The sequence below is a fragment of the Typopeltis vanoorti genome, chromosome 7 (assembly GCF_054136105.1).
Source record: "Typopeltis vanoorti isolate ZY-2024b chromosome 7, IOZ_Tvanoo_1.0, whole genome shotgun sequence".
NCBI classification, from domain to species: Eukaryota; Metazoa; Arthropoda; class Arachnida; order Uropygi; family Thelyphonidae; genus Typopeltis; species Typopeltis vanoorti.
In genome coordinates, this window is record NC_143555.1 from 151613723 (window position 1) to 151685811 (window position 72089).

Sequence of the window (72089 nt, forward strand, 5' to 3'; positions counted from 1 at the left end):
ATGAGGAGAATATCAATTTACAAATGATCTGTAAGCTCCTGTAATTCCAAAATTTTGCTGTTGAGACCGTTTGCATTCCAGAATATTATCTGCATAGAATTTGATGTTAAAGCCGGGTTAGTCATTAATCATGGAGAAGATGGCTTGAGTATTCCTAAGGAATTTGCTGGTGTCGGCCTGGCTTGGATTTGTTTTGCTAAAGGCCATTAGCATCTCCCCAAGTGAGGCAGCGAGTATTGCTGAGGAATTTTGACAGCTAGTTGCAGGGAGTACCTTAATGTTACTCGAGGAAACCACAGAAGCATATGATTTATCTGGTGTGACTTTTTGCACTTGGATTTCAGGCACAGATCTCACAATATTTTTCTGAGTGGGCTGGGTTAATTCCTGTCTAGGCTTTTGAAAGTTTGATGGGTGGAGAGAGCAACCCTTGTAGTTTGCAGGATGTGGGCCACTGCAGTTCGCACATTTAGCAGGTGTGGTCTTTGGCTTGACGCAAGTGTGCGAGGGATGTTTGCCACCGCACTTCACACACTTTTAGTCTGCTCTGCATAACATTTGTGCATGCCCAAATTTTTGGCAGCGATGGCATTGACCAGCCGATGCCTTTCTTCGTAGTGGCTCGGTCTTGATGACCAAGTTGCAGACTATTTTAAGATCATAAATTTCCCTCTGGTCTTTACTGATCTCTACTAAGACCAGAGGCATGGGGCGCTTGTCTGCGCGATACATTCGCGAAATCTTGACTGGCTCCAAGCCTTGTAATCTGAGGTCAGTAGCTATTTCTTCTGTTGTTATATTTTCTACTAATCCTCTGATCACTACCTTGAGGTTCTTTTCACTTTTAAGTTGGTAAGTATGGTACGGGATTTTATGATCGTCCATAAGTCTGGTGAGCTGGCGGTAGTCCGTTGTTCCTTCGGGCTGTATGCGTACTCCGTCATCTGTGTTTTTGGCTGACGAGAACTTTATGTTGCTTTTCTTCATCGTCTCTGCGAGTAACGACCATTTTTCCTTCGATCGCAGGACTACTGGCGGGATCCGCTCTTTGGACTGTGTTGGTATATTTGTCTCAGTGCTTGCACTAGATTGTGCTGATGTGTCCATTTCAGGTGCAGATTCAGGTTCTGCAGCAAGAGACCCTTTCTTTCTCTTCTTCCTGCTGACTTCTTGGTAATCCTTAGAATCTGTTTCTGCAGCGGAGGAATTGACGCTGTCATGTGTGAGGCTAGGAGAAATTTCGGAGGTTTGAGGGTCTTCTGTCTCGACCTCCATAATCTGATGAACTTCTATCTTTCCTGGCTATTTGGTGTGTAGGATGTTACCAATTTGCCGAAAGATAGCTAGAAGTTCTTTGAAGGAGAGATCTTCATATGGTGAATCCATAATCTAGACTTGATGTGGGGGAAGGACCTGCCTTGTCCCTTCAACACCGAGTGCTGCACAGGGCTGGGAACAGTAGAGGGTCTGGAAAATGTTTTTGAAGATAAAATAAAATAAAAGTCTTACCTGCTCTGATGATCGAGCACGCTGTTGACGCATCAAATAATCACTATTTAATTTCAGTGTTGAAATAACTCTGAATTAAACATTTAAAAACAATTAAAAACAAAACTTAACTTCACTGCTGTACTACTACAAGGAGCGCTGATAAACACGTCTGAACTCACTGAAAAACAACAACAACCACCTCCCTTTTCCGAATTCAAAGCCAATTGCAATATGGCGTGCATTGCCTTATATCCCATGTTCTAGCGCCCTCTTTTTGTTGTGTCCTTTTTTTCGCACGACCCTTTGTTTTAATGCCCTTAAGGTGATCCCTATTCTTCCTATTGCTGTTCGGTGCTGTCTTCGAGGAAAGCACCTACGTTCTCTTTCCGCTTGCGATATAGCCTCCGGCGTTACGACCGATACATACGTTTCAGACGCGACCTTTGCAATGTTACTCATGACCTATCTGTCGACTTACATTATTTGAGATAGCTTAATAGGACACAAATTTAACCTAATATTTCTATTACATGGAATCATTAATTTGTACACAATTCTCTAGTTAGTTTTCCGTTTTGGACTACAAATATTTCTAAGACAATTCACATACGCATTCTCTTATACAACAAACAAGGTCTTATTACTTTCTGCTGGTCTGCAGGTATTATTTTAAATTAGTTAGAATTTTCATATTAGACTCTGCATGAACAACTTCTTAGAAAATCCTCCATTCAGGACCTAACATTGAGATGTGGATGAATGTTCTCGGGTGGAACCTAGAGATTCGTAAGCAGTTTCGGAGTTAGATGACAGAGGTAGGGAGTGATCATCGTAGGTCGCTCACGAGTTTTTGGAACTTGGGAAATTTGAACAAACTAATTGTGTCTCTGTGAGAACCAACACTTCGAAACAGCTGTCATGCCAGTAAAATCTAATTTAAGCACTAATCAAAGACAAATATATCGACTTGTTTGGTAGAGTTTGTGTCTTTTAAGTAGTACCAGCAAAGCTAACTGCGATGTCGAAGATAATATTCTCATAAGTTGTTACAAATTTTCGGAATTTTTTTTTCTTTTGGCGATAAAATATGGTTCGATTCATATGTGTATGTGTAAAATATATATTGAACAGTAAGCAAATTGAACAGTACTCAGATAAATTTTTATATTTATTTTTTGATTATTTGAATTATCTAAAAGGCGGCATAAAGTAAGAATTTACTTCTCCATCTTTTCAGATGAACACAATCCATTATTAAAAATATTCTATTTCCAATTTCTTTCAGGATTAGTTCCTTGTATCAAAAAGAAACGCCCACAACCGCCACCACCTCCACCATGTGGAATGTTAAGACACACTTCACGATATGCTAGTTCACAATATGCACCATCACTAAATGGTTTTGCTCCTTCAACTCCTGAAGCTCATCAAGAAATTGTTAACAATGAATCAGGAAATACTGTGTGCTTGCTGCACAAGAGCCTCCAGCCACTAGTAGTGAGCAATCTACTCCTTCTGGATGCAATGAAGAGAACGCAGTTTCTTCACAACAAAAAACTTTCACTCTCGGCGTTCCCGGACCATCCACTTTTGTCGATATTAAATCCAAGAAAAGTGTGGTATTTGCAGACAAAGGTGTGGTTAATTTAGCTGGTCCTTCCACCTCTGAACAACAAGAAAGTACTCAAAAAATGGCTGATTACGAATCACAAAATACTATGCTTGCTGCTCAAGAACCTGCAGCCACTAGTAGTGACCCATCTGCTCCTTCTGGATGCGCAGAAGAGAAAACAGTTTCTTCAGAACAAAAAGCTTTCACTCTTGGCGTTCCCGGACCATCCACTTTTGTGGATACTAAATCCAAGAAAATAGTCGCATTTGCAGACAAAGGTGTTGTTAATTTCGCTGGTCCTTCCAACAAAAAAGTACTCAAGAAATGGCTGATTATGAATCAAAAAATTCTATGCTTGCTGCACAAGAACCTGCAGCCACTACTAGTGATCCATCTGCTTCAGGAGATAATGCCAGCATGCTTGATGCTTCAGGACCTTCAACTCCTGTTGATACCCAGCAACCAAAACGTGTATCCTTTGGAGAAGATCGAGTTAGGGAATTCCAGTAAGTATGATTCTATTCGATAAATATTTTACAAAAGTATATGAAAGAAGCCTTGTTAATGGTGAAGACGATTGTGGTAGCAATTTGTTCAGTTTTAATGTTGAAAAGTGTATGCATTCAGTGCGAAACCCACCGACCAAATAAACGTTTACTCTGTGCGTAACGAACAGAAAACCGTAGTAGAATGCCAGTTCTGGTATTAATATATCTAGAGATCTTTCCATGGAAATCTTACGGCCCTTCTGAGTTAAAACTAGCACAAAATGACTCAACTCACACATTAATTTACTTTAGGCGATTTATTATTGCTATTATTTATTTATGTATTTTAATTATCTATAATGGACTTAAAATGGAACTATGATGATAAGCCTTTTTTTTTTTTGCGGGTCGAAACAGTTTGCTTGGTTCATAATAATCATACGTCACCATTTACAATTATTATTTCTTTACTTCGTGCTTATCTGGAGTGGATTTCTCTGATATCCATCCGGAAAATTTTTTTTTTTTTCTCGTATGCCTAATAATCGAAAGAATCTCTTTTCACAACAGTATTTCTGAATATTGTCAAGCGAATAATTGCCTATGGCGTTTAAGATATCCCGTTTTGCTGGAAATTTCTGAACTCCCAATGTTCAGAATTAATAAGGTTTTTCTTCTTTCTTTCCAACCCTTCATTCATGTGGATACTGTCTTTGTTGATTCACACGTCGAAAGATTTCAATGGAAAAATGAAATTTTGATTGTAGAATTTCTCAGTAGTTCCATTTACTGTTATTAAAATTTTCTCCATTCTGTCATTCGTTACAGTCGGACAAAGAAAGAAATTAAGCTTAGTAACGAGCACTACAAGGAATTTAATGCCGTGTTTGAATACCGTCAGGATCTTATGGAGATGGGCGTCAACCTAAACGACAACATCGGCTACATTGAAGAGGAGAAATTCTCCATCCGGAAGTTTATAAAGTGCCTCTTTTAAAGTGATGCTAGAAATATTAGTAAGTATTTAGCAGTTTCAAAATGACGTAATTATGTAATTATTTAGGAAATTGTCGATTCTTTATTTATGAAATGAATTTATTCATGCTACGACTGACATGATTTCTCCCACGAACATAAAATGATTTAAGGTACCCGAAATATTTTTCCAATGATTTTGAATCCGTGATTATATTTTTCTAAAATATCAGTTGTGAAGCTGATATCCACTGATACTTCGAACCCCTTAGTCCTTTGCAGTTAAATTTCCCGCTTTAAATTTAGGGATGCAATTTGTCTATTTCATGTACGACACGCAATCACACACACGGACTTCCAAAGGATGGGGAGAATATTATTCTTAAAGTTTGAGTTTCTTATGTATTCGTCAGGGCAATAAGAGTGTGACTTTCTATTTTAGTGACTATCTCCACGCTAATTTGAAAAATGAATGTTTTTTGTGTGTGTTGTTCACATAAAAGGCAATTACACAGCTGCCTGTCATAAGGTGTAAACTATGAAATTATTTTGTTTACAAATCTGCAAATTTCTGGGTACGAAAATCACCCTTCCCGACTTGTTGTGTGGTTCTATGCTTATATTTGGAACTGTTGGACCCTGTTATCAAATATATTTCACGGAACCCACCTCTCGCTCTGAGAAGGCCGTAGGCTACGTTCGGACTGAACACCTTGAATCTTGGATAGTCTCACTCACTCTCTGGAATTTTACGATTTTTTTTACTTATACTTCGAAAACTGTTTGATCTAACCCCACCATAAAAATGAAGCCACCAGATTCCTTTCTCGATTTATTCTGTTTCATCTAACACAGCCAGATTTCATAGAACTCTTTGGTTAGGAAAAAGACCGTGGGCCAAATTTGGATTTTAAATTTTGATCGCCTTTACCGGTTTAGCGAATCTTCCATTTATAAAGGATGCTTGAATTTCCATTGGACTACGGAAAGTTTGGACCTGTTATTAGCCAATTGTTTTGGCTAATAACAGGTCCAAACTTTTTTTCATGTTATTTTCATGTAACAATTTTCATGTTATTAGCCAATTATTTTGGCTAATAACATGAAAATTATTTCCTCTTCAGGTATTTTTTTCTCTTTGTTTCTTTTTCTTTTTATTTTTTCAACTGATAAAGTATGTTAAGTATACTAAGTATACTGTAAGAAAGTGATGTTGTCTGTCTTTTACAATCTATTAAAAATGTACCTTCTGTTGATAGTTTTTAATAGAAGATCTTTAATTTACCCATGTTCTTAAGAAAATTAACTGAAACACAGCACAATACCTTGCCCACCCAAGATATTAGTTCTTGGGTGGGGAAAGAATTACAGAATTGTTGCCTGTTGGTTGGGAGAGGAGCCATCATTCTATTGGTCGTCACACTTCCATTAAAAATCGCAAAAAATAAAAAATAATAAATAAATAAATAAAAATAAATAAATAAATAAATAAAATGATTAGATATTCTTTTTTTTTTCATGCATTTTCCACATCACGTAAAAAAAAAAAAAAAAAAAAAAAATGTTTTTAATAATACCCAGGTCTCAGAACCTTGCTGTTTCGGAAGTTCCTCCAAAACAATAACGGCTTTTTCTGCATGAACAAATAACAACAACGGGATTTACATAGATATTACATTTCGTTTCCCTTAATCCAACTAGATAATTAATTATGTTTAATGGTTAACATCCCATTTTACAGTAGTTTTGACACAAGTGAATTAACAGAGGCGTCGACTGCTGCAAGTCATAATTGAAAGAAAAAGATTTAAAAAAATAAAATAAAGCTTTACTTTAAATCCCCCCCCCCCCCCCACCCCCCCCCCCCCCCACCCCCCCCCCCCCCCACCCCCCCCCCCCCCCACCCCCCCCCCCCCCCACCCCCCCCCCCCCCCACCCCCCCCCCCCCCCACCCCCCCCCCCCCCCACCCCCCCCCCCCCCCACCCCCCCCCCCCCCCACCCCCCCCCCCCCCCACCCCCCCCCCCCCCCACCCCCCCCCCCCCCCACCCCCCCCCCCCCCCACCCCCCCCCCCCCCCACCCCCCCCCCCCCCCACCCCCCCCCCCCCCCACCCCCCCCCCCCCCCACCCCCCCCCCCCCCCACCCCCCCCCCCCCCCACCCCCCCCCCCCCCCACCCCCCCCCCCCCCCACCCCCCCCCCCCCCCACCCCCCCCCCCCCCCACCCCCCCCCCCCCCCACCCCCCCCCCCCCCCACCCCCCCCCCCCCCCACCCCCCCCCCCCCCCACCCCCCCCCCCCCCCACCCCCCCCCCCCCCCACCCCCCCCCCCCCCCACCCCAGTGGTTTGTGATCTTCGCAACAGCCAATACGAGAGAAGTGAGCTGACGAAATTTTACTTTCCCTGCGCTAAAATGTATTAAAATAGATAAGCAGTTAGTAATTGTTCACGAAAAGAACCTCATTATTAATTTCATGGTTTTTGTCGTGGCTGCGGTTGCTTTATTGAGTGACGACATGCTACCTGATCTTATGAATTTATTATTATTTTTATTTATTTCTAAATGCTGAATTTCATTTAATATTATTCATACGGACAATGAATTTAATGAAAGTTGCAATTTACGAAGTACACAAGTAAAACAAAGAAATGGAATTCCCTGAATATCTGTTGTGTGCATCCTACGAATATATTGCAAATTTTATTAAATATTGTGCGCATTTAAGGTTCATTTATCGCAAATGTATCCTTTAGACACTTTTTCCCTGCAATAGTTCGATTGAAATAAAAAATCTACAACTGTCACTAAAATCCACCAACTGCCAAAACGGCGTTTGTCAATAAGCACCTATAAAATTCCTAAATAGGTCGTCCTTTACTTTTTTTCCCCATTCCTATGCAAATTTGTGTGGCTATTTTGTCTTGGTGAATTTTACTGAAATTTACAGCAGTTGTTAAGATTTTAGGCTTTGCTATAAGATTCATTTGGCCTGAATAGTTTACATTTTTAAAAACATAATAATTTAAAGCTCCTAAACTGCACGAGAGTGTTTTGTTGTTCACTTCTTGTGGTGATAAATGCTATAAGCAGTCACAAATGCGATTCATGAAATGTTTTGTATCCACATGCCGAAGGCGAACTCCATTGCGCAGGCTTCCTGGAGTGAGGACGTGATACAGTTGCGTAGTTGTTCTTCTCACGCAGTACGAATACGACAACAAAAATGTGTTAAGATGAAGATTTGATTGAATATGCAAAACGTGCTCCTTGTTTAAAGACTACAACTCATTTTCTTATAAATTACTCCCTCCAACCTTCAGCCGCCGTATGTATCGAATGTTCGTAGCTAAGATTGAACAGAAAATACAATTTTTTTCTTATATTTTTATTCGGAGAACTGTTTACAAAATAATAATTCACAACTCCTTAACTACACTCGAGTGTTTCGCACATTGGAAAACAGAAGTTTTGGTCAAAACTCTTATGTCACTAATCCTATTTTTCCAGCTGAAAAACTGGACTCATTTGTGTGACGTAAATGGTTTCTGTAGTTTACACGCACTGCATTCCATGCTTCGCGTGTATTCGCACAGATTGAAAATCTGGAATCTCGACTTCACACATACGGAACAAATTAATTCTTACATGAAGTAGCAATTCGGGCTCAGGATCGCGACGTAGTTCCCTGACTACAGTGTAGATTATTCCCTCTATTCCACAACGAAGCCAACCTGTTCTTTCAATTCTAAAGATAGGGAAGCTATATATAATGACTTTAGGGATATTTCTTTATATTAAAAGTCTTCCATCAACTCAGTGAAGGTCTTATTGGGTGATTCTTCAGATAGATCAATTCATCACCCGAAAGATTAATTGCCATATGCATGGTGGCCTTGATGGGATTTCTCGATTAGATTCGTAGTCATTCTTCTTGACTGGGTGGGGTGGCAAGTTTCGAATTTTCCTCAAGGTTTGAGTTCCAGAGGTGATTCCTGTTTTCAATTGCCTTTTTTATGTTTTCTTATTCCAGCAGTATCTAGATTAGAGTATCCTCAATACGATTACAGATGTTTGTAATATTTTCACCCTCATCCAGTTGCACATACTTCAACTTCTGTTTTCATTTACGTTCATATTTTCTTCTCTCTTCTTTTACATCTTTTCGCTAATATTACATCTCTGTTGATTTGCATGTGCTGAAAAATATTTACTGTTTACTTCAAGTAATGCCGATTAGAAGATGGTCTCTATCACACTCAGCTCCTCTGAAGCAACGGATATTCAGAATTTAATTTCCATATCGTTTAATGATTATGATATACCCAGGGAGGGTAATGGATGGCAATGCGGTTGCCAATGAAGTTTTAACTGAGACGCTGCTATTGCTGTTACCCTCCTGCCATGATCAGAGCTTTATATAGTTCAATAACACCCTATCCATACATTTCCTTTACAGATATCGGGGAATATGAAAAGAATTCTTGTTTTGATTGAACGTATGATCATTAGGAGATTTCCACGTCTGCTTGCGTGTATTCTTCCTCATAAACAGAGTAGTGCGGCGTATTATGAAATTTCTGGATGTGACCAAATAAATAATCTTTCTCTGTTATTGTTACTGGGGCCGAGTTATGCGATGCCGAGCAAGTTACGTATGTCGGAATTTGGTTTTTGGACAAGCCTGGTCACGCCAAGTCTCCATCTCAGCATTCTCATTTGATTTGCTCATGTTTCTTTGTTGTTGGCCAGGATTCTGCTCCGTAGATGGCTGCTAGCCTTATGACTGTTCTACATATCTTTAAGTTTAGGTAAGTGGAATCTTCTTATCACAAAGAACTATTTTATTCATCAATGATTTCTTGAAATGTTCCAAGGCTGTACTAAACTTTTGGCATTCATAAACCTATTCGTAAATAATTATTCCAAATATCATGTGGCTATCCATTCAAGTGAGACCAGTGAAGATCACTTCGAACCTATTTCTTGACTAGACGAAAAATGTTTGTCGGTCCCTTAATCAACCTTCAACTTGGAGGACAAGAGTGACTCTTTTCCTGAACGCTTGTTTATGCCCTGTCATTCTCAGAATTCTTATTTCCAAAGGTATGAAGTTTCTGACAAGCTTCTGGTAGTTCATTAATCAATTCACCAACTAATGTTGCAAGGCTTGTGTGGCTATCCATTTAAGTCCGTCCAGTATAGTCGATCGCAGCATTCATATCTCCATGATATGGAGCTTCGCACGCTTCTGACCGTCCGTGAATCTATTAGTTAGCTATTGTTCCAAGGCTTCTGTGGCTATCCATTTAAGTCTGTCCAGTATAGACGATCGCAGCATTCATATCTCCTTGATATGGAGTTTCACTCGCTTCTGGAAGTCCATGAATCTATTAGTTAGCTATTGTTCCAAGGCTTCTGTGGCTATCCATTTAAGTCCGTCCAGTATAGACGATCTCAGCATTCATATCTCCATGCTATGGAGTTTCACCCGCTTCTGGAAGTCCATGAATCTATTAGTTACTTATTGTTCCAAGACTTCTGTGGCTATCCATTTAAGTCCGTCCAGTATAGATGATCGCAGCATTCATATTTCCACGAAAAGGATCTTCTGACAAGCATCTGGTAGTCCATTAATCTATTCATAAAGTAATGTTCCAAGGCTTGTGTGTCTATCTCTTAACTCCAGTCCAGTGAACACGATCTGAGCGTTATTATTTCCACAGTAAGGAGCTTCTGGCAGTCCATTAATCTATTCTTGGAGTATTTCTTGAAGGGTTGTGTTGCTATTCATTTAAGTCCGTCCATTGAATATTACTTGGCACATGATTTGTGAGTTGGTGATTTTTTTCCTTAGAAATGGTGTATTAGTGTGAACCCCAATAAGGGTCCTTTCTGGCATGCAAGTCATACTGGTAGCAAGGCTACCGCCGGTATAGTTCATAACAAGGTTGGAATGAGCATGATTGCATACAATAAATTAGCAGCAGTAGTAGAATGAAATAAAAATAATTAAACAACGAAATAAAAATAAGAAACTAAATAAGGAAATGAAATCCATAAACGTAGCAGTCACATAATCTTGAAGAATTTTGTTTTTAAAATAATCAAAGCTAAATAATATTATAATAGAAAAAACCACCACAATGAAATGGAAATAACAATGCAATAAATGAAAAATAATAAAAGAATAAAATAGGAAATATTAACTAAATAATCAAATAAATGAAAAATAATAAAAGAATAAAATACGAAATATTAACTGAATAATCAAATAAATGAAAAATAATAAAAGAATAAAATACGAAATATTAACTAAATAATCAAACTAAATGGACTAAACAAACTAAATGCATAACTGTGGCCCTCACATAATCTACAAGAATTTAGACTTTTTAAACAAAACAAAGTTAAAATTATATGGGAAAATTACAAATGGAATAAATAACAACAGCACACCTGATCCTCTTCTCGAATTTAGAGTTGGCTTGCCCTGCAAGTAAAATAAAATAAATATTAGTAGAATTCTCGTGGCTGATTGACGCAATTCCTGCATTCATTGAACACAGAGATTGTTGATGCATCTAAAATCGTGTAAAACTAATTCTCGTCGACAGTATTTCGTTATTAATACAGCAGTTGCAAGAAACATTGCGTACATTAGTACACACACACACACACACACACACACACACACACACACACACTGAATGGGAAAGGAAAAACAAAAGTTTATTCTTATGGATTGAATAAGAGTTCGGTGAACAAGGAAGTAAAAGGAAAAGATTTTTCTCCTGGCGAGTGCTAAAATATCTTATTATTAGAGAGTGAGAGAGAGAGAGAGAATATGATGAGTGCAACTTCAGTGAATGAGTTCAAGGAGAGGGAGGAGCATGAAGTGAGTGTCACTGATTATTCCCGAAAGTGGTTTAAGTGTAAATATGAAGTAAATAATAGGTGGTGTTATTTATCGAGGGGACTTCCCGCGAGTTCCCCATGGAAATTCCATCATCATAATAATAATGATAATATAATTAAATTGATCATTTTTCATTAGTGTTTATTTATTATTTAAAATACAGCTTTATTTTTTTTTTAAATATTTTTCTTTGAATTATGACTTGCAACAGTCGACACCTCTATTAATTCGCTTGTGTCAAAACTACTGTAAACTGGGATGTTAATCATTAAACCTAATTATCTAGTTGGATTAAGGGAAATGAAATGTAATATTTATGTAAATCCCGTTGTTGTTATTATTAATATTATTTGTTCGTGCAGAAAAAGCCGTTATTGTTTTGGAGGACCTTCCGAAACAGCAAGGCTGTGAGACCTGAGTATTATTAAAACCTTTTTTAATTTTATTTATTTAATTAATTAATTATTTAGTTATTTTTTACGTGATGTGGAAAATGCATGAAAAAACACCTAATCGTTTATTTTATTTATTTATTTATTATTTATTTTTTTTGCGATTTTTTATGTAAGTGTGACGACCAATAGGATGATGGCTCCTCTCCCAACCAACAGGCTAGAATTCTGTAATTCTTTGCCCACCCAAGATACTAAAATCTTGGGTGGGCAAGATATTGTGCTGTGTTTCAGTTAATTTTCTTAAGAACATGTGTAAATTAAAGATCTTATATTAAATATGATCAATAGAAGGTACATTTTTAATAGATTGTACAAACAGACAACATTACTTTCTTACAGTAAGTATACTTAGCATACTTTATCCGTTGAAAAAATAAAAAGAACAAAAAACAAAGAGAAAAAAATTCCTAAAGATGAAATGATTTTGATGTTATTAGCCAAAAACTATTCATGAAATAGTTTTTGCCTAATAACAGGTGAATAAATAATTCACCTGTTATTTTTAAATTTGCAAATTTGTAAACAAAATAGTTTTATATGCAGATTGCGACAAGGTAATATTTTACACCTGATAACAGACAGCTGTGCATTGCCTTTAGGTGAACCACATACACAAAAAACATTCATTTTTCAAATTAGCGTGGAAAAAGTCACTCTTTTATTGACCGGACGAATAAGAAACTCAAAGTTTAAGAATATTATTTTCCCCATCTTTTTGGCAGTCCATGTTTGTTTGTGTGTTGTACATGAAATCGACAAATTGCATCCCAAAATTTAAAGCGGAAAATTTAACTGCAAAGAACTGAGTGGTTCAGAGTATCAGTGGATATCGGCTTCACGACCACTGATATTTTAGAAAAATATAATTACGGATTCAAAATCATTGGAAAATACATTTCGTGTACATTAAATCATTTTGTGTTCGTGGGAGAAATAATGTCAGTCGTAGCATGAATAAATTCATCTCATAAAAAAAGAATTAATAATTTCCTATATAATTACATAATTATGAGAGAATGGAGAAAATTTTAATAACAGTAAATGGAAATATTGAGAACTTCTACAATCAAACTTTCATTTTTCCATTGAAATCTTTCCCCATGTGAATCAACAAACAATCAACAACATAGTAGCCACCTGAATTAAGGGATGCAAAGAAAGAAGAAAAAAAAATTATTCATTCTCTGCATCGGGAGTTCAGAAATCGGGAGTTCAGGAATAGATAAATAGAAGACTGTTTTCCCAAAACAATACAGTCACCTTTTATTCTTTGGCCGTTCATACAAATGCCTCTCCTAAAATAATTCTTACTGAAAAGTCAAACATCTTGTTCGGTTCATATCATTTTGATGTTAATGGAAATTATAATTACAAAGAATATTTTAAAATCATCTAAATTTTAATAAATAATTAAATCGATTGACGATTCGTGAAATTATAGCACATAAATTTAACTCACGAAACATATAGTATTTATATGTTTCGTGAAAACATATAAATATTTTATTATTATTTTATTATTAAAAAATATATTTATTTTATTATTATATAATGCATATTTTATAATATATCATATATTTTTATAATATAATAATAAATATAATAAAAATAAATAAATTGATAATAAACATAAATCAATCAGAACTATGGAAAATATCATCCTCTATTCTCAAAGAGGAAAAATAACTGGAAGCACAAAATTCAGGTCAACATGAACAATGTTTCACTTAAACCAACCAAATTTGGTTGTGCTGTATATTTTCTCTCTCTCTCTTCCACTTTGAGAGTAGCGCATGATATTTTCCAGAGTGTAGATTCTTTTTATGTATTTGTGTCGATAATTTTAAGAAACACTTTACTTGATTCGGCAGCGTGTCAAATGTTAACATTTGACACCATGAGACCTCGTAAGTAACACTCGGTTTGTACCTTGACTATGTATTAAATTGCTCTGAGCAGTGCCCACTGAGAATGGAAATACTGGATAAGAAGCCTTACGAGCCTCGTGGCTGATCGTATCCGCTATGTAAGAGGATGATTTGCAAGGAAGGAGCTCACATTAAGGTAAGACAGAACTGTGGTTTTTACATACAAAACACTTCTTTTAAAACACTAATATACTACCCAGCTACGACAGTGTGATAAAACATTTTTTTCATTAAATTCCTTAAATTGCCTGATAAGGATATTCGCTGAGTCGGTGAGCAAACTGCTTGTTGTATTCCCATTTATCCTTCCAGAGAGGTTTTACTGTTCTAAGGATGGTTTGTGAGCTTTATTCTCGCTATTTCGGGTTGTAAGTGAAGGTGCGACCTACTGATGCTGTGTTATGATACGAATAAAGTTGCGTCATAAAAATAAAATTAAGTCTATACTTGTAAGAAAGCAATTTTTGAAAATAAATCAAAGTTTCCAACAAAATGTAACGAAATGAAATAGAAATTCGTTTATTTAATAAAGTTTATAAAAAAAAATTATGTAGGTCCAGTCGTAGCGGAAAAAACTATTGGAATTAGTACAGGCATTGAAGATCCATCGAAATTGATAAAATATAGTATAAAATAGTTATCTAGTTATAGTAGTTCATTTTGTAAGTTCAATTTTTATATAACTCCCACCCACAAAACCTTGTAAACCTGTTGTATTTTAATACTTCGTTGGACTAAGGATTTTTCTTTCCGTCTTATTTTGTATTTTTATTCAATTTTTACCTCATCCAGAATTGTAGCCCACGCATGGAACTTTTTCCACGCTAACAGCGGGATTCGAAGCATGTTGATATATACACTGAATGGCCACTGTATTAGGAAAACGTTGTCTATTTCCTAAATTGGTAGGTGTTGCTAATAAAATAGTCACTGAGTTTGGAAACTCACGGAAAAGAGTGTTGATTTTTCAATGAGCACAATTTAGTAATGTTTAGCGAACAGCCTTGAAAGGGAATTGCTGAAATGTGATAATAGCGTATGATGAATGAGACATTACAAATAAACGAATAGATGGCGATCCTTCAGACCACGTGATAAATCAATTAGAATTCATAAAAGGTTTCCCCTCTTGCGTGATTTTTTTTTTTTTTATCTGCTGAGAAAACTGCTGAAGGGAATTCATGTATATATTAGTAGTAGTAGAAACTTTTCACAAATTAGAGACAAATATTCACATTTTACACATAAAACCAGAAGAATTACTGTTCGACTTTTTTAAATGAAAGCGAAATTTATTAATAAGAAACGAGGAATGTTCGCGGAGAAGCAAATTTATTTGGAATATTTTCACATGTTCAGCTTTAAATTGTGTTAAAGGTTGGCTGCGGTTTTGATTTTATATTTGATGTCTTTGTTTAAAATTTGCAAATGAATATAACGCGCATTCTGTTCGCCTTTGTGAGTTATGACCACCCGCTTCATCTTATGTACGAAAAGGAACAACAACGCGGTTGTCTTTACACGATAACATTATATTAAATAGGACAAAATAAAACTATTTTTATGTTTTCTCATATCCAGAGTTTCATTACAGTGATACACCCCTGTTTTTCAGGAAAGACAAACCAGAAGAAAAAGAAATCGAGCAATGGTGCTCTTGGAACTTGTGGTGGTCAGTTTGGTACCAGATCTGGTTCAATCCTACAATCTCGGTAAGTATCCTGTCCATGACGTGATTTCGAGCCCTTAAACACTTCATTTTATGCCAAACGAATACTCTAATATTTGACATTGTGTCTTTTCGCAGAAAAATGTCTCAACATCATCTACCTCGGAAAACATAGCATTTTTTTACTTTATTGGTTTTGTTGTTTGGATCGATTCTTTTGTTTTGCAGGACGAAAAATCCGAGTTTAGCGTTTGAAACAGCTTATAAAAATCCCACTATTGAATGGTGATAATCAACCTGAGCACTTGTAATCGAAAGGAACACATCCCTCGATGTTCTCTCTAAGAAGAGTGTATTTACCACAGGAATTTCTTGTAGAGCGTAGAAATCTCGAGAGAGAGAGAGAGATACAGATCATCATTATTTTGTTATCGCAACAGAAAGATTAGAGTCACCAGTAGAATACGATATCTAATGACATCGGATACGTCAAAGTTTTGCTACCACATTAATAAATTCACTTTAATCCTTTATCCAAGTGTGAGCAAACAAAGTTTGCACCTGAAAATATCTTCAGGACTGGGGTAAGGTTAGCTTGGTCCAGCTTTGCTACTAGTTTCCCGGTGTTGTACTACCTTACCCCAGTCCTGAAGATACTTTCAGGCGCAAACTTTGTTTGCTCACACTTGGATAAAGGATTAAACTAAATTTATCATAGTCTAACCAAGTGAAAAATAAACTTTCAACATTTTGCTATCATAAAGGCAGCTCCTTTTCGTTTGCACTTCATCAGTTTGTTTCAGACAATCTACTGTAGCATTCTTTGCCAGTTTTTATGGAAATTTCTTAAAACAATCAAATAGTACGGAATTATCATTGTAAAATTATCTATATTTTTCCTGAAGTCCAGAAGATAAAAATTAGAATTACTTTAGTAATTCTAATTTACTCACGTCGACTATATAATTATTTGATGCATTTGAACCAAAATCTAATCTTTATTTAAATATTTTCAAGCACACCTAGGAGAGGATTAACAATTCTGTTTAAAGATTTTCACAAGGGGCCCCACTCGCAGGGGATTTTAGCCAACAGCTTTCGTTGGTAAAAGTTTTATTTACTTGGACACCAAAATTAGCATTTACAATTAGTATAATTACATTTACATTAACGTAGCCAGTAAAACAACTTATCAATGAATCCATTGTTTGCTATTAGAAATATTTATTGTCAAAAACAATTGTCCCATTGGGTATGTCTTAATTGCAGAATCACAAGAGGATGTATTTTGTGTCATTTCAGGGTGCGGACTTCGACAGAAGAAGCTCGAATATCTGATTGGAAGAAGATCATCTCGTTCAGATGGTGAATGTCACACTGCTATTTCGTTTCGCTGCTGTGAGATGAAGTCATAGTCAAATGGTTTATACCTTTTTTTGCTCTAGAATAGATAATGTACTTTCAGAATAGCTCCACGACTGAAAGCCTCAACACCCCAATTCCCATTTCAGTTGCCTTCATCTCCCTAGAACGAAATCATCGTTTTCATACTAGAGAATCTGGATTCAGTCACCACCACATCTCTACGGACAACTCTCCAGTTTCTCTCTCAAAATAAATATCCTAAATATAAATCTAAACTAATAAACAAAACAAATAAGTAAATAAATATTTTTTTTTGGGGATATTTGCATTTCCGGATAAACAGTTGTGAAATAGCATTTCTTTTAAATTGTGTATTAGGACTTTTATTAATATTAAGATTAAAATGATTAATCTGGGAACTATTCAAATCAAACTAATCTTGGAACAAGAAATCTCGGTCCCAGATCGGATTAGTTATGTCCATAAGTGTTTTCACGTGGTAGGCCGACAATGGCGTAAGAGGTAAGATACGTAGTGTTCATTGGTTAAATACAAAATAATTCTAATAGAAAGGGGGATAGTAAATTACTTTATGTTTTTAATAGCCGGATACAAAACTCGGATCGAAATCCATAGAGTTTCTTGCCGAAAAAAACTATCGTCAGGCCCAAGTATAAATGATCACTTGGATAGTACAACACCAGGGCAACTCCATGCAAAGGTGGAGCAAGCTCCCTCTATAACTTTAATATTCTTTCATAATGTAAAACCCAGCTCTTAAGAGATGTATATATATTGTTTTACATTATGAGAAGAAGTCACTACCCAGACCAGTTTCAACCTTTTTTGAGGTCTCATCAGTGAGTAGGCAGTGACCTCTTCTCATAATGTAAAACAATATATATACATCTCTTAGGAGCTGGGTTTTACATTATGAAAGAATATTAAAGTTAGTGTGGGAGCTTGCTCCACCTTTGCATGGAGTTGCAGTGGTGTTGTACTATCCAAGTGATCATTTATACTTGGGCCTGACGATAGTTTTTTTCGGCATGACTCTATGGATTTCGATTGATTTCGATCCGAGTTTCGTACCCGGTTATTAAAAAGGGATTTACCATCCCCCTTTCTATTAACATGTTCGCCGGTAAAATAGCCTTTCTGCTTATTAAATTAGTAACAAAATAATTCTGTTCCAAAAAATAAATAAAATAATATATATATATATATAAACATTTTTCTTCCATTAATTATACAAACTGTGTTTAATAGAATTTAAAGCATGCAACATGTTATACGCTGTTTCTTATTTAATTTTTTAATTTATATTTTTTACAGTTTTTTCGATTAAATCACGATTTATTAAAACTTGGCAGCAAGAAATAGAATATTTCACTTTTTTATTTACAAAATAAAAAAAAAATATCTACGTGCATATACCTCGTTTTACATTGAGACCCTTTTTCTTTCCTCCCAACCCTTCCTTTCGGAAGTTACGCTTAGACCTCCGTATCGCTCTGTGAAGTTTGGCAATAAAAAAAATGCACCTTTTTTTTTAATGGATTCGATATAATTATATAATCAATAATATAATTAAAATATTCAAATATAAATCAAATCTCCGATATATTATAATAATTCAACATTCAAATACAATTTAAAATACTCCAAATTAGTCTCATTTTTCTATCCGGCGAATTAGATTTGCTTTAATAGTATTATTTGAAAAGAATTTCTGAAAGTTTGGTTTGATTTATCAAATAATTATGAAATGGAGAGAAAGGAAAAATAGACTGCTTTAATCGGACGCTTTCTTATATAGCATATAAAATATATAGCATGCATTTGTCTCTTTCTTTCTCTCTTTCCACAGATATCCATGGCATTCGTTTCATCTGTGGTGGACATGACGCAGAACCCAACAGCTGGCCGTGGATGGTAAGTGCTCAAAGATTCTGATTTATCACCGATTTTTTTAAAAGAACAACAAGTCAACCATTACAAATCACGATTGCCATCAAGTGAGCCAAGAAAAAGTATATTTTCTGTCATCTAGCGAGAAAGTGCTAGTAAAAAAAAAACATAAAAAAAACATTCAATAAGATATCGACGATCCAAAATTAATAACGGAAAAATGCTCACGTACAAAGATTATTTAATAGTATAATTTTCGCTTGTGTGTCACGGGCATCTTCAGTACATTTAGACTATTAAATAATCTTTGTACGTGAGTTTTTTCCGTTATTAATTTTGGATCGATATGTCTACTCACGGTATACCTCTTTTAAAAATTATTAAGTAAGATAACCAGATTCGGTACTTTCCATGATTTCATATATATTGTGTGTGTGTGTGTGTGTGTGTGTGTGTGTGTGTGTGTGTGTGTGTGTGTGTGTGTGTGTGTGTGTGTGTGTGTGTGTGTGTGTGTGTGTGTGTGTGTGTGTAACAAGAGAATTGTCTTCCCAAAGCATTAACAGGACTCAGTAATAATAAACAGCTTAAAATGAGGCTTGTCGTTAAACTGTGTTAAAAGATTTAATAATAATAAAAATAATATCTAAAGACTTTAGTTCGAACTCTCAAAACAAAAATTCCTTTGCAATATTTATTATTATCAGAATCGAACCCGTATTCCTTAGTGGCCTAATTACAGTGAAAGTAATTTTGCTTTCCCGCATTTCGGCATCGAAACCTGACCTAAGCAAACTACATTCGAATGATAAATGATTACTTGAATCCTAAGTTTCGTGAAATTTCATGGAGTCAATGAGGAACTGTTAACATCGATTTGAATAGTTTCTAAAAAGGCATCTTGTAATTAATTTAGATTTCTGTAATTATTTCAGATTCTTCCTCCACATATTCTCGTACGTTAATTAACTCAGCTAGTTTGCTTGAGAACAGCCTCGCCTCTTTCAATGGTCCGTTCAAGTACGAAACTTTCGACTCGATGTGACATTCCCTCTCCCTATCCAAAGTACGATTGCGTAGTATGATCATGTTCAGGTTTCTTTGTGGGCAATCCGCAGCAGCAACCTTTGTTATACAGATTTATAAAATATGATGACGGTTTAGAAATATTTTGAATTCGACGATGTTTGGATGTAATGCAATGTTTGATGTGCCGTACATTCAATAGGTCATTTTTGTTTATTATAAATGATTATAGGTTATAGGTCATTATGGATTATTTTTCTCTGTATTACAGGTAGCTATATTCTTCAAAGACACAACCGAAAGCAGCTATTTTGAATGCGGTGGATCTCTGATTAGCAGCCGACATGTTCTCACTGCTGCCCACTGCATCAACGAAACACTTCCACTGTAAGAAATGATTTTCTGGACTTTCAAAACTAATCTTGCTGCGATTAATTTACTATGCCAGATTTTTATCCTTCTTTTGCTTCTTGCAGAAATCTTCCTGATGACTCAGCTGCCTGTCATTATGTTGTTTATCTGGGATCAAACCAAGCCGAAGGTGGAGCCAAGTACAACGTGCAGAGAGTGGTGATTCACGAAAACTTCCTTCCTGGCGACGATGACTATGACATCGCTTTGCTGGAACTTTCGGAGGAAGCCATTTTCAATAACAAGATATTTCCTGTCTGCCTTCCTCTGTCATCCATGACTGGCTCTGCGTACGAGGGGAGGAAAGCCGTACTTACTGGATGGGGAAACACCAAACTCGGTAAGCTCCCATGAGAACAAGACATGGCTGTTTTGTCTGAGTCCCCTCTTATCAGCACTAATCTAATCGGATTTTCTTCACCCACCCCCAGATGAAAAACCGTCCGGAAGACTTCAAGAGGTAGAACTCACCACGCTATCAAACTCGCAGTGCTATGATTCCTATCCTCACTTCGCTAGTGATATTCTGTGTACTGGAGGAAGCGGTGAAGGACTCGCTTGCCTTGTAAGAAACCAAAATGTTACCAAAGTTCAGTAAACCGAACTGTGATGTTGGAATAAATTAAACATTTAGGAACTTAGAAAGTTTGTAAGGCGTTTTTTTAAACTGTTCTATAGGGATTATTTTTTGTTTTAATTATTTTTAAAATTAGCATATGCGGTTAAATTTTAGATTTTATTTTATATTAAACTTGCATTTAATAATTTTTTCTTCATTAATATTAACAAAATCTATAGTTGTACAGATGAGTAAAAGAAATCTTAAATAATTATATAAATATCTTTTGTCAGAATTTAAAGTTTTAGGCAATCTCTCAAAGTGTTTCTCTGAAACATGCGGATATTTTTCATTTCAGGGAGATTCTGGAAGTCCTTTAGTGATTGAGGAAAACAACCTTTGGTATGTGCTTGGCGTCGTTTCCTTTGGCAAAGAATGTAATTCAACTTATCCTATTGCGTACACTCGGATTACGTCTTATTTGGATTGGATACACGCCAGTACTCTACAAGTAAACGATGATTTTGCTTCTCGTCGACAATTAATCATTTAAGTTGATCAAAAAAAAATTGTGGTGTTTTCAATTACATTCTCCTTTGGCTATTTCCTTGGTGTTTAAATAGATTTCATCAAAATATTATTAATTTAAATTTAATTTTGTTCATTTTATTTCATGCCTGCACAAATTCGTCTAACAAAAACTGGGAAAAAATTAAAAAAGTTTAATCAAATTAAGATTTCAAATATTCCTAATAATTTGAGTCATATTGTAAACATTTCGAATTAAAATAAGCCCATTATTAAGACTCTTTCCCCATTTATTTCTTTATTTCCTTTCTCCATTTATTCTACAGCCTGACTAATTTAAACCCTATCAAAAACAAGCAATAAATAAATACAATAAAATACTGCATATAAAGAAATACGTTTATTCCAACCTTCTCACAACCAAATGACTTGCTTCCATAATCTCCGCAGTATAAGAAGCAACAAAGAGTACAGAATATCACAATAGCGTTTGGTTTTTTTTTTTCCTTTTGTTTTTTTGTTTTTCTGCAAACTACGAAAAGGGTTTAGTTTCAATTAGGAGAAGCATCCCTATATCATAAATCAGCACCACTTGAGTCACAGTTAACAGAAATATCCTGAAAATCACATTTCCCTACCAACCACCATATTTGAACATGTCCCTGTGATTCTCTAGTTTGAAGTGTGTATTTAAAAGGATCTAAGCTTAATTTCTATACGCATATAGAAATTCTGTTAAGAGCTACTCTTTATTTCCTTCGAAAGGGAACATACATATTCAATTTCCTCAAAAGAGCATGGAATGTTAACATTAATCTTCTCCAGTCTTAATGTAAACGTAGCGCAATAAAGATGAATGTCACATAAATCTCTCTCTCTCTTTCTCTCTAAAATGGACCTTCTCTTGATTTCCTTATGCTGTCACGTACAGATTCTTCAAGTAGGCATCTGATTGCAAAGCCCATCCACTTAACAGTAGGACTAAGTGGACATGATGCGAATGAGTTACTTTATTGATTTAAAGTTACTGGAATGCTAACAGGAAATTGTTGAAGAATGATGATGCTGTCGTTGTTTAGAATAATAATTACTTCCGGTGTAACAAAGGGATATGCGAAGCTACTTTATTAAAGCCGTTAATTGCGTTCGCTCTTATGACTTCTTTCATTGTATTGGAAGGGAATTGTTTTCAGTATGCATTACTAGATAGCAGCACAGTCTAATATGATGACGATAATTGTAGTGAACGAGCATGCGCAGCCTCTTTTCCTGTGGGCAAAAGGACACCACGAATCACATCCATAAAGAGATTTATCCTGTTTATGCGAAGTGTTTGTCTGCAGCGGCTCAAACATGGTCAAAATTTTTCACGAGGACTTTCAACACTTTACAATGAAGACCGAGCTGGTCCCCTTGTTGAGATTGCAGCAGAAGGCATTGTAAAAGTGGTGAACTCAAGATTCTAGGTGACTGGACGATAACGATAGACACATAGCTTTTGCCACTGGTTGTTCTTGTGGTCTACCGTAGAGCATAATGCATGATCGTGTAAATTTTCTGAAAGTATGCGAACGTGGATGCTCAGAGAACTGAAACCCTGAGTACAAATTGAACCGAATTGATCGCCTTGTAACATGTCTTTCGCTAGGCAGATGAAGGAGAATTTTTGCAGGGAATGAATCATTGGTTCTCCACTACCAATCGAAGCGTACTTCAGTACACTGAAAACATCCCACTTCAATGGTAGTGAGAAGCTGACAGTTATGCGATCAACAGGAAAGCTAATATTTAGAACCTCTTTGGATTACCATGGAGCACTGCTGTGTAATTTTCAGAATGGTGGTGAAAACGTGGATGCCACAAGATTTCGCGTGCAAACTATCGAAAACGTCCAGGCCTATTGTCAACAGGAGTATTGCTAATGCATGATGATGCAAGACCTCATTCAGGCACCGTGGAGTGAAACTGCGAACTTCAGTGAACCATCACTTTATAGCCCAGACCTCTATAAAGTGGTGGTTCACCGAAGTTTCATGGAAACCTTCGTGGCAAACGTTTTCTGATGATCAGCAGGTTGAAAACGAGGTGTGGAGTTTGCTGAGACAGCAGACAAAGAAGGCTACAATGCTGCTTTTGAGACGGTGATGAAGAGATGTGACAAGTGTATAAATGTTGAAGGGAATTATTTTGAAAAATAAATTATAACCATTCATAATTAGCAAATTCCTCGTGTAAAGCAATGTAGTATTTAATCTTTGTAGTAATACCTTTTTTGTGCGTTAGTTCAAAATTGGACCTGATCAGTAATTCAGTCGATTTTGACAAACCATTTGGTGGAAAGACTTTGTTCGATTGATTGAACGACTTTTCAACTGAAAGTTGAAAAGTCGTCAGGTTTTTGCAACCAGGAAAACGCATGCGTTTTATACACAAAAATATATATTTCGGGATAAGGCCTGTCAACCACATTCGGACTTAAAAATTATGGTCCTTGCGAGTATCTAAATACCGCAGATTATTACTGTTATTTCTTATTATGATTATTACAGATGTGATTATGATTTAAAAAATAATATGCACCACTTATTAATGTACTAGAACAGCGTCTCCAAAACTTCTGCGATTGCTCTTTCGTGTTCCATAATTAAGATCAGTTCACGGCTGTTTATTCACATTTCATAAATCTCGATATGTCAATATTGTAAAGTTGTTTTTCTCTTATGAAATTCGAGAGACCGAATTTGCAATCTTGCCATTAAATGTGCGCTTGGTGTAGTTCGTGGTTAAATTTAATGATAAATTAAAAGCAAGCAGGCCGGTATATTTTAAACGGTCGTATGTGTGTATAAATTCTCCTACCTCTTCCCAAGATTTGAGCAAGCGGCTCTAATACCAAAATACTCAATTCCTCCTCCTTAACCCATTTTTGTATAATGCAACCGTTTACAAAACACACACTTTTGAAACTTCCAAACACCTTCGGCGTCAATATTTTAATTTTGTAAGAACGTTGGATTAAACATTCACTCTAACTTTCGCAAATTCTTGCGGAAACCAGAATCTTTTTTTGTAAATTAAAAAAAAAAAATTGTGGGGAGGGGGTAGATAGACTGAGTGTTTGACTCTTTATCCCGTCATCTGAATGAAGAAAATCTGTGTGCATGGGTTGATATTGAGCTAAATGCTCTGGTCATGACTGGGTTACGGCAATAGCCTAGCCTCAGTTCAAACTTCATTGGCTACAGCATTGCCATCCGTTATTTTTTTTAATCCGTTATACCTTGGGATTTTTTTTTGGGGGGGGACGTAGATGGACTGAGTCCTTGACTATTTATCCCGTCATCTGATTGAGAAAATCTATTAAGGGGGTATTATTATTGAGCTATATAAGCTCTGATCATTGCAGGAGGGTAACAGCAATAGTCGAGCCTCAGTTCAAACTTCATTGGCTACAGCATTGCCATCCATTACTCCCCTGGGTACCCATTTTAGTCGCCTCGTTCGACATGCATGAGCTATAGTACGGTTATTCTTATCCCGGCCATCACACAGGAATCCATTACCCTCCTTATCCTTATAAGACCTGGATTAAAGGGGCGAAGCAAGAATGCTTTTCATCTTCTCCGTTATCTGTAGAGGATAGTGTAGGGATGAGGTGTTATTGAGCTATTAAAGCTCTGATCAATGCAGGAGGGTAACAGCAATAGCCAAGCCTCAGTTAGGACTTCATTGGGTTACATCGTTGCCATCCTTTACCCTCCGAGGGTATTAATTAACGCATCTCACGGTCGACTATAACAACCCTTCCCATTACAATCCTTATAAGGACTGACTTAAAGGGTCAAAGTAAGAATGCTTTTCATCTTCCCCGTTATCTGTAGAGGACGGTGTAGGATAAGGTGTTAGCTACAGCATTGCCATCCATTACCCTCCAAGGGTATTGGATTGAAATCAATCTAATACCCATACTCTCCTTATATCCTTATAAGGACTGGCTTAAAGGGGCGAAGCAAGAATGCTTTTCATCTTCCCCGTTATCTGTAGAGGACAGTGTATGGATAAGGTGTTATTGAGCTCTTAAAGCTCTGATCATGGCAGGAAGGTAACAGCAATAGCCGAGCCTCAGTTAGAACTTCATTAGCTACAGCATTGCCATCCATTACCCTCCAAGGATATTGGATTGAATGAATCAATCTAATTTTCAATTTCACCCATACTCTCCTTGGTCCGAAAATATCCTAAATACATAAGAGATTCTATAGAATTAATGGTGTCTTTATGATATTTAAAATAATTGCTTAAAATAACTCGCTGAAGTTATAACTTCAGCGAGTAGATAGCTTTTTTTTTCTTTTGGAAAAAAAAGTATAAGAAAGGAGGAGACATTTTTAAGAGCGCAGCCACTTCTTTTTTGTGAGAGAAACAACAAACAATAAAAAACCTAAGAACAAGAAAACATATATATATTATTTTATTTTAAAATTAATTTAAACATAAAAATGTAAATTAAAACAAATCTCATTAAACATGATTGATAATAACTATTCCGAAAATCTTGATTATATGCGAAATGCTCGTTTACAAAATAAACAAATGAATCATCCACTAATGAATGCTATTATAGTGGGTGGCCTGTTATAATAGCATTCATCGCTTGGGGATGTGTTATTATAGTGGGGTAATGAATGTTATTATTGGGAATCTCCTGCATGATCTTGCTAGAAATTTCTTAACACTAGGATGCTTATTTCTAAAGTTAAGTATCAGCAAGGAATTTCTATATGATAATAGGCAACGCCTGTGTAGCTCAGTGGATGTGTCGTTTGCACACCTCGGCGCTTGGCTGCACGAAGGAAGACTTAGTTTCGAGTCTAGTCGGCGACTAGAGGAAATTTTTCTAAGCCTTTTTTCGACCGGTTCCCGAGTTAGTCGATCTCTGGCACGGGCAAGCAGGTTTTCCCTCCCGGAAACTCGGGTTTTTCGTCCTGTAAACTCAAGAAAATCGACCGTAGAACCCACATTATTTCAGACATTAAATATATTGTGTTAGGGTTAGGCACCACGAGATGGCGGCACATTTGGGCCGTCTCTCTTCACTGCGTACCGCTTAATTAGTGATAGCCTTGGGTCATCTATCTCTGATTGGTACCAGTGGAGATTGAACTGCCCACTCAGTCTCCAAAAGTTAGATAAGGCTAAATGGCCGCGCCTATTCGCGTATACGGGAATAAAAAGGCGTTAGCTGATAACAGGCAACGCTTTTATATCTTTAAACAGATTATGTAACTTTTATGTACAGTAACTTAACTTTTATTCATCTTATTCAACTGATTTCTCTTTCAGTTAACATGGATTAACATTTCTGAATTGCGCAAATTCTCTTCCTTCCTTAAGCAATTCTGAAGGGATTTTTTTTAATTCCTGCTGTCTATTTTTCTAGTTCTAATCTTACAATAGCTCTTCCACTTCTTTCTAAGTATTGTGTAATCATTCTTCTCTGGCATCATTGGGACCATTTTCACTAAATTTGTGTTAGTCCAAGTTATTATCACACTCGAATAATTTACGTGAATATCATACCATCTTTTCAACATTTTCCCGATCTTCATCTTCCTTTAACAAAGTTTCAAAAAAAATAATAAAAAATAAATAAAATAAAAAATAAAAATTAGAAGCGGAAAACTGCACACGTTGAAAAGTAGTAACTAAGATTTTGTTAAATCTCTTCAAAAATCCTCATTTCCAGCCAATTAATATAATAATAATAAATAATAAAAAACATGTCAATTATCGAAAGAATAGAGCCTTATACATTGGTTATCATTACGCAGTTGCTAACCACTCAGAATAGAATTTTTATTCTATAACTATGATTTCTGAATTACTGTAAAAAGTTAACCTTAATGAATACTTAAATAAACATATTCGTCAAATATGCTTGCATCCGGTTGGACAGTGAAACGCTTCTGAATTTTTAGTTAATTTTAATATTTAGAAATGAATTATAAAATTATAATCTTAATCATATTAAAAATAACAGATGAACTTTTTTAAAAATTCTCAAATAATTTTTGAAATAATAAATTACACAAGCTTCGTTATAAAATGTCCTTATTAGAAATTGAATTAGTAGACAGACATGAAAATTGCCTAATTGAAAGATCTGCGTTTCAGATCTGTACTAAAGAGGTCAACTGTTCGACTTACTACGTTAAAGAAATATGCATAATATTTTAGTAATCCCGTAAGATACAATATGTTGCTGATATGTGCTATTTGTATCGATATAAAGAAATAGAAATATGTAAGACAATCTCTCTCTCTCTCTCGTGTTGTGTGTGTGTGTGTGTGAGAGAGAGAGAGAGAGAGAGAGAGAGAGAGATGTGGCCACACAAAATTTTCTAAGCATGTAAAGTGGTATGGAAATTTCCTAATAATGAAATAAACAGATAGGTAATAGACAGAACGTGTAAATGAACGATAGTTAAGGACAGCAGAAATAAATAGGGAATTGTAAACTAACAGAGGTAACAAAAAGCTGCACAGAGCAAAAAACATCATTACATTAACTTAAAACGCGATCAAATAAAAATTTTTATATTCGCAAAGAGCATTATCATGAGGAGAGTTACAGACTTAAATATCATTAGAAATATCATCGACGAAAATATCAGTAAAGAAATGCACCATTTCTGACTTTCATTGCAGTTTTATTATACATTTCCTACAGTGGGATTTTATGTTGTTGTATAAGATATCTGCTGAATCTGATGCCACGTGTTCCCAGTCGCTTTTTCTTATTTCGTTGTTGACTATTTCTTCGTCTATTATTGTTTTGTGTTGCTTTTCATATGCATTGCATAATAATAATAATAATAATAATAATAATAATAATAATAATTTCAAGACCAATTCTTGAATATGGAGAAGCTTTACGAACAGTGGAAGAAATGCTATCAAGATAAGAAAAAAGAATAGTGAAACTTCACAACACGAATATACTTTTGCGTTCATATTATTCGGAGATTATGTTAAGATATTTATTATTTATAATTACCTGAAGTGGTTCCTTCATTTCTTTTAGTGTACCTTTAAAAGAGAAAAATTCCTGCTGCTGAATTCCATCATCCTCTTCTTCAGAATAAGTTCTCGTGAGAATATGAGTCGTTTAGATTTAGAACATGAAAGAACAAAGATTAGTAATTAAAGGAGATCGCAATCTAGTTAGGGATACATTTTATTTTGATGATTGGGATTAATTAATACTTTCCCATCTATTGGAACGACTGGATTCGTGAATATGAGGTCGGACTAGCGAGTGGGTTGTTTAATACGGACTAATTGTAAAACTAACATTGATACTGATATGAAGATAAAAAAGAAAAGAATATCAGAAGAAACTGATGCCATGTTTATAATGAAGACATTCATCTGGCATCGAGATTAATAATAATACTGTGAGAGCATTGCATAATTACATTAATATCCTTACTATCTTCCTTTTTCTGAATGACACCTGTTGACAAACAGGTGTCATTCAAATTAATCCGTTCTTTGTCAAATCTCCAGTACTGTCTGTTTATAGTTCAAACTTCTGAGGTGCAACTGACTGTATTAATCCACCATCCTGGATTCCATCCTCTTTTTCCTGCTCTGCTGACATCAAAGATGTTTTGCTCACCTTATCTCTTCAGTTCTTTTTAAGTAACGACGATACCACCTTAGATGAGATCTGCTCGCATAACGCTCAACTTTAATTAATTCACTCATTTCCGATACATTCATTTTTAACACAATTTTTGCTATAGAGGAGACGCCATCGGATTTCTGTTATTATTCTCAGAAATCTAGCATATATAGTTTATTGGGTTCGAGGCTGCATGATGAGTGGTCGGTATATTTAGTCTTCACGTAAAATTAGTGATTTTTATCTGATTCATTGTGTTTTTCCTTAGAACATTGGTGTTTCATAGTACAGGGTGGTCATAAATTAACTTTCCCTATTTTGGAGGTATCTGTAGCTTAAACTAATACATGGAATGAGACCCAATTTTATATTGAGACTTTCGAAGGCATGGTGAGATGAATGTCGCGAAAAAAAAAAGATTTAGTACCAAGAGTAGTCGATAGGGGATATTTTGGCGCTGGTAGAGCAGAAAGCAGTCAAATATTTGCAGTAAACTCAGGTAAAAAGGATTATGCAAATTTTAATGTTTGGACTCAATAATTTTTATGCAGGATAGAGCATGGCCACACATTGAACGTTCAGTACAGCGCCTTTTACTCCCGATTTCAGTAATGAGAAAGTTATCAGTTAGTTCTTTCCGACGGCATGGCCGCCTCGATCCCCAATCACTCCATGTGACTTTTGGCTGTGGGGGTATTTGAAATCCGCTGTGTATGTTGGTGGCGTTTCCAACTTGCATGTCTTGAAAGAGAACATAAAACGGGCTGTTATGAACATCCAATCCGACTCCTTATGCTCAGCTGTAGAGCATGTCATAAAAATATGACATGCTCTACGAAAATCTAAAATATGACAAATGTAATTGAAAACCAAAAAAGAAAAGTAAAAGATATGGCAGTGCTGGTAGGAACTAATAATTTAAGTAGTAACAAATATAGTATGAGAGAAGATTTGAAAGGTCTGTTAAAAGAAGCGGGAAAGAAATGTGAGAGAGTAAAAATTGTAGGATTACTATCTAGATATGACAGTACTGAGTTACGAAGGATGGCGAGCAAAAGATTCACTCGCAAGCTGTGTCGAATGTGTTTGATGGCAGAAAAGATATAAGAAGGAGGGCCAGCACTTGAATTCATTTGGCCTAAGAAGCCTGGAGAAATTACTTCTTGTTATGAGACCTAATGCAGAGAATCGGGGAAACTAGACCATCAAGGGAGGAATGGGAAAAATGTGTGAAAGTTCAGCTATGGTATGAAAACGTGATAAAGATATGGATGTCTTCGAACATAGTTATGTATGTGGCGAAGCGTTGGAAAAATATGCTTTGGGTTCGGGAGAGAAAAGAGAAAAGTCTGGAACAAGACCAAATACATTGCATATCTAATTATAAGAATAGGCTAGGCCGTAATTTATTATGTGTATACACAAATGCCAGGAGCATTACAAACAAAGGGGTTGAGATCGTTGCTTTATTGAATACGATGTGGCCTAAGATTGTTGGCATCAGTGAAACCCAGCTATCAGAATCAGATATGGTAAGTGGGATCGAGTGTAACGGATATACTCGTTTTAGGAATGACAGAAGAGATAGGAGAGGAGGAGGGTGCTCCTAATGATATCAGATGACTTAAGTCCAGTTAGGGTAGAAATACAAGAAAACAATGATGGTAATAATGTCCCATGTAGCGATTATTTTCAGTCTATTTGGTGTGAAGTGGAAGTTAACAGAATGAAATATATGGTGGGGTGTTCCTACAGACCTGGCAGTTCAGTTGAGGGGACGAAGAAATGCATAGCCAATTAGCCTTAGGGGTACCAAACGAATGATAATCATGGATTACTTTAATTTTCCCAACATAGATCGGGTAGAAGAGAAAGAATAGGAATTTATTGAACTGTTAAGAGAACACTTTCTCAAGTAGAATGTGAAAGGAACTCGAGGTCAAAGAGTGTTGGATTTGCTCATAACGTCTTATGGTAAAATAGCCATATTCTTGTGGCTATTTTACCACCAATTGATGACAGTGACCATGCTGTACTTTCTTGGGAACTATCTAATTGTATTGATGCTCTGATTAAAACAGGTTATATGCTGGACTACAAAGCTGGGAATTACGATCAACTTAGAAAAATACTGTCTTTGGTCCCATGGTATCAGTTACTGAATGGAAAAAATGTTGTCTGCAATGCATGGGAATCTTAAAAAGTGCTTGAATGAGGCAGTATCTCAATGTATCCCTAGTGTTCGAAGAATAAATAGGCTTGAAGAGAAATGGATGTGCAACCTTATTAAGCAAGAGATCCACCGACAAGCAGAAGTTGATGTGGAATGAATATCGGGAAGACGTGGTATGGTGTGGAAAGAATATAGTGAGAAGTGTTATGAAATATATAAAGCCCAGGCCAGAAAATTAACGAGTACTGTTCGGAAAGCTAAATCGGACTATGAAAAGAAACTGGCCATGCAAGCTAAAGGCAATCCAAAAGAATTTTATCGTTATCCAGCAAGCAAAAGAAAGAATGAATGTGGAAGAATAACTTTTTTGAAGGCAGATGTACTCTAGTGTCGGAAGCTAAGGAGATTGTTCAGTTAATGAGTGCTCACTTTGCTAAGATATATCAACCAGGTGTTTTTAGCATGGTGCATAGTGTTCCTGCTACGTTGGATGAAGAACTAGAGTTTCATGAAAATGAGGTTGAAAAGCTTTTGCATAACCTGGATAAGAATTTTCCAATAGGAACAGATAGAATATCAGCCCGTCTGCTAAAGGAATGTTCAGCCGAATTGGCTAGGCCTTTCACACATTTGTATAACTTGAGTCTCAGCTCAGGAATGATACCACAGGAATGGAAGGAATGTAATATAGTTCCATTGCACAAGGGTGGTGCAAAAACTGATGTTTCTACCTACCGACCTATTAGTATCTCTGGTGTGATAGTAAGGATGTGGTAGTGAAAATTTCGCATGCAGAAATGGGTAGACAAACAAGTTATACTCTGCAAAGAGCAGCCTGACCTTACTAAAGGAAGGTCATGTTTTAGCAATTTTCTCATATTTTATAACAATATCATGGACGAGTTGGATAAAGGGAATGGATACAATGTGATAATGTTGGATTTTTCTAAGGCATTTGATAGGATATCACACGAGAGGTTGTTGCATAAACTGGAGAATATGGGACTGGAACATAATCTATCAACTTGGATCAGGGGATGGTTGACAGACAGATATCAAAAAGTGGTACACAATGGGTGTGAATCTGCCAGATTTAAGGTAACCAGTTGTGTATTTCAGGGTTCAATCCTTGGGTCATTATTGTTCAATCCATATATTAATGACACCAGGCAGGATCTAATATCAGATGTGAATTGTTTGCCGATGATGCGAAGATAGGCAAACAATCAGGAATGCTACTGATATCCAACACTTACAAAATGATTTCAATAGGCTGGAAATTTGGGCAAACGAAAATGGCTGTCAGTTTTATGTTAGTAAGTGTAAAGTTATGTACTTCGGCGTGATTAGAGATCCAGCGGCATATTATATTAGCGAGGTTATGCTACAAGAAACTGAAGAGGCAAGAGATCTTGGTGTATTGGTGGATAAGAATTTAAAGTTCAAAGGTCACATAGCAAAAGTTGCAAATGATGTAGACACTACTGAAAGACAAAAATCTCATTTTGCAAGGCCTCCCAGGTTTTATGGTCTACTAAAAAACATAAGACAGATAATCCTCTTCGCCCTATAGTGGATTGTATTGATTCTCCTACCTATCGCTTAGCCAAATATCTATCTAAGTTATTGAAGTCACACATTGGCAACTCATTTTTTGAAAAATTCTTCTGATTTCTTAAATAAATTAAAAAACGTCTCTTTACAACCTACAAATCTTATGATTGCCTTTGATATAGAATCTTTATATGCCTCTCAAAGAGACTTTGGAATTACTAGCTGACTTCTTCCCACAAGAACCAAGTGGAAGGAACAGCCATCGGAAGTTCACTTTCTTCTGCTCTTGCCAACTTTTATTTAGAACATCTAGAAGAAGTCCTATTCTCATCTATATTCCCTTAACCATCCCTTTGGGTTAGATATATAGACGACATCTTTGCTATATGGCCTCTTACCCTTCCTTTTTAAGCAGTATCAATTCCTTACATCCTTGTATAAAGTTTACCATGGAAATTGAAAAAGACAACAAGTTATCCTTTTTAGACGTCCTTTTCATCCGTACACCTTCTGGTATTCTTTCAACAACAGTTTACAGAAAACTAACTTTCACAGGTCGTTATATTCTCAAAGAATCTGCTCATCACCCTTGTCAAAAAAACAGGAGTCACAAAATGTTTAATCCGACGAGCCAAAACTAACTGTTCAACTTCTCATTTATTACAGAAGGAGCTTTTGACTAACAAACATCACATGAAACTAAATGGCTTCTCCGAAAAGAGTACACAAAATCTTTTCGATTCTTACAAACCAACACAGAACAACCAAGATTCAATACGTCGAGTTCCAATTCCTTACATTTCCGGGATTTCAGAACCAATTTCGAGAATTCTAAAGAAATATGATCTAACAGTCACTTATACACCTATTAAGAAATTATCCACCCAGTTTCCTTCATCTAAAGATAAACGCTCAACCTTGTCTCTACCTGGTGTGTATCACGTTCCTTGTAATTGGAATCTTTCTTACTTTTGACAAACTGGACGTTTCATCGAAAAAATAATTCAAGAGCATCAGTCATCAATTCGACACAACAAACCTGAGAAATCTGGATTAGCTCAGCATGGATTAGAAACAAACCACAACATCCTTTGATCCAAGACTCTCCTCCTACACAGATGTCGCTACAAATTTGAACTTTTGAATAAGGCCTCCACACTTTCTTTATTTAAAGAAACTGTGGAGGCCTTACTTCAACGTCCTAATTTGAATCGTAATGACTGTATATCTATATCAAAAATCTACAGCACTCTATCTTTAATTATGTTTTTTTTTTTTTAAAAAAATGTTTACTCTTCTAATACTACGCGATATGACATCACGCCGCGCGTTCTATGTATGAATGTTCGTATTCCACTTTGTTTTTTTAAAACTATTCCTATGTAGCCACTGAAGATGGTCTATTTGGCAAATTAAACATTATTCTTGCGCTAATGGTTATATATTTCTAATCTTCTCTGACACTCTCTTGATTTTCCTTTCATCAATTAATTAATACAAAATGTAATTAATATCACAACACAAAAGAATATCTCACGTTTTTTTTTTCGCATGCGAAACGAGTGTTTATGTAATTGCAACACGAAGTTTGTTTACGAAGAAAACGTCTTACACCGATAACAGAAAACCGGACTGTCTCGGATTTGAAGTCCTGCCTGAATTAATAAACAAATTTAATTGTTTCAAAATAAAAATGCTGTTTTGCGATGGCCGGGAATCGAACCCGGGTCAACTGCTTGGAAGGCAGCTATGCTAACCTCTATACCACCATCGCACGTATTTCATTTTCTAACGTGTTCTTATGAACTATTCCGGTCATTCACCTATTTCAAGAATGATGACGTTGCTAGTTCGTTGACGAAGTAAGTCAAGTGTTACATCGTCCGTAGCATACCGGTTTTGTTTTACGGATGGAGTTTAGTGTTACTTCCTTTATCCGTACATCATTCCGAATAATAGAGTGAGAAAGAGAGAGAGAGAGAGAGAGAGAGAGAAAGATTTAAATGTTTATAGAATCGATTAGAATTATGCCAATCACAAATGTTATCAGTAACTTTAAAAACTAATTCTAACTAAAACGTGGCTTAAAAACGAATTTTCTTTTAATAACTGTTATGAGCTTTATTATAATCAGCAAAAGAAAGGCGCTCATTTCCGATACAAGCCAGGCACGTGATTTAATTGCAGCTTAGTCGACGTTGACACACACAGCACCCACCCCCCCCCCCCCCCACCCCCCCCCCCCCCCACCCCCCCCCCCCCCCACCCCCCCCCCCCCCCACCCCCCCCCCCCCCCACCCCCCCCCCCCCCCACCCCCCCCCCCCCCCACCCCCCCCCCCCCCCACCCCCCCCCCCCCCCACCCCCCCCCCCCCCCACCCCCCCCCCCCCCCACCCCCCCCCCCCCCCACCCCCCCCCCCCCCCACCCCCCCCCCCCCCCACCCCCCCCCCCCCCCACCCCCCCCCCCCCCCACCCCCCCCCCCCCCCACCCCCCCCCCCCCCCACCCCCCCCCCCCCCCACCCCCCCCCCCCCCCACCCCCCCCCCCCCCCACCCCCCCCCCCCCCCACCCCCCCCCCCCCCCACCCCCCCCCCCCCCCACCCCCCCCCCCCCCCACCCCCCCCCCCCCCCACCCCCCCCCCCCCCCACCCCCCCCCCCCCCCACCCCCCCCCCCCCCCACCCCCCCCCCCCCCCACCCCCCCCCCCCCCCAACGCAGTAGTATTACAATATTTGGGACTGTATTTTAGAATTAACTGCAAAAGTTCAAAAAGGTTCAAAGTATCTCCCGGGGCGGACCTCCCCCCCCCTCCCAGCTACGCCTCTGCATCTTGAGGATTTCTTTTAGTGTTTCGCTGTGGATTGTCTGAGTTCTACCAGGAAGGATATTATACTTAATTCTTTATTAGATATTTCTTTTCTACCATCAGATATTTCGGCAGAGTAGCTTTTATCCAGTGCTTTATTGGCACAGTTTTGGGTCTGTTCCGGTTTGTTGGTTTTGTTTTTTTTTTCTCTGCAGGAGCTGCAGCGTCATTGAGACATAACTTTCAGAGATTTCGCTTTTCGTGCATTGTCGGATACACCGGAACAGTCGTAGTGCAAGCTACCGTTGCAGCCAAGACATTACGCGTTATCGCCATGACTAGGCAGGTTCTTCTTGGTACAACTGCTGAGAGCAATCATTACATATTGATAGGAATAATTACAGTTTAACACTGATAGTCGTTGGCATATTACAAGGTGTTGTAACCACTCAAGACGCTGAGCAACAGCGTCTTGAATGAGTGCTGAGTCACTGCACGGAAGGAAGGAAACGTCGCATCGAAGGTCACGCAAGCAGTCAATTCAAAGGTCATTTCTAAAGGGTGTATTATTATTATTATTATTATTATTATTATTATTATTATTATTATTATTATTTATACAAACACCTTATAGAGTTAAGATTCATCGAGGTAAGCAATAGTAAGATGCATTCTAACAGAGATATAATGTTTATCATACCTCATCTTAAATTGGATCAATGTTTGAACCAATTCAACCAATACTCACCATCTCGTTTGGCAATAAATTCTACTTACCGACCGCTCTCCATGCAAAAAAGTGATGCCGCACTCTCTTACGCACCACACCTTTATGCAACTTCTAAGAATGACCACTTGTCTCTACCCCCTTCCATCCTTCAACCCTTTGAAAAATATCCTGGGTATCTATTTGATAATCCCCATATAAAATTTATGTGTCTCAATCTCTCTCCTCTTCCGCCTATTGACCAGCATCTGTAATTTGCATTCTCTTCACCTGTCTTCATAGTCAGTATTCCACAGTCCCGATATTGCTTTTGTGATTCGCCTCTGAGCTTCTGCCAGAGTTTGCTTCTCACCTATGAACCCATCTGACCAAATCGATGCGCAGTAGTCCAGATGTGGTCTAATCAAAGGGTTGTACAGCGGAATGACCACATCCTCATTTCTACTTGTCAGTGTTCTTCTGTATACTGGCATTTCTTTGTACTGCTTTTAATATTTTTCCAATAAGTCCCTTGAACTTCAATTCTTTATCCACCAATATGCTATGATCCCACACTTCCTCCACGGTTGTATGGACTTAAGACAAAGGAGCATTGCACCAAAATAGATCGAAAGACGTTCGAAAATCATAAATGATCAGTGTTTTTTTTTGTAAATTTTGAATGCTGCTTAATTTAAATTGATGTCGAAGTTATTGCTATAATCAAAATTAACAAAAATGCTCTTTATACATGATATAAATAAAAATTAATACTGAGCAGAAAAATTCCACGGCTATTCACACTGGAGCGAAGAGACACCATCAATCATAATAATATTTATTATTGTTTATTCGTATGTAGTCCCTCCCCCTTTCTCCCCGTCTCTTTGAGAGCGAGGGTTGAGCCCTCCTAATGAGAGATTAAGTATGTGTATTTTATGAATGTTAATCCGTGTGTGTTCACGGGGCCCGTTTGCCTGTTATGAAGGACGAAAAACCCCAGTTTCCGGTTGGGGAAAAATCCTCTATCCCCCTAAGAGACTGATAACTTACCTTTAGTCGGAAGAGACCAGATAAAGTTTCCTCATTTCATGGACGGAATCAAACCGACCAACGGGCTTCGTCTATACCGACTGAGCTACGAGGACTCAATAATAATAATAATAATAATTTTTTTATTTTTTTATTATTTAAAAAAAATTTTTTTTTTTTATTGTTCTTTCAAATATTTACATATGTACAATGATCATCTATTCAGTATATTATTTTACAAGGTTCAGCACTTTGTGCTACATATAATGAGATTTAAATAGTAATGATGATAACAGTTTTTTTTATATAACAATCATAATAATAATTTACAATTATATTGTTCAGAGTTACATAAGTTGTATAATATTACATGTTGTGGTTTACTATTTTTTCTTTTTTTTAAGTTTGAAAAGGTGTGATTATACAACAGTATTTACACATTTGCAATCTGAATATTATGTGTCCTTATTTTCACAAACATACTGTGTAAACTCATGATTTACTTTTAAAATAATTTAATTTTTTTTTTTTTTTTACATTGCATACATTTGTTACAGTTATTATATGCATTACATTCATTTGTTTACATATGATATTTACATTACGTACATTGGTTTACATATAATACATACATTGGTTTTCTTGTGATACCTACATTACATGCATTTGGTTACATATGATATATCTTGGATGAGAACTAATTTTTTTTTCCTTTCATCCTCGAAGCTTAAATGTAACTTATCTGAGGATGTCACCAGTTGGTTATTATGTATTGTTTTTTTTTTTTTTTTTGCTGTGTTAGGATGCTACGGAATCTATGATTGAGAAATTCGCGCGCGCGCACTCACACGCACACACACGCGCGCACACGCGCACCCCCCCCCCCCCACAATAAATTGGAATGTACTGATGCGTCGCTGAACTGGAAGCCTGAGTGAATATATTGTGTTTCATTAGTTTGTATGGTATTTTGGGTGCGTGTTTCTTTTTCGTAGTATGTCCTTAGAGCTCTTTTCAGGCTATTGTAGTTTGTAAGGTTTCTGTATTCAAAAGGTAATTTATTTATCATGTCTGGGATGTAGAAGTTTCGCGTGGACTTTCCGTAGTGATTCTTGTATTTATATGTAATATAATTAGTAGTCTGAGGTCTTGTTATACAGTATGTATTTCTAACTGTCCTCTAGTTGGCATCGAAATAATGTTTTAGCAAGGCTGCATAGTGACATAAATGTTTTGCTGTCAGTATTTTGTGTTCTGCCATTGCAATGTTTATAAGGTCGTGATTTTCTCTTTGTTCCCAAAAGATAAGTTTTGTCATTTTGTACTGTAGCGACATTAATCTATTTAATTTGTAGGGTGCACAGAAAACATACGTTGTTATATCGTATCTTAGTATATTTTGGCATAGTGATTTGTATATTAGTGTTATTAGGCGTATGGGAACTATGTCTTTTAATCTGTAGAGTTTGCCACTTATTGTTCGGAGTTTGTTGTGTAGATGTTTTATATGGCTATTCCAGTTCATATCTGCATCGAGGTAAATTCCAAGGTATCGTTTTAACCTCAGTGATTGTAGTGGTTTTGCTGTTCTGTGTGTTTTTTGTGTTGGAAAGTGGATGGTGGATGGTTATATATTTGTTATCAACTGGTCGAGTCAGTGGATTTCTGAATATCATTAATTTTGTCTTTTCTGAGTTTAGGTGTATGGAGTTTTTCGTGAGCCAGTCTATGATCAGATTTATGTCATGTTGCATATTTGTTTGGGCTATGCTTGCGTTATTATGGATGGATATTATTGATGTATCGTCTGCGTATTGGAATATCTTACCTTTGAGTGGTAACTGATTAATATCGTGAGTGTAAATGTTGAATAGAGTTGGGGAGAGTACAGCTCCCTGTGGCACTCCACAGGTTACTGGTAGCTCTCTGCTTCGGTTTGATCCGATACGTGTGATATGCTTTCTATTTTGGAGGTAGTTTGTAAACCACCTGTGAAGAGGCCCGTCTATTCCAACATGCCTCAGCTTTTCTAACAAGGTTTGATGTGTGAGTGTATCGAATGCTTTGGTTAGATCTATAAAGACTACCATGGCTATTTTGTTTTTGTCTAAGGCGGTATTAATTACGTCTGTAAAGTCTTCCAAGAGAGATGTTGTTCCCTTATTTTTCTGAAAACCATATTGTATTTTGGGAGTAATATTAAATATCTCAGTGTATGCTGTGAGTTTCTTCAGTATGATCCGCTCCATAATTTGATTGATAATTGGTAATGTTGCTATGGGTCTGTGATTGCTGATTAAATTTCTTTTTCCTTGTTTGTATATGGGTGTGATTATGGCGGTCTTTAGCATACTTGGTATCTGTCCTATTTTAAATATTTTATTTATTAATTTTAGTAGGATAGGACTTATACTAGTTGCATGTTGTTTGATATCCTTAGGTCTTATACCATCAATTCCTGGGCCTTTGTTTGGTTTGATTTGATGTATTGCTGAGAGAAGTTCTGCTTCTTTTATGGTTGGGAACCATAATGTCTGTTTAATAATAATAAAAATAACAATTTTAATATATATTTTCAAAAAGAGTTTATTATTATCATGCAAGCTATTTACAGTAATAAGGATAACACATTTGCAGTCTATTCGAAGAGTTCAGTGGTCAGTGCTAAATGAAATATAGCAATATTAATAACAACTATGATAACAGTGATTATGAGGATTAGTTCATTAAGGAGGGCTAATTCCACCTTCTTCGAAGATAGGGATAGCTTTCCTTAAGTGATTGGGATTAGCATACACTGTTTAGGTTGATTGATACTTTTTATGGATGGAATGTAGACGTTGGATACTGGTAATTTGTGAAGTGTATATAAGTGTTAATGTTATGTTAACTGGGTTGGTATAGTTTGCACAGTTCGTGTTTTAATGTTCTGTAATTGTCTGTGCTGAAATGTTGTGGTAGATCGTTGATGAGCGGGAGTATTAGATTTGATCTCGCAGAAGAACCGAATTAGTCTATGAAGGGTCTAGGGATGTAAAGAGTTGTTGTGAGTCGTGTTAAGGGATATAATAAACATCATCATACATATCAAGGATTTAGGCCTAGTATGGCCTGTTCCGGCCTTAGAAGTCATCGTTGAATCGTTTAAGAGGACGTCCTGGTTTTCTTTTTCCTAATGGCTTGTACTTTAAGGCTTGTTTTGGTAATCTTTCACTTTTCATTCTTTGAACGTGTTCCATCCATTTATGTTTATATTTTTTAATTTTTTCTATTACTGGTTTTTGGTTTAATTCTTTTATAATTTCTTCGTTTCTTTTGTGATCAAATAGAGTATATAATTTGTAGTTTTTCTCATAAACTTCATTTCTGCTGTTGTTAATCTTTGTTTGTCGTTTTGTTTTATTGTCCAGATTTCGCTTCCATACATTAAGACCGGTAGGGCTAATATATTGTATACTTTTAGCCTGGTTTGTTTTTGAACTAGGTTTGGTTTAAATATAGAGTTAATTACACCTGTTATTTTTAAATATTTTGCAATTTTTACGTTTATATCTTTTCATTTTCATATGTGATCATACATCCTAGGTAGTGAAATGAATTAGCCTGTTCTAAAATCTTTGTATCTATTACTATCTTTGTTCTTGCTAGATCTTGTCCTTTAAACCACGCTACTGGCCAAGACGTCTATAGAAGTCAAGGTTATTATGGATGCGAAGTGCATATTAAAATTGCAATACCATTTGATATTACATTGAAATACGACGTATATGATGGATACGAAGCGCATGAGGATGCGTATTTGATCCATAATGGCCGGTAAGGTGGATAAAGGCCATAATGTTTGATTTTTATGTTGATATTATCATACTAGAATCTTTGGCTATCTCATTTAGATCTAAAATAGGTTTCTGTAAGTTATCTTCAGAATTTGTAATTATTATTTGGTCGTCGGCAAAAAAGAGAGTGTTTAAGTTCACATTAGGAGAAAGTTTAATACCTTGATGGAAATTTTTATTCCATTTTATCATTATTTCATTTAGGTAAATATTAAAAAATAGTTGATGAGAGGGGACATCCCTGTCGGATCCTTTGCTTTATCTCTCTCGTATCTGATTGCTCGTAATTTAATCTTATTTGTATTTGATTATTTTCATATATACTTATGAGAGCTTTTAGGATATTATTTGGTATTTGTCTTTCTTTCAATATGTGAAATAATATGTTTCTTTTAACTTTGTTAACTTTTTCAAAGTCAATAAATGCAATATGTGTTTCCAAATTGTATTCTCTTCTTTTCTCTATTATTAATTTTAGGCAAAAGGCCGGATCTATACATGATCGTCCTTTTCTAAATCTATTCTCTACTTCAAAAAAAAAAAGTTTTCGGAATATTTCATTAGTTTGCTATTTAAGATTCTGCTATATATTTTGTAGCAGGAATTTAGTATACTGATACCTCTATAGTTTTCAGGGTCATCTCTATTACCTTTTTTAAATATAGGAATCACAATTGCTTTTTTTTATTCTATTAGAGGGGGGTTACCAGTTGTATAAATTTTATTTAAAAATAACGGGAGTCTTTCTTTGAATCTTGATCCTGCATATTTATACAGTTCTGAACCTAGCTTATCTTCTCCAGGTGATTTTCCGTTTCTTGTTTCTTTCAGGCTGATTTCTAATTCTTCTTCAGTTATTTCCTTTTCATTTCCGTTAATTGTTTGCCAGTTGTCTATTTTGAAATATTTATCTGTTCAAAATTCTGTGTAGAAATTTAGAAATTCTTCTAATTTCAATTCAGTGTTTAATTTTATGTTTTCTTTGGTATCTACATTTAAGTGTTTCAAAATCTTCTATACATTGGGTCTTATTTTATATACATGTTCTAAATTAGAAACGAATTTGTTCCATGATTCTCTATGTCTTCTTCTCACTTTTCTTTTAGCTATGGCTCTTATTCTTTTGTATTCAATTTCATCTTCTAATCTCTTAGAACATAGGTGGCCAACAGCAGGCCCGCGAGCCACAATGTGATTTTGTGCGGCCTGCGGCAGGATAAAAACTTTATTAAATTATATGTATTATGAATTTAGCTATTAGTTTCGACTGCAGATTTTATGATTGATATACTGGTCATATTCATTATTTCTGATGACGGAAACAATTTATATTCTCAACACGGAATCAAAATTGCTTTAAAAAGATTACTCAATTCATAAAATCTACTGATTTTCTGTGCGAGTTGTAGTAGTGAGGGTGGTAGATTTCTATGCGCTCCAGAGTAACGCATCATCGAAAATCACTTGCTCTGCTCTGTTACAGTGATCAGTTTCAGAGACTCAGTTTCACCGTTAACAGTGTTATTGTTGCAGTTTGCGTCCACTGGTCAGTTACTTCAGCCTTTGTGTACTATGATTAAGAAACGTAAGATCTGTGAAGAAAACAGGTCATATCAGGAGAAATGGGAAAATGAATTTCTGTTTATAAACAATAACGACAACAAACCAGAGCGCTTTGCGTGTTTGAAAGTTGTCTGTTCACAAGGAATATAACCTCAAACGCCACTACATACAGCATCATGCCGCTAAATACCAAGAATACTTTGGACAAGTACGTACTAAAATTGTACGTAATTTGAAGAGAAAGGTTAGTGCTCAGAAATCTTATTTTGCTAAACCAACTTCAATACAAAAAAGCTGACTCTTGGCATCGCTTGTTGTAAGCGCAGAGATAGCAAATGCAAAAAAATCATCATTTGAATGATTTTTTTGCATTTGAAATTTGAAAAACACTGTTCTGTGAATATGGCACTTGCATTGGGGGAAGATAAAATTGCCAGTGAGTTTGAAAGCGTCCCACTATCAAAACAAACTGTAACAGAAAGGGTCGAGGAAATAGGTTCTCACATATGAAATAAATTAAAAAGTGTGATTACAGATTCAGCTTACTTCTCATTGGCTCTGGATGAATCAACTGACATAACAGATGCAGGAACACGAGAAGACAAACAAAGAACTAATCACAAAACTATGTAATCCTCATTTTAACAGCTTACTCGCCTTTCTAACAGACATCGCACACCACACGAATGAACTCAACGTGAAGTTACAGGGACGTAACGAATAATCTCAGATTTTGTTGTACACCTAGATGGGTTCATAAGTCGGCTGTAGGTTTCTAAATTCACCCTAGTCACCGGAAACTTGATACATTTCCCTTCCTTCAGGGAATTGATGGAGGAGAGCCATCACATTGACTTCAAGTTTTCTGTGCCAATGTTAGACCAACTTTTGGAGCAATTCAGTAAGCTATTTTCTGACATCAGTGACATGCGTCCACAACTGACATTATTTAACAACCCAATGAAATGCGACATTTTAGAGCAGCATGACACTATTCAATTGGAGTTGTGTGACCTTCAAAGTGACCCCTTTTTCCAGTCAAGGGTGGAGATAGCCATTGACTTTTGGAAACTGGTAGCAAGGGAAAAATATCCTTCATTGAGTGATTTCAGCTTGAGAATTGCATCTATGTTTGGAAGCACATCCATATGCGAATTCACTTTCTCAGCTCTGAGGGCGGTTAAATCGTCACAAAGAAGCCGACTGACTGATGACCATCTTCAGGATTTGTAACGAATATCGTCATCATCGTTGAAATCGATTTTGATGAACTTGTTGCATGGATGCCCACAGTGTTCTCATTAAGTTGTGTTACATGTAAAAAAACACAGAAATATGTAATTAAATTTACTTTAACAACTTATACTTAAATCAGTCAAGTATTTTATGTTGTTGTTCTCCCAGTAGTAAAATGATTTAACAAATATAGTAATTCAATACATATAAGTTTGCCTTGAAAAAATGCAGTTTCTTTTTATTTAAGTTCTGTCTATGTGCGGCCCGTGACGCTACCACTCATCGCATATTGGCCCTCGTACAGAAAGAAGTTGGCCACGCCTGTTTTGGAAGATGAAATACATATAATAATAATAATAATAATAATAATAATAATAATAATAATAATAATAATTTTTATAATAATAATAATTTATTTTATTTTATTTTTAAACATTTTATTATGTCTCAGTATAAGTTACATACAATAATAATATTTGCAGTATTTACAATAAGGATTATACAGAATTTTTTATTTATTTATTTATTATTATGTCTCAGATGAATTGCATACATAGTTGCTGTAGTAATTATATGTATATAATATTTATAACGCAGTACAACTGTGTATAACAGATTCTTGCAAGTTAGTAATTTTCTTCCTCGAAGCTTAGCAGGGCTTCTCTGAGGAAGATAATAGATGACAGAGGGTGGTGGTTTCATGGTTGTGTTCCTATTATAGTGGTCACAAGCCAGGTGTTGATTTTACTGTTTGTTGGTACGTGCTTGAAAGACTTCGACTGCTATTACAGTTTAACTTTTTTTTTCTTTTTTTTTTGTGCAAATAGGATTGGATTTAGACATGGTGTGTTTGTTTCTTTGTGTTCTTGTAGTGATAGTTTTTGAGAGGGGGGGTTGTCATAGGTTTGTGTGTGTACGTGGGGGGAGGAGAGAGAGAGAAACAGGAATTGCTCTAATTTTCATTCTCGCTATAATATTTACAGTATATAGTGCCTGTTTCAGCTCTCTGTATGTTCCTAGGTTTCTGTTGTTGAACGGCAGTTTGTTTATCATGTCAGGTACGTAGAAGTTTCGGGTGGCTTTGCCGTATTGATTGTTGTACTTATATGTTATGTAGTTTGTTGACTGTGGTCTTGTTATTTGATATGTTGTTCTGGTTACTCTATATGTTGGGCTGTAGTAGTGTTTTAACATGACTGTGTAGTGGCATAAGTGTTTCACCTTAAATATTTTGTGTTTTGTCCGTGCTTTCTGCATAAGAGTGGGTTGTTCCCAGAATATCAGTTTTATCATTTTATCTTGCAACCATTGTAGCCTGTTAAGCCTGTATTCTGCGCAGAATGCGTATGATGTGATTGCATATCTTAAAATGTTTTCACATAATGCTTTATAGATTAGTATTTTTATGTGGGTTGGGGCAATGTCTTTTAATCTGTATAGTTTGCTTGCTATTATCCTAAGCTTGGTATCTAGGTAGTTTGTATGGCTATTCCAACTTTGATCAGCATCGAAGTGAAGTCCAAGGTAGCGTGTTGTTTTCACCTGTGTGATGGTTGTGATTTTAGGTTCTGCACTTTGTGTATAGGAGGATGAATGTCGGATAGTGAGATATTTAGTTTCTATGGGCAGGGTTTGGGGGTTTTTGAATATCATTAGCTTTGTTTTTCCAGGGTTTATATATATGCCGTTTTCGGTTAACCAGTTAGTGATTTGATTGATGTCGTGTTGCATATTTTTGTAAGCGATATTTGCATTGTTGTGAATGGATACTATAGCAATAATAATAATAATAATAATAATAATAATAATAATTTGCTTATTTGTTACGCTTCTCTGAGGATGACACCAGTTAGTTATCATTTATTGGTTTCTTTGCTGTATTGGTAAGTAGACTGATGTTTAATAGGTTTGCTTTGAACTACAGCGTTGATTGAGAAATTCTTGCACGTACTCTCTCACACACACACACGCGCGCGCGCGCGACAACTTGGAATGTCTCGATGCGTCGCTGAACTGGAAGCCTCAACGAATGTATTGTGTTTCATTAAGTTTGTATGGTATTTTGGGTGCGTGTTTCTTGTTCATAATATGTCCTTATAGCTCTTTTCAGGCTATTGTAGTTTGTAAGGTTTCTGTATTCAAAAGGTAATTTGTTTATCATGTCTGGAATGTAGATGCTTCATGTGTGCTTTCCGTTGTATTTATATGTGATATAATTAGTTGTCTGAGATCTTGTTATACGGTATGTATTTCTGAATGTCCTGTAGTTGGCATCGAAATAATGTTCTAGCAAAGCTGCATAGTGAAATAAGTGTTTTGTTGTCAGTATTTTGTGTTCTGAAATTGCAGTGTACATAAAGTCGTTATTGTCTCTTTGTTACCAAAAGATCAGTTTTATCATTTTGCACTGTAACGACATTAATCTATTTTGCTGATTAAATTTCTTTTTCCACGTTGGTATATGGGTGGTGTGATTATGGCAATCTTTAGTATTCTTGGTATCTGTCCTGTTTTAAATATTTTATTTATTAATTGTAGTAGGACAGGGCCTAATCTAGTTGCATGTTGCTTGATATCCTTAGCTTGATACCATCAATTCTTGGGCCTTTGTTTGGTTTGATTTGATGTATTGCAGAGAGAAGTTCTGCTTCTTTTATGGTTGGGAACCATAATGTCTGTTTTGATTGCGATTCAAGTGGAGGATCACGCTTTGTGATTGGAGAATATTTCTGTACAGTTCTTGGATGGAGTCTGCAAAGTATCGTTAAGGTCATTTGCAAGTTGTTGGATAGATTTTGCGTCTTTCATGAAGCTGTGTTTTATGTTTTCAGAGGCGGTGGTGTTGGGAGCACAATCTCGCATCTCGTTGATCAGATGACAGGTTTGTTTCATGTTGTTTTGTGCAGAGGTTAATTTGTCTCTGTAAAAGTTTCCTTTTGCATTTCTTATTTGTGTTGAAAGGCGATTCTTTTTTTTTTTATCTTATATTCGGTTTTTAAGGCTGCGTTATTTGGATATCGCTTAAATTCTTTCCATAGAGAGTCCTTTCTGTGTATTTCTAGGATTAAGTTTGTGTTATCCAAGGATTTTGGCTGGATAATAATATCCATTAGAAGTTGTATAAAAGTGTTGTTACTAGGGATGTAAGTGTAGATGTTTTTACGTGAAGGGTGCTCCCCTTCCTGTAATAGATTACAAGAACGGAATATCAGTGGAGAATAGGGAATTAGTTTAAAGATGGGTAAGATAAGTATCGTGTGAATAAGAGACTTTCTGCGCATCCCTCAATGAGTGTTTATTTCCACGGTGACTCATGGTCAATAATATATACATATATTTCTGACAAAGTTTATTATCTTCTTCACATATACAGAATATTTACAAATATACAATTAATGTATTACTTTTACATTTTTTTCACTGTAAATATTCAGTACATGATGTGTGTGTGTGTGTATATATATTGTGTCTGGTATTTACTCGGATTGTAGACATTTTAAATCAGAATTTTACTGACTAGGAACACCGAAATAAGATAAAAACTTTAATTGGAGCACGACTAGTTTCGTAGGAATACCGTCTTCTTCAGATGTACATATTATCAAAAAAAAAAAAAACTGGAAGAATAGCAAGATAAAAAATGAACTTTTCATATCAACAAGTTAGGAACAACAACAGTCAACTTTGAACTGAGGTTCGTGTTGCTGGTCTAGAGTAAGGCGTTAATGATCGGATAATCAGATAAGCTATAACTTAAATTACTGTTCATGTGTGAGGGGTCCAAAACTATTTCTTTCGATTCTAAGATGCGTGTTTCTAGTTCATCAGGGCATTTATGGATATTTGTAGTAAGCTTCCAGTCTATCTGGTCTTGACGCTCTTCTAAATTAGAGTTGGCAGAGAAAAGGACATGACTGGAGAGGGGGCTTGAACGGATTCTGTTGTAAGAGATATCAGGTTGATGCTCTTCGAGACGTAGTGAGTCCGACTTATCGGTTTGCCCATAATACGACTTTCCGCAACTGCAGATGATTTTATATATTCCTGGGATTTCAATCTGCAGTTCACTTTAATTCGCAAGTTTAGTTTCTTGTTATCAGTAGGGAATGATGAATGGATTCATTTCACTTTGTAACATTGCTATTTTTTTTTTTGAATCAATAATAATAATAATATGTGTGTGTGTGTGTGTTATGCTCCATCGAGTCATTTTTGACTCCTGGTGATACTATGAACATGCATTCCCCATTCAGATCTGTCGCTGGCCATATCTTTAAGAATTTCTAAGCGCACTCCAGTTGCTTCTTTAACTCCATTCACCCATCTAATTTTTGGTCTTCCTATTCTCATGCTTCCATCAACTTTAGCAAGCATCATCATCTTCTCCATACTGTCATTTGCTTGCATAATATGTCCGAAGTATAACAGTTTATGCTTGATGATCATAGCTCCGAATGAGCAATCTGGCTATATTCCGTCTATCACTGATTTATTAGTTTGCTATGCAGTCCATGGTATTCTTAGTAAGCGTCTCCAAACCCATAATTCTAATGCATCTATCTTCTTTCTTTCACTCTTTCTCAGGGTCCAACTTTCCCATCCATACAGCACACAGGGAATACCATTACTTTCACGATTCTGTTTGTTGCGAGGCTAATATCTTTATCTTTAAAGATCTTGCTTGAATTTGTCATTGCTTTCTTTCCGAGTAATAATCTTCTTCTAACTTCTTCAGTACAATAACCATCTTTATCATTTGGGGATCCTAGGTGCACAAAATTGTTAACTGCTTCCATTTTCTCCCCATCTACTTCAAAATCATTAAGTTCACATGTTTCCATAACTTTTGTCTTTTTGAGGTTAAGTTTAAGCCCATATTTATCACTTTCTTCTTTAACTTTCATAATGAGTTCCTCCAAATTTTCTTTGCATTCTGCTAGCACGGTGGTATCATCTGCATACCTCAAATTATTAATATTTTTTCCACCAATTTTAATTCCAACTGAAGACTCCTCCAGCCCTGCCATTCTTAAAATGTATTCGCTGTACAAGTTAAATGAAGATAAAATACATTCTTGTCGCACCCCTTTACATAATGTGAAATATTCAGTTTCTCCAAAATCTGTTCGGGCAGTAGCTTCTTGTTCGTAATAAAGATTCCTCAGAAGAATAAAGAAATGCCCTGGGACTCCCATTGTTATCAACACATTCCATAGTTTCACATGATCCACAGAGTCATAAACCTTGCTATAGACAAGGAAACAAAGGTTGACATTCTTTTGATATTCCTGTGCTCTTTCTATTATCCATCTGACATCGGCGATTATCATAGCGTGTTCCTCTGCTTTTTCAAAATATATACATTTTTTTTCCAATTTAAATTCACAGTTTATTTTAATTTACAATTTACATTATCGGTTTCTTTACTGTTAACAACCAATAGAAATGGTGAATCCATTCATTTAACTTTTTCCCAGTGCTATTTTTAAATCGATAATTCTTTTCATTGATAATATTATTATTATTATCATACATATTACATATTCTGTTCAGTACAAAATCCTGTACACAGTTTAGATTACCATAATTTCTTTTTAATATTTTTCTTTGAATATAAAGATACATAATTTTTTTTTCAAATCAGTATCATAATTTATTATTATAAACCGTACTGACATATTCATTACAATAATTCGCAGTCTGTGATTATGAGGATTAGTTGATTAAGGTTGGCTAATCCCAACTACTTACAAACTAGGTTAGCTTTTATGAGGAGAGTGGGATTAGCCTTCATTATGTTGTTTAATTTTTTTTTTTTATGAATGGAATATAGGAGTTGGATGCCGATAATTTGTTAAGTGTTTGTATGTGTTAATGGTGTATTAACTTTGTTGGTATATTTTCCAGAGTTCGTATTTTAATGTTCTGTAGTTGTCAATGTGTTTTAAATTTCTTGGTAGGTTGTTGTTGAGTAGCATGGGTAGGAGATGTGATCTAAATGCAGAACCGTGTGAGTTGTTGAATGGTTGTGGGTCGGTTTATGCGATATTCGTCTCTGTTGTTGATGTAATACCCAAGTGACATTATGTAGTGTTTCAGGTTTTTAATGCTCAGGATTTTGTGCATCGCCATAAAGGGTTCGGTTAATGGCTGTTGCACGTGAGGCCACCAAATCACTGTTGAAACAATATATATATATATATATATATATATTGTTTTATATATATATATAATTTTATATATATATATATATATATATATATATAAAAATATAAATTTTATATATATATAAAAAAAACAATATATATATATATATAAAACAATATATATATATTGTTTTATATATATATATATATATTGTTTTATATATATATATATATATATTTATATATATATATATATATATATAAATATATATATATATATATATATATATATATATATATATATATATATATATATATATATATATATATATATCACTATTCTTAGTATTTCCCATACATCATGCATTATGTATGGGAAAAATAAAATTCAATTTAGAACAAGAAGAAAATAAAAAACTTCATTTTCTGGATATTCTATTAGAAGTTAATGAAGAAAGTAAACTCTCCTTCACAGTATATAGGAAGCCGACAAACACTTGAAGATTTCTAAATGCAACCTCACACCACCATCCTTCACAAAAAAATAAGCTTAATTAAAACTCTTCGAGACAGAGCATACAATATCTCCAGCACCCAAGAGAGATGTAATAAAGAACTAAAATTCTTAACACAAATCCTCCAACAGAATGGATATGAAACAAAAACCATCAATCCTTAAAATGCCTCCAACTAACAACACAATAAAACAGGATTACAAAAACGCAATCTCGCTTCCTTATATCAAAAATGTGACAGATAAGCTAGCCAAATTAATGAACAAACACAACATAAAAGTAGCCTTCCTTCCTATGGAAAAAAATCTCAAGATTCACATCCACCAAAACCACCTCATCATCCTCTTAAAACACCAGGAGTCTACAAAATCCATTGCTCTTGCGGGATTTGCTACATTCAGTTTCAATTTTTGTCATTCTGTAGCCATTTTCATGTTTGCACTACCAAACTTGCTTCCGCCATTCTTCACTTTTCTCTAAACATGCAAGCACGCAAACAATTCCCGAGAAATGTATGCATAGTTCACCTTCAAAGTTATCAAACCAGTTTCTCCTCTTCCTCGTTCGTTCAATCTTTGCACAGTTTTCTTCTGCAGTTTGAGTTCCGTAGCTAAAATAAGACCATCTATACAGGTCTCTTCTTTCTTCATGACCACGTGGTCGCAAAGGTATTACTGTTATGCCTCATGCGACTTCGTATATCTGATGTTGATATTAAAAAAATCAGATATAGGAAGTCGCATAAGAATAATAAGCTTGTTTATAGTTTATTTCAAATGATTTGTTTTATTTTGAAATTAATTATTATTTTTGTTCAAATGCTAAATTTATGTAATTTTTACAACTATGAAAGCCTATCATGAAGTTCGTAGACGTCCTTGTGTAAAAGTAATTATGCTTAATTCACAACGGAGATGTCGCTTTTGATAAAATATTTCTTTTCGTCATTACTTGAAGATGGAGAGAAAGAGACAAATTACTTTCTATGAACATATCGTCTGTAAATCATCGAGATTGTCGCGTAGTTCACCCCGTGATTCATATCTAAATGAAATGCTTATGGGTAATGGAAATTTGGGGCCTGGTAAACAGGTTTATATAGTTAGCACAGCAGAATTTCAACTACATGTGCAACAGGTGGCCTATTATAAAAGTAAAAAAATTGTAAAACAAAAAGAAGTTGGCCTGGGGATCACAAATTTTTTTAACATTATGGAGGTCAACGTGTTAAATCTATCCTCTGAGGAACGTTTCAAGAAACTGTTGCGGCTTCTATATGATGGATTCACCAGCAATGATACTTCATTTAGTGTACTGTCGGTCATCATCCTAGTTTTATGAAGATTGTTTTTAAGTCAAAACATTAAAAAAAAAAAACAGCAGTCTACGAACTTTTCGATAGCCTTTTATAAATCCTGAAACATTCAACTTATAAATCATCTCTTTGTTTCCAGGTATTTCGGACAAATCCACACGACATGACAAAACCAATAACATTCCAATCCATTGGTGGAGTCTTTTTTCCACCTTCCTTTTCTCCGGAGTGCATTCGTTCGGCTCTGCGTTACAGACCAAGAGAAGATGATATTATTATAAAAACTTACCCGAAGAGCGGCACTACTTGGATGCAATTCATTCTCATCCATCTCTTCCGCAAAGGTGTCCCGCTTAATGATGTATTTGAATTCTTTGAGGCGTCTCCCTTTATAGACTTGCATGGGACGTCAATAATGGAAGACTTACCTCGTCCATTTCCCATCAAAACTCACATCCCTATAAGTAAAGTCTACTTCAGTCCCGATGCGAAGTACGTTTACATTGCAAGAAATCCCAAGGATTGCTGCGTGTCTTACTTCCATCACTTGAGAATGCTTCCAGCATATCAATTCTGGGATGGCAAATTCGACGATTACTTCGAGCAGTTTATGCGAGGAGAGGTAGAAAACAACAGCTATTTCACCCACGTGTTGGAAGGGTACAATCTACGCCAACATAGCAACGTTTTCTTTACTACTTACGAGACCATGAAGAAAGACATTCGTCAAGTAGTCCTGGATCTCGCTAGATTTCTAGGAAAGGACCACATCGATTTATTGGAAAGGGATCCTTCAGTCCTGGATAGCATTTTGGAACATAGCAGCTTCGACAGCATGAAGAAAAATCTGAATGATCGTTTGGAGAGTGTATTGATCCCAAAACCTGAAGACCTCAATTCTCCTCTCGTTCCAGAAGGCGTCAAACACACGATGAGATACATATTGAACCTGGATATACCAACTTCAAGACCGAAGTGTGAAGTCATCCGCAAAGGTAAAATTGGAGACTGGAGATCGCTCTTTTCCGAAGAGCAGTCGAAAAGAATAGATGACAGATTCAATGAGGATTTCAAAGGAACAGAATTGATTGAACACTGGAAAGACTTTATGAAGTTTTAACTTCGGATACGAAAATGTAGGAACGTGAATATTTTGTAATAATCAGTTTAATTTTTTAAGTTTATAATCAAGAAAGATTACATACGGAATATAACCAAAGAATCTTTCACCAATTTTTGCTCACTTTGTAGACAATTCTTAATAATTTCAACGCAGTAATTAATTCTTCCGTAATTATAAATGCAACTGCTTTATGCAATGCTGTTATGGTTTCAAATTTATAATTACGAAGTGTTATTTCAAATGGACGATGGTATGCTTTATGGTTTCTTTATGACAATATGACTTTCTACTTGTTCGTTTGATATAACAGAATTACATCAAACGAACAGAGTAGATATTTTTATGTAGGTTAAAGGTTGTTTTAGTGTTACTTCAACAAACAATCATTGTATAAATTCGTTTCAGAAATACAAAATAGTCTTCATCAAAATGTAGTACTATCACGTGCAGCTCTTGCGACAGAATAGTATTCCAGAAGGGAATTTGTGAAATATGCAGTCTTTTGATTTAATTGATTGTGCTTTATAAATAAAATATGTTGTTGCATTGGTAGATTCAGAATTGGCCGCTGAGTTTAAGAACAGATACATGTTAATTAGGTTTTGCTCAGCATATAATATTAAATACAATAAATATATAAATAAATAAATATATAAAATTATACATAATATTTACACTTAATGGACAAAATATTACAAATGCCTACCTAATATCGTGTTGGTCCTCTAGCGGTGCATATCTCCAAACCATTGACTCCAATAAATGCTACAGGAATGTCGTAGGTATTTCCATGCCTGTTGCAGCGTTGTTCACAACTGGCCTTAGATATCTGTATAGAGAATGGATAGCCAGAGGTAGCTGTAAGTGCCTAGACAGTGAATGTTTAAGGACTCTCTGACCGTTTTTCGCTAGTTAATAAACATTAGTGATTTAACTAATGGAAAAAAAAAATTAAAAATATAATAAAAAATATCTTTTTTTTTTTTTTTCACGCATCTTCTTCTTCTTCTTCAACTTTTTGGTTCTGTCCACTGCTGGACGAAGGTCTCCTCCGTGATTTTCAAGACAACTCGGTTTTTCTGCCTCTCCCATCCATCTCATTCCTGCAATTTGTTCCACTTCATTGCTCCACCTTCTCGGTATTCCTCTTTGTCTTGCTCCATCCATTGGTCTCCATTCTGTTGTTTTTCTAGTCTATCTCTCGTCACCACATCTGGCAATATGGCCAGCCCATCTCTTACTTATGCTTACTTTTACTCATCTTATGCTTACTTTTACTCATCTTATGCTTACTTTTACTCATCTTATGCTTACTTTCACTCATCTTATGCTTAGTTAATTACGTATAATGATTGATCGGCCATAACACCCTTATAGGAGGTTTAGCACCATCTCATGAAATCAATATAAAGCTATTAGTTTTGCTTGTTTTGAGGGAGGAAAAAGCAGGGAATAAACTCCTTCGCATTCGTATTTATTTCTTCGTATGGGGTTTTCTCCATCTTTCTCCCCGTACATTTGTGGGGTAGGTTGAGCTCCACAAATGAGGTATTATGTCCTAATGAGGTATCAAGTATATCAAGTATAAGTATCCTATGGCTGTCAGTCCGTGTGTTCAAGGGGCTGGTTGCATGTTCTGAGGGACTAAAACCCCAAGTTTTCAGGTGAAAAAACCTTCACTTCCGTATGAGATCGGCTAACTCACCTTTATCGAAAAAGAGACCAGATAATAGTACCTTCACTGACCGGAACCGAAGCCCAGGTCTTTCCGACCAAAGGGCTTCGTCTATACCGACTAAACAACATAGGCTTTTACATATCGATATGAAACTGTGTGACTCAACATTTCATTGAAAGCACCTGATAAACGTTACTCGTGTCATAAATGCTATTCGAACCCTCGGGTCATTACAACCAAATGCCTCGTCTCCAACTGAACAACAGAGTCACATCTTATAAGAGTGACCCACAGAACAACCAAAACTATATTTATCTGCATATTTAAAACCATCTACTAATAAATCTGTTCTGCTGGCTTTCGTAACAACTTTCTCGAACTTTTTTGCAGTTAGCTCGTAAATTGGAACATAATCCAGTATGAACTGCAATAAAACAAACGTTTCTCTACCTTTTCAAAATCCAGAGTATTTCAGTAATATGTTGATGAACACGTTTATTTACTCGAATGTGGAAAATACGATTTGTGCGGTCTGAAGAAATTAAAAAAAAAATCTGTTGCATTCCTGAGAGTTTTGTGACAAATACCCAGTTTATCAATCTCATTACTTCGTGAACATCTCCCCATAGTTCTTAGCAATGAGCACATATAAAACGCAATATGTTGGACTAGAAATATGAGAAACTTTGATGAGAAATCACCTTACACTGTAAATAAATACAGTAATGGTGAAGGCACTTCACTCACTGGCATTTCCTCGCCTACGCTGGATTAAGGATTATGTTGTTGAAGCTTAGTATATAATTTAATTTATATCATAAGCCACAACAACTTTCTTTTAGGAGAATGCGTCAACTTTTTTGTAGCTTCTAGTTCTCTGAAGGAAAGCGTTAGCCTCCGTAGCACCACATCAGAAGAAACACCGTTACCGATTCGATTTCATTTGCCGACTAGTAGATCTTGGCGTTTTATCAGCCTGTACAGGAGTTAGTCGATCTGTCGTATATGCAAGTAACCGTCTTCCTTCTGGAAACTTGGAATTTTAACCCAAAACCGTTAAATTTACGTTATTTCATACAATAATGTATTCCAGTTAGAGATTAGGAAAGAATGAGATGGGCGCAGTCCCTTATCACAATCTCCTGTGCCCATGAATTCTCTGATGGTATTGAGCACAGCTCTCAACGACGACTAACGTTGGAATCGGCTGTTAGCAGATATTTAAAAATTAGTTAGGACTGAAAGAACTATAGCAGTGAAAAGGCCTCACAGAATAAATTTTATTATTATTATTATTATTTTGAAAATTCTTTCCATTCAGAATTACATTATGAGGTTTTGAACTTTACTGGTTTTGTTTGCCTACTCGAAAATTTTCTATACTGTTTAGGACATAAAATTAGTTTAGCACTATCAAGGTAGTCAATATCTTCCTAAAAATCCAAGTCACTCGAACTGCAGCTGAAGGAAGAGTTCTTTGTGCCACCAAGCTTGACTGAGGATTGTGAAATATGTTTTTATCTTGTATTTCTCAGTTACCTTTACATTTGCACAGCGGTGCGTCTTTGATAAATGAGTTTCTTCGTTTTTTCCCCCCGATAAAATTAATGAAGGACATCAGTTGATAAAAATAAATGACTGCCTCTGCTACATTTCATAAGTAATTTGTGTATTATATTTTAACGTGCTGTAATCTCATTATTAATCTGCATCTGATGACATTATCGATCGGAATGCAGTAAATCAAAATACATTTGAATTCAAACATAAAAACATAACAACCAGCTAGCACGAGAACTTCCCAGTGTCTTCATCACCATTAGAGCACGCAGAATTTTCGTCTTCAATACCAATTTCAGAAAGGGATTAGGCGCAGTTCATTTTAGCGATGATTTTTTGGAAAATGAGTAGACGGCTATCTCCATCATCGCAGTAGTTTATCTCCAGAAATGTTCCTAACCCTAACTGAAATTTATTTGTATGGACTTGCATTTTTTTTTAAATCAAAAAGTTGTATCATTCCTATGATTTTAAACAAAAAAGACACAAGAAATCAGCAATAAACTCGCTTTTTGGTTGTACTTACACATTGGATACAAAGTGAAGAATATATCTTATGACACAAGCATATATTATGCGTTTTTTCTAGGTTTATCCTTCACAGATTCATGAGATACCAGATCTTCGGTGCAGATAAGCAGGATTTTGTTTTTACCGAATGGCGTAGTTGCAAAGATTTTTCACGTGCAAACCTTTGTTTGCTCACTGCTAGATAAATTAAGGAAGAAAACAACATTTCAATTTCTTGTCAAGCGTAATTGAAATCGACCTCGAACTAACACAATTGCACGCATGAACACAGAATCTCCCCAGTAACGTATTCTCTTTGCCTTTCATGTAGCATACCGCCGCATAAATGCACTCTACTGCTGCTATGGAATATGATGGAGACCAATCGATTTTACAGTTTCCAAAAATTTAAGACAAAAAGAATGCCAGTGCTCTTTGATAGTAAGATGACGTTAGAGGACTTGTTTATTTTATTTTATATTAAAAAAATATCACTTTAGACTTCTGGAAATAATAGTAGTAAAACAATACATTTAATGCAAAGTGGAACAGGAGTATTTCTGTGTTATGATGCAATATGGTTTATTTTACTTTATTTCCAATTTTATATATTTCTAATTCATAAATGAGGGGAAAAACATTCAGAGCATAACACCATTTCAAAGAAATTCTTTTAACAGTATTGGATGTCATTTGGAAAAAAGTTTTCACATACTAATTTCCTGTCAATGAGAATGTGTAATTCAATAGATATGCTGAAGACAGAGAAAACCACCAATAACACTGAGCTCACGATATGACTGGGTAAAATTGCACTGATTCTGAGAAGCAATCCCCAATCAAGAATGATGGGGTGGTTGAACATCTTGTGGTATGCTTCTCACGGCATGCTTCAGAACATAATAATAATAATAATAATAATAATAATAATAATAATAATAATAATAATAATAATAAAATAAATAAATAAAATCGGCGTTGAACTCTCATCATTACAGATAAGAGTGTTTGCTTTTAGTGCCACGAGATGGCGATAGTGGTCTGCCGTATTCTTTCCCTGAGAGCCATGGTTCATTTATATAGCTTTAGCTTACTATCAGTGCAAACTAAAGAATCAAAAGTAGTTGCCTCTTTGTTTACAAACGTTCTTTAAGGCGAAAAAGAAAAGGGCTTCACCGACTGCCATTGGGAATAAATGAGTTAGAAGGTTTATGAAGAATAGTGTATTGTCTTATCTTGCGCTTGATGAGACATTCTGGCGTAATATAAGAAAAAACTTCTAATAATTTGACAATAATAAAAATAAAAATTCTTTAATAGCTACTCAAGATAGACAAATAGCAATCCGTTTTATTATTTGGAAGTGGACTGTGCCTTTGTTCGATACACGACAGGTGATTTGTTAAGAAAATGAGATCAGAAAGAGAAATTCTTCCTAATTAGGGCACTTCTGTTCTGATTGTGATATTAAGTTATCCCACCTGATATCACCTACCGTCAGCAGACTGAGGCGTGGTTAACGGTCGGTGATTTAATGGAATGTTCTTCTTCTAGTACAATGTTCGTACGTTACGGCTAAGAAGTTCCATTTCTTAAAAACTGCATTTATAATATTTTTTAAAAGAAAGGAAAGGAAAAAAGGAGAAAAATGGACGGTTTTGCCACTTTTTTAGAACATGTAATTAATATTCTCAGGATTCTGCATTTCTAATGTGACACACATGGAACCGTAGATGCATTCTGCCCTGAATGTAATTTATAGCAGTGAAAGGCGACCCAAATAACAAAGAGTGTTTTATATCGAAGGTTAAATTAACAGAATTACATAACAGAATTAGTTAAAATCATAAAGATTCGTTAGAAGTCGTATCTAACTCCTACCGTAACGAAAATGTAACGACTGCACCATATCGTAACAGAATCACAAAGAATTCTTTGTGGTTCCTGTGCTTCCAAAGAAACTCGGGAAGCAACAGGCTTAGGCTGTTGCTTCCCGAGGAAACGGATTAATTGGGTGTTGACAGGGCATTTTAAGTGGATATGCCGGACTGTTCCTGATCGGTAGGGGAACAGATAATTTTCTGTAGCATCGGAGTTGAATTTCCGTAATATAGTTGGAGTAGGTAGTGCATTGTGCCACATTCTCCACTAAATATCCGTCGGGATTGGTGGCTCTTGTGCGATATGGTAGATCCCAGTGAAATAGTGTTTGGTGGGATGATGCAGGATTTTCCAATGAATAGCTTTCGTTGGGCTGTTGTATTAAAGTGCTGTGAATTTTATTTATATTGCAGGGTGTAAATTACTCCCATGCATTGTTAGTTTTCATCAAAACGAGGCACCGGATCTTCTGCGTCAGGGGACTGAGACCCCCTCTTCCGTTATGCTACCAGCATAGCAACTTGAATAGCAGATTCACAGTGGCTATGTGCTTAACGTCATTCCCGTATTCCAAGTTTGGAAAGTGCCAGGTGAGGCTCGGAGAAAGAACATCGCCCCAAGACCCTGACGCCTCGCCAGTTTCATGGAGGAAAGAGACTCTCTTTCAGTGATGGGATTCCTTACGATCGCTTTGTGGACGATGGGTTCCAAGAGGATTTCAGGAAGGGATGCTACCTCTTGCAATGGGTTCTGGAGATTTAACTTCTTCATGTTCGAAGGGCTTCTTTGTAGAAATTTATTAGAATCGCTAGCACGTTCGCACTTGTCATTCTTAAGGTTATGGAGAAAAAGATAACTCTAGTTGCAGAACTGAAAATTTATAAGGTAGTGTCTTTGTGTGCAGTTTCCTATTGTAGGGTATTAAGGAAAAAGCGAGAGCGGAACTTGTTATCCTGTTGTCAATGGAGGTCCAGTTTGGTCCTGCTTTTTTTTTTTTTGAAAGAAACCAACTTCGCTTGGAGTATGAAAGCCAGTTTGTTTGGTTCGTATGAAATGTTATCTATCTAGCTAACAAATGCAGGTGGTTGACTGCATTTGTTAGCTAGATAGATAGGTTTGTCTATTTATTTTACTTGATAAAGTATACATTGGAAGATAGGCAACAAAAGGACTATTGGCGTATTATAAGCATACATTAGAGAAAAGGAATTTATCCTCACGGACTCACTTTAGTGAGTACGGGCATGGCAAACCCGAGGTACCTGATGCTGGACCATGCCTTATGTCATGTAATATACATATTTAATATTATCTGTAGACTGGTCCTCTCCCCTCCTTTACTTGCTTCTTTCTTCTCTTCTTGCTCCTTACCCCCAATGCTATTAGAGTATTCGAGGGCTAGTAGATGAATCTTTCCTATTTTGCTATGTCATTTCGCTATTGCAGCCACCGAATGGGGAAAACTAGCCCCAATACGTGCCGGTCCCAAGCCCGGATAAATGGCGAGGGTTGGCATCAGGAAGGGCATCCCGTCATAAAACTTCACTGCCAGCTCTAGATATGATTAAATGAGTCGAAAAGAAAGTGATACAAGGGCTAGGGCGCATGCCTTAAGCAGCGCGCAGCCAAATCGCCCTACTGTTGCGAGAAGTGGACGAGGGTTACCTCATCAAGCGGCGGTGCGGATAAAGAAGCGAGCCCAGCAAGTAGAGAGAATTTTGCGAGTCGGAACGTTGATTGTTGGAAGCATGACTGAAAGGAGAAGAGAGGTGGCAGAAATGATAAAGGAGAGGAAGTTGGACATTTTATGCGTGCAGGAGACAAGGTGGAAGGGGGAAAAGGCTAAGGAACTAGGAGACGAGTATAAATTGTTCTACTCTGGAGCGACTAAAGAGGAAAGAAATGGTGTCGGAATTGTGGTGTCTGGCAGAATAAAGGGCGAAGTACTGGAAATGGGTAGGAGGAACGACAGGATCATGCGAATGAAACTGGGCCTTGGAGAAGAGCAACTGGTCGTCTTATGTGTATACGCCCCACAAGTTCACTGTACAGCAGAAGAGAAACATGAATTCTGGAACGTGCTAGATGAAGAAATGAGGGAACTGGAAGAAAACGAGATGGTGATTGTCGGAGGAGACTTGAACGGACACATAGGGAGACAGAATAGGGATGTGAAACGGTGCATGGTGGCCATGTAGTGGAAATGATGAACCAGGAAGGAAAGAGGATTTGGGACTTTGCAGTAGCGTTTGATCTGGCAATTGTGAACTCCTTCTGTAAAAGGGAAGAGCATTTGATAACATTTAAAAGGGGCTATAATAGTTCACAGATTGACTACATTTTGAGTAGAAGAAAACATCTTAAGGCAGTAACAAATTGTAAAGTAATCCCAACAGATCAAGTGGCACAGCAACACCGGCTGCTGTGCGTAGACTTTAAAATAAAGTCGAACATACGAACCTTTGGAAGCCATGAGAGGAAGAAAATTAAGTGGTTTCGCTTAAAAGAAGAAAGTCTGAGGAACCGTTGTATGGAGAAGGTGTTAGAGAGAATTTCGGATGGACTGGAAAGTGAACAAGATTGGTGAAGACATAATTCCAAAGTAATTCTAAGCTGTGCAATTGACGTGCTTGGTGAAACATTTGGAAAGATTAGAGAGCACGAGGAGAGTTGGTGGTGGAATAATAATGTACAAGATGCAGTGACGAATAAGAGGAAGGTAAAGCAGAAGTGGGACGAGGAAGAATGGAAGAGGACAAAGAGTGGAAGTGGACAGAGAGAAAAAGCGAGAAGCCAAGAGAATTGTTTCACAGGCGAAGGCCATGCCATATCAAGACCTTTATGATTAATTAGAAACAAAGAAAGGACAGAGAAAGAGTTATCGATTGGAAAAATGTAGAAATAAGGCATCAAAGGACATCGTACATGTGAGGCAGAAAAAAGACTCAGGAGGGAAGGGTATTAAGGAGGGATGTGGATATAAGAAACAGATGGAGAATATACTTTGAAGGGCTTTTGAATGAAGAAAATGCAAGGACTCACAGAGAAGATGGGGAGCCTAATGAGGTGATGGTGCAGAACATTAGTAGAGTGGAAGTGAAGGAAGCCGTAAAGAGGATGAAGAATGGAAAATCGGTAGGCAAAGGATCCCAGTGGAGGCATGGAAGGCACTAGGGGAAGAGGGAATTGACCTGCTGTGGAACCTGTTAATAAAAGTTTGTCAACAGGAAAATATTCCTGAGGAATGGAGGGAAAGTACTCTTATCCCCATCTACAAGAGTGAATGGATGCCGAAGACTAAGAATTACAGAGGAATAAATTTGATGTCCAACACAATGAAGATCCTAGAGAGGGTTCTTGATGGAAGACTTACGAAGGAAGTGGAGATTGCAGAGAGGCAATTTGGCTTCATGCCTGGTCGATCGACGACAGATGTGATCTTTGGGTTACGACAGATGATGGAAAAATTTCGAGAGAAGCATCGGAAGCTACATCTGGTTTTTATTGATCTGGAGAAAGCTTATGATAGAGTGCCAAGACAAGAAGTCTGGAGATGTTTGAAAGAGAAGGTACCGGAGAAATATGTTAGGTTGGTGCAGGAGATGTACAGGAATGTTAAAACAAGAGTTCGAACCTGCCTGGGAGAGACAGAAAGTTTTCCAGTGACAGTTGGCTTGCATCAAGGATCAGCATTAAGTCCGTTCCTGGCAGAGGTAAGACAGAGTATATGTGTTGCAAAGTGGATGGCAGCCGGAAGACAGATCTAGAGCTGGAAGGAAATGTCATCAGGAATGTCAGTGACTTTAGATACTTTGGTTCAAAAATGAAAGAGGATGGTGAGTCTGAGAGGAAGTGGAGATGCAGGATACAAACAGGATGGAGGAACTGGAGGGAGATGGCTGGAGTGCTATGTGATAAGAAGGTGTCGATCAATCTTAAAGGCAAAATCTACAAGACAGAATTAAGACTAGCTATGACGTATGCTATGGAAACTGTGGCCCTGAGGGAAAATAACATCAGCAGGATTAAGGCAGCGAAGATGAGAATGCTTAGGTGGATGTGCGGTGTGACCAGAAAGGATCGTCTGAGGAATTATTATTTAAGGGGAACGGCTGAAAGTTACGAACTTAGGGGCAAAGATACAGGAGACAAGGTTGAGATGGTTTGGTCATGTGGAAAGAGCAAGCGCGGAGGGCCAAAGAAGAGATGGTGGAGGAGGACTTGAGGAAGAAGAACTTGGATGTGGCCATAGCCCAAGACAGGAAGTTGTGGAGGAGACCCACCACAAACAGCGACCCTACATATGTGGGATAAGCTGCAGAAGAAGAAAAAGAATAAGAGAATAGGAATTTATTTTAGGATATACAGATGAGGCAAGTAATACATGAATGGTAAAGAGGATTTGCCTTTTTGGAAAACGAGTCAACGTTACAGTTCAGTATCACGCTTAACCATCTTTCACTTGGAGCGTATCGTTGTCTGCAATTCAGAACAGGGCACCACTTGCTTCCACTCCTCAATGAATTTGGTTGTTGGTTATTTCTTGTGTGCTTGAGGTAAAAGCTGTACATGACGGCTTTGGTGCAGTTAAAGAGCAATTTCTTGTACTGTGTCTATTCCGTTCCGTATGGAATAAATTCCAGTATTTGTGTGAAATAGATCAGGCCATAGTTGATCATCGCTTCGTTTGCAGGACAGGTTAGATATGCGTGTTCCTAGGCGCCTCTCTGAAACTTAGTAGAAGAGACACTTATCCGATTCTCTAAGTTGAAATTTGTAGAGCTTAGTTGGAGTTGTGCACATCCTCCACTGTGTGTCAGAATCTAGTCTGGTGCGCTTCGATTTTTATGGAAGATCCCACTGAAAACTGGGTGGCATGTGCAGCATTGTAGATGAGAGGGATATGAGTATATATGAGAAGGGTGAAGTGTGAGGCACTGACATGAGGAGGTGGTATATTTTCTTGTAGTTGGAAAGAAGAATTGGAAGTGAAGCTTCAGATTGTACAAGATGAAATATCGGCCCCGAGCAGTTTCTAGAAGGAATTCGAATTCCCTGAGGCGTAGCGTTATCTGGAAGAGCTTTTATAATAGCTGCTTTCATGTGTTGATATTGCTTTTCGGTTTTTCAGTGTTAGGCATGTGAATGTTTTCTACTTTAGGTTATAGGTCAAGAGGTCCCTATGATTTTTATTCCTGCCCAGTTCCATGTAGGGAAAAGGAAGATCTGGCCAGTTGTGAGACTTGTTATGTTTCTGTTCGAAAACAGTGGTTCTGTAAATACCCCTGGCTCTGTTGATCCTGTCACCTTTTGATGAAGTTTTGCATTTCTCCAATGCTGTAGAGCATCCCTGTAAAAATGAGGCCGTTTAGGAGTCAATGGCGCACGAATGGCCATCTAGAGGATAGTGGGAAGTGTAAATCCTCCTATGGATGATTCGATAATGTAATCGAAGGTGGTTACATAAGTATGATTGGACTGAAGTGTCTTTAGGAGAAAGATTATCCTGAAGGATCTAATCCAATCAGTATTTTTAAGGGAGAAATCAGGCCTTGACCTCGTTTGATGAGTGACTTGCAGAGTGCAGAGTAAGTTGTCCAGTTAGTATTGTTCCGAAGGAAACGTGTGATTGCCTTTTGAATGTGACTAAGAAAATCTTCAGGTGGGGGAATGTCGTACTTTTCGGGTATGGCATATCGTACTCGCAGCCATCTGGGTAATTATTAGGACTCTTCCTCTAAATGAAGATGTGTAACGTATGCTGTTATATTTTCCTAGCAGCTGTTTAAAGTGGTTGTGCAGCTGTGTCAATTCAGTGTATTATTTATTTTGGTGTTTCCAAAGTGTACGTTTAAGTATGTTTGTCTTTCATTTGACCAGTACATTCAATCTGCGAATCAGTTCTAGTCTTCCATCTGCCTGACTACAAGCCAGTCATTTTTGCAGAGTTTAATTTGGCCTCTGAGTTTTGCGTATATAATCCGTGCACTTCATCAGTTTCTGTCATTTCTTCGTCATTACGAACTATTATGGTGAGGTCATTAGCATATGCTGATAGATTTATTTTTAGATGTGGTCTAATCTGTCGAAGGCTTTCAGCAGATTAGAACATCATGAGACTTAATACATCATGAAGGTAATGATGTATTTAGTTTGATGACATAATAAGTTTGATATTGGGCAATAATTTCAGGCAGTGTTGGCTTTAGTTGGTATCCAATAACTTTCGAAATGATTTATGTGTTGATTAGTGAGATTGAACTCCAGTTTAGAATGTCTGCGTGATTTCCCTTCTTTGGTATCACTGGTGCTAATGAGTATGGTTCAATAGGCTCCCACAATTATTGAAGCGTATTAAAGTAGGCTTCTTGCAGTGTTTTAAAGGTCCGAATTGATTTCAGAAAGCTTGAAAAAACTCTGTTGTAAGTCCATCAAGGCCAGGAGATTTGTTCTTTGGAAAGGATGTGCATACAGTTTAGAGTTCATTTAGAGTGATTGGGTTTTCTAAGTGGTTTCTTTCAGTATTTTGTGGATATAGCGTGAAGAGATGTTCCTGTAGAGCTGTCTGCATTCTTGTAGTATCGCCAGATTTCAGAAGTAATTTTATTTGGATCTTCTCTGAAGCTGTCATCTTGTAGTCTAATAGCGGAGATGAGTTTGCTGACTAGTGTTTTTTTTTTTTTTCCAGAGAGAAAAAATATTTTCTGGTGCGTCTGAAAGATTTATATGTGTATGCCGCGATCTACGTAGGGCATCCTTTATAGATAATTCTGAGTGACGTTTCATGGGTTGGAGAGCTGAGTGATATTCAGGGCTTTCTTCTGGGAGATATTGGAGCAGTTCTTCGACTTTTGGGATGTTTTGTTCTTTTGTTGATTTTTATGGCGAATAAATCTGCATAAAGGTTGTTGATTTTAGGTGGATCACCATGTTTTCATTGGTTCTGTGTTCGCTTTCGAGTCAATGAGGATAGATATCAAAGCCTGAATATTTGTTACATAAACTGAATCTTTCAGAAGGGTGTTGTTGAAGTCCAGTAGGCACTTCCTGATTTGGATGCTTCCAAAGATAAAAGTTGCACCTTGATGAAGCAGTGATATGAGATGTAGGGTAAGATATTTCTAACTAGAGGAACAGTGTGTTGGTAAATGTAATATTTGTCCAGTCGTGCTTGGTAGAAAGGCCTATTAGTTGCTGTGATTGCCGACCTCCAGTGTGTAGAACCTTTTATCTGGATGTTGATGCGTTAAGACGTCAATGATTTCATTATAGTTTATAAATGTTAGAAGCTTGTTTTGTTAATAAGCTACGATGTTCGGTACATGGAATTCTATCTTTTTCTTGGTCAAGACTGCAATTGAAGTCTCCATTTATAATGATATGTTCTTGGTCAATACTGAAAGATGGATTTGAAAAGTTCAACATTTGTGATGCCAGAACATCCTGCTGTATTATGTAGATACTGAACACATGCATGCAGGGTATTACGGAATGGTGCATTATGTGAGAATACTTGGCATGTCCTGGTATGTCTGCAATCATTTTCAGTTTGTAGAGAGATCATGATGTATACGTATGCCAGTATTTCTTAACCTATTCGAATTCACGGAATTCTTTTGATTATAAGAAAAATTTTGGGAACATCAAAAGCATTAGAGTCATAAACCTAACAATAAAAATATGCATCGATTTGCCTCTTATAAAATATTGAACCTATTTTAATGCGATACTTGAGCTTGTCGGCTTTTGCAGATTTCAGCAATATCAGGTGTAATATGTGACATAGCTATCCTCATCTCTTTGTCTATATTAGTAAGTCTTTCATGCTTTTCAGTTTTTATATTGGTTATATTGAGAAACCGAGCTCACACAAATATGACGTTGAAAACTGTGATAAAATTTTCAGGGCCCTTGTGGAGAGAGAGAGAGTTGGGTATTCGGCTTGGACAAAAATACAAAATTCCTCAAGAGGTATTTCAGAGAATTTCATTTTCTGAATACGATTCGCTGACAAGGTAACGAATTGTTCTTCTTGAACGAAAATTCTCAACTCGATGTATTAACTGTGCCAAATCGATTTCGTATCCAGTCATAAGTGTGTGTATTTAAGAAAGGAAAGTAACTTGAAATCTTTTCTTCCAATATTGTTAAATGTTGTGTTTATAACGGAAATAATTCCATCGACATTTTATTATGGAGCGAACGAAACTCATCTATCGGATTTTTTTCTGATGTGCGGTTTTTTTCAAATAGATACTTTTTTTTCTGAAAAGTTGGCAATTTGTCAGTGGATGTCAAAATATTTTCATTTTTTCCTTGGACACTTGTATTAATTCTATTTAAGTAATTAAATATATCGGCTAAACATACTATTTTAGCACACCAAATATCATTTTGAGGACATTTTACAAAAGCATCTGTACCTTCATTTTGAAAAATGCCAATAATTCATTCTTAAGTTCTAAAATTCGAAATAGCACTTTAACCCTGTGCAAAAGCAAAGATTCGTACTTGGCTGCCATACATATGCAATTTTTTTTTTTTTTTAAAGGAGTGCTTTTGAAGGTCTTGACTTGATCTAATTTACCATATTTACGATTTTGTCTAGTACTCGTTTTAATATTGCCGGTAATGTTTTTTGAAACTCTCTCTGTTCAAAAAACAGTGCGTAGATATAATATTTGGGTTTATTTTCTTTGCATGGTTAAAAATCCTTTAATAGAGCCTACCATTGAACTATAAACGACATTCTATTGGTTTAGAAGTCAACGCGCATAGCAGTCTTCAGTTGTTAGGAGCAGAGTAGCCAATTACACTCAGAACCGTGTCATGTGACATCTTTAACCGGCGGAACACTTGTAACCAGTTCGCGGAACAGGAGTGTTCCGGGGAACATGGTTAAGAACCACTGACCTATGCTAACCCCTGCTCCGTGGTGTTGTTATTGGGTTTTAGAGTTATGTAGATTATAAGGCCATTTTCTAGGTAAATTGGGTAAGGAATTGATATTTGTTTCTTGCAGAAGTATTAAATCTATATGATATTTCTGTACCTGGTCAAGTAAATCTATTGCGCAGAGCAGAGGCATATCCTCTTGCATTGAGAGAAAGAAAACTCAATGATATTTTGTTAATGAAAAGGTCGATTATAAGTTTAATCTAATATTGGTCCTGGTACTGTGTTTGAAGCCAATTTATTAGATAGTAGATTCGCTTACTCCTGTTAACCTCTGCTCTGCCCTTTTTGCATTTAAGTTTCGCGTGTAGATCCTGAAGTTTAAGTATTAGTTCCGGGATTCTTGTGGTGTGTTTAAGTACAATAGTTAAGTTCTGAGGGGAGCCTTGTTCATTTTGTATGAAGGATGACAGCTGCTTCATTGTTAAGGGACCCTCAGTGTGAGGAAGTTTTCCCTCAGCGTCATCGTCTTCTTAGTCATGTCGAAGTACAGTTTCCTCATCGTCTGAGAACTCGGTTCCTGCTTGGCCGGTGACGAAGAGTTGTTCTGAGTAGTTTCTTCTAGCGATTGAGGTTCTGAATTTGTGGGAAACTGGGCTGGTAATTCAAGTTGTTGTGTCCGGGGATTGCTTATAATTAGTTCATCCTTATCATATCTGTTAAGAGTGTCATTGTCTTCATGCTGATTTTTAAGTGGTGCGTGCTGTGAAACTTTGTTATCAGAGTTTTGGCTCTCATACTCGTCAGGCGTTCAAGAGCGACGTGTACCATGTCTTTTCCAGTTTGGGATTTTATTGGCCCTGAAGAGGAGAGGATTTTCTGTTTACTTTTTCCTATGTTTTGATTTTCTTCATGTACGTTGTTGTTCTGTTCAACCGGTTTTCTATTCTGGGTTGGGATGTTTGTTGATGATTTGTTGGTAATATAGGGACATTGTTTCCTAATGTGACCTTCTTCATGATAGAAGAAGCACTGTGATAAGAAAGATAAGTAGAAAGTGTAGGTGATTCCATTAATGCCCGTGTTGATTAAGTTTGGCTGGTGTGTAGTGCGTCGTTCTTTGGAAAGTGCATTAATGCCTACCTTCGAAAGCTTTTGACATGGGCGAATTCGGACTATTTTTTGCTACTGATAATGTGCGTATTTTTCCTTTGGCACAACCGTATATTGAGAACATAATGAGTTGATGAAGAATACCGGGGGGGGGGGGCGTTGATGAACAGGTAATTGCAGATTGAATGGTACTTTGACCCTGATTGAGATATTTATCTTCTGTATGGAGACAACGGCAGGTTAAGTCTCTCGTTTCCTGAGACGAAGGAATTAATTGGATGTTGACAGGGCATTCTAAGTAGATATGCCGGACTATTCCTGAGCGGTAGCAGAACAGACAGTTATTTGAAGCATCCGAGTTGAATATTCGTAATATAGTTGGAGTGAGTAGTGCGTTGTGCCACATTCTCCACTGAATATCTGCGTTGGGTTTGGTAGCTGTTGTAACATAAGGTAGGTTCCAGTGAAGCAGTGTTTGGTGGGATGATGCAGAGCATTCCAATGAATAACTTTCGTTGGGCTGTTGTATTAGAGTGCTGTAGATTTTATTTATATTGCAGGGTGTTTCACAGTTTGTACCTGATCGGCCTGATGGCAAAATTCCAAGTTTGCCAATGATTTTGGAAAGTGCCAGGAGAGGTTCGGAGAAAGAACATCACCTAAGATCCTCAGCCATCGCCAGCTCCATGGAGGAAAGAAACTCTCTATTTGCGTGATGGGTTCCTTGCCATGGTGTTGTGGAGGATGGTTTCCATGAGGATTTCAGGAAGGGATGCTATTTTCACTGTGCGTTGAAGATTTAACTTCTTCCATCTTCGAAGGGCATATTTGTAGAAATTTTTTGGCCCATTAGCACATCCGCTATTGTGATTCTTAAGGTTTTGGAAAAATAGAGACCTCTAATGCAGAACTGAAAATATTCGGTGGTGGTGCATTTGTGTGCCATTTCCTGTTGTAGGGAATTTAGGAAAAAGTGAGTACTTAACATCCATATCCTGTGGTCAATGGCAGTTAAGTTTTGTCCACTTTCTTTAAAAAAGTACTTAGCTTGGAGTAAGAAAGCCAGTTTTTGTTTAGTTACATATAAATCGATAGATAGTTGACTGTATTTGTTTGATAAATTTCACTGGTGGCGAGAGAATCTTTGATATATGCCAAATGGCACCGCTAGCTATTTGATTAACAATAATTGCTCTTCCACTTGTGGAGATTGAACCTTGTATTGCTGTCTACTTTCCTAGTACTTGCTTATAAAGTTTAATGAATGTATCCCAGTTCTTAACCAAGTAAGCCGAAATGTCTCTTAGGTTAATTACCAGGTATTCGTTTCCCTCTGCGGATTAGTGAGACACTGGGGAATCGGTTCTGTTTCTACATTTGCTACACCATAGTCCTGTAGTTTTGTGTGCGCATAATTTAACTCCTGGGGCTACTTGGTGTGCTGTTAAAGAAATCCACTTATTTGTGTGCTATAACTATATATCATCAGCATATGCTGTCAGGGTTATGGCTTGGTAACAAAGTTCAGAACGAGATGCCCTAAGTAGCATGCTTACTCTGCGCAAATAGGACTCTATGGCAATTGTGTAAAGAGGAGACCAGAACGTGGACAGCCTTGTTTAATACTCTACTATAAGATACAGATATGGTGAGCTTGTTGTTTAAAGCAAAAGTGTGCAGCAGCATATAACATCTTAATGGATTGAATGGTGCATGAACCAAAGCCGAAGGCTTTCAAGCAGGTGAAATTATCTATCCACGAAAACCTACACTTCATAATCCCTTATGAAATGTAAATTTTCGTGGATAGGCCGAACAGGGATAGAATAGATCTGGTGTCTCTCTTATTTCGTTCAGCGCTAGTTTAAGTTTGTTGGCAATGGTTTTTGATATTATTTTGCTATTGCTATTGGCATCAGTAGTAGGCTCTCATCATTTTCGGATATCTTTTAGTGATGTGACCTCCAACTGACACTGATAACTTTTTAGGAAAAAAAATAAAAAAGCGATAAAAAACGCGTTTTTTATGATAACTTTTTAGAAAAAATAAAAAATCGCGTTTTTTTATTTTTAAAAAAAATAAAACTCTGTCACCCTCTTGACTACCCTTTTACTTCCACAACCTAATGCTATTTTTTTATTTTTTTATGTTTTTTCCTCCAATGTTATCAGTATCAGTTGTAGGTGATATCACTAAAAGATATCTGCAAAAGATGAACTCGCTCATCTCCACTAGGCTGAACAGACATCTTCTGGAGGAGAGGGGAGAGACTAGGGGGTGATGGGGTTAGGTGGTGGAGCATTGCAGGGAAGACATCTGTCACCCTCTTGACGACCTTTTCACTTCCACCACATAATGCTATTTTTTTCCCATCCCAACAATTTCGGACATATGAGTGAGAGGATGTAGAAACATGTCCATGAATCATCTGTGCAAAAGTTTCATTTTGGAAGGAACGGTCAGGGTTAAGGGTCAGGTAAACAGTACTATAAGGAAAAATAAATGAGTCAAGTGTCTTTGCATTTACGACAATTCGTTCATCCTGTGAAGTTATCGTATTGTGTTGTGGTGATTGGGTGAGCCACAAAAGTCATTGAAATTTTCTTTCTTCAGGAAAATAACACGAGACAAAACTCTTCAGCTAGCTCTAAAAGGATGGAAACCGATTATTATTTTAGAAGACACATACATTGTGATGTATTTATCCAGGACCACTTGGGAAAAGTTATGCAGGAGGTGGTCTGATATCCTTGGCTACTTGCAAAGAAGAGTTAACTATGAAATGGACCTCGGTGATTGTTAAATTCTGAAATGCCAAGATGGGGAACTAATACTTGATGATACAGGAGCTGATGGAAGAAAAGTTTTTTCTATTAGTTGTGAAGAAGCTGAGGGATTTTCACCAAAAATGTATGACATTGATAATCATTTACTATTTTTGGAAACTGAATTACCATCTATTCGTATCATGGGGAAAATTATCGCCAATCATTTAAAGTCATCAATGGTAAAATTAGACTTTCAAGATTTTATTCAATTCGATAAAGATTCTTTCTTTTGGGACATTTATGAACATTATACGAAAACCGTTTGTGTATATTTGCTGACAAAAGAATACACAGAATGTTTAGAGAGGCATGGTGTCATTTCCAGACTGACACAATATCAAATGTATCGAAGGGTGGTTACCATGGTATCTGATTTAAAAATTCTTTTGCATGACCAGCTATTTTGATGTAATGTAACCAAGAAACAGTGAGTAACAAAAATTTTATTCATTGAACTCTTTGGAAAATGTTAAGAGTCTAAAAACTAAATATTGTGAAATATTTTTAGGTATTATATGTTTCGATTTTTTCTCAGTGAATATACTTGTAAATAGTATTTCAGCAAAATAAAATATGCATTTGTAAACTTAAATGAACAA

At 36.6% G+C, this 72089-nt stretch overlaps 2 protein-coding genes and 1 non-coding gene across 6 annotated transcripts; 2 read left to right on the plus strand and 1 right to left on the minus strand.

Moving 5' to 3' along the window:
* Positions 1–13903: 13903 nt before the first annotated feature.
* On the plus strand, positions 13904–21607 carry LOC150105209 (venom serine protease Bi-VSP-like). 4 transcript variants are annotated; one of them, XM_090396197.1, is made up of 7 exons: positions 13904–14001; positions 15481–15577; positions 16837–16932; positions 18770–18834; positions 20105–20584; positions 20676–20809; positions 21162–21607. In XM_090396197.1, the coding sequence occupies exons 1-5, from the start codon at positions 13972–13974 to the stop codon at positions 20222–20224; spliced, it is 408 nt and encodes a 135-aa protein (XP_090252323.1). In that variant the 5' UTR covers positions 13904–13971; the 3' UTR covers positions 20225–20584; positions 20676–20809; positions 21162–21607. The 4 variants fall into 4 exon arrangements, with proteins under 4 accessions (XP_090252323.1, XP_090252324.1, XP_090252322.1 ...); XM_090396198.1 differs by having other exon boundaries at positions 16837–16899; XM_090396196.1 differs by lacking the exons at positions 13904–14001; positions 15481–15577; positions 16837–16932; positions 18770–18834 and having other exon boundaries at positions 20260–20584; positions 20676–20893.
* A 12840-nt stretch (positions 21608–34447) lies between these two features.
* Positions 34448–34519, minus strand: TRNAG-UCC (transfer RNA glycine (anticodon UCC)). Its single transcript has one exon. It is a non-coding gene; the product is annotated as a tRNA-Gly (tRNA).
* Positions 34520–52316: 17797 nt separating this feature from the next.
* LOC150105211 (sulfotransferase ssu-1-like) lies at positions 52317–53046 on the plus strand. Its single transcript, XM_090395140.1, has one exon. It carries the CDS (start codon positions 52317–52319, stop codon positions 53019–53021), a length of 705 nt encoding a protein of 234 aa, XP_090251266.1. The 3' UTR covers positions 53022–53046.
* The last annotated feature ends 19043 nt before the right edge of the window (positions 53047–72089 follow it).

Coding starts and splice junctions, on each gene's coding strand:
- LOC150105211 (XM_090395140.1), top strand. CDS start 52,317: ATGGAAGACTTACCTCGTCCATTTCCCATCAAAACTCACATCCCTATA.
- LOC150105209 (XM_090396194.1), top strand. CDS start 20,275: ATGCCAGATTTTTATCCTTCTTTTGCTTCTTGCAGAAATCTTCCTGAT. Junction 20,585..20,675: donor ATGGGGAAACACCAAACTCG/GTAAGCTCCCAT, acceptor ACCCACCCCCAG/ATGAAAAACCGTCCGGAAGA. Junction 20,810..21,161: donor GTGAAGGACTCGCTTGCCTT/GTAAGAAACCAA, acceptor TTTTCATTTCAG/GGAGATTCTGGAAGTCCTTT.